Raw genomic sequence first — 72,089 nt, 5'->3', positions numbered from 1 at the left:
AGAAGAGAATAGAAAAGAATAGAAAAGAATAGAAAAGAACAGAAAAGAATAGAAAAGAACAGAAAAGAATAGAAAAGAACAGAAAAGAACAGAAAAGAACAGAAAAGAATACAAAAGAATAGAAAAGAATAGAAATCGGAATAGGAAGGTACTAGAGGGAAGAGACTAGAAGATAATAGACTGATTAAGGACATCAGATAGGAAATGAAAACGGAATTGTAGTGGAAGTACGGAACAGGCAAGATAAGTAGAGGTGGATAATAGAAAATTAAGTAAGAATATAGACACAGGAATACAGGCTTTAAGGCTAGGTTTACGATAGAATAATACGCACCACGACTAAACTATAAGGCTGCCTTAAATGTCTCCCTTACTTTTAACCCTGGCGTTCCGGTAACGGGGTCTCTAGGGACCTTCCTATTTCATCGCCAGTGACGAAGCTGCGCGTGTTAGTAGCGAAACAGGGGTGAGGACATCAAGCTCAAGCGGCCGCAAGCATGCATTAGTGAAATATCGATATGGGTCTCGGAAGACTCCGTTACCGTAGCAGCGAGTCACCGTACTCCGAGGGGTCACCGTACTCTCTCACGCTCTCCATCACATTTCTGGAGTTTCTCGAATTTTTCGGAAGCCTTGCTTTATTCTATTTCCTAATATTTCAGCACTTTTACAGTAATAAATATTTTATTTTATTTTGTTACTTTCAGAGAGCGACAAAGAGAGAGAAAGGGAGAGAGAGAGAGAGGGATTTGTAGATAAAAGAGGACAGTATTAACAAGAATTTTTTCATTGTTTTGGGGCATACAACCAGCTCGCAGTGGTTCAAAAAAAGGGCTACCTTTTTCCTCAGCGATTTACCCTTTGCACTCGCGGATGATTCTCGGAAAAGTTAAAGGGTATTAGGAGGGATTAAAGGGGGTATTAGGACAATAATCGAGAAAAATATGCACAGGTGACACCGTCAAACTTTGGACCGCAAATGGTTAAACCAAATTCTCCCTAATTGACCCTCAGTTTGTACACACAAAAAAAATGGACAACTCGAGAAGCGGAGACACGATTATTCGAGCCTTCTCTTCCCGAACTGTCCATTCTCGTTCCCAAGCCGAGAGTCAATTAGGGACCATTTTACTGTAAACACCGCCACTTTTTTCAGCGGCTGTATTTTGGACCGCTTCTAGCGACAACGGGCCCATTGTCGGACCCGCTCACGCGATCGCTGTCATCGTTAAAAATGCGCCCGACGTCGTTGACCACCCACTTCCACGCAACGAGATAAATAATACCTTCCCGCGGTGCATTACGAAAAATCAAAACCGCACGAAGACGTTGATCTTTCAAAATATCGCGGCGAAGTAATCAATATCCTGCGCGCTTTCACTCGTTTCTTATTAACTGCGCGATACACACTTCCAGGATATCGAATGGCCAGCCTGAAATGTGTTTCACTGGGTAAGTGAACCAATTATTATCTAATTCCCATGGATACAAGTGGTCCGCGCGGTACTCTGTGGCCTGCGTGTCGAACGGTTCCGTTGATCCGTTTGCAATCGATCGCGGCAACGAACGGCCGCGTGAGTGCATTCGCGAGGCGCAGCACGATCGGAGAGAGAACGACGACCGAGGGATTAGCAGGGATTCCGCGGACCAAATTATAAGGAGGCATAAATGCAGATCACATGGGACGGCATCTAGAAGAAAATACCGTAATATTCCACTTAAAAGGGCCATTCGTTAATCGCTTTCGACCCTGTGACTCGGCGATCATCTCTGATTGCCAAAAAAGGGCGATACGCATCTCACGGATTCGTTATTTTTCACAAATATAGTATTTTCTCCCTAGAAATGTTTGGAGGTTGGACTTGAAACCGGCAGATCCGAGAATACTAAATCGAATAATCGTATCTCCTCTTCCCAAACTGTCCATTTTTGTTCACAAGCTGAGGGACAATTGGAGAGAATTTACTGTAATTCGCACTCTGATACTTTTTGCCCCTGAAAGACGCGTTAGTCCCAAAATCATGATACTTCCGGGAAATGAGGCATTCCTGAGGTCATTTGAAGCAATTTTCTCCTTTACGAAAATTTTCTCCGAGGCACCGTTAACGAGTTATTAACGAAACACGCTGACCAATGAACGGCGAGCTTGACTTGCGCGAGGCGGCCGAGTCAACGCGCGGACGACGCCCAGTTCCGCTGATTGGCTCGGCCGCCTAGCGCCAGCCGAGCTCGCCTCTCATTGGCCAGCGTTTCTCGTTAATAACTCGTAAACGAAGCCGCGGATCGCATTTTCGCTAAGGAAAAAGTTACTTCGAATCACCTCGGGAACCCCGCATTTCCCGCTTATACAATAATTTTAGAACACGCTGTACATTTGAATGAACGTGCACGGACTCTGAATGCTGCGTGACATAAGCCGGAAAATCAAAGGAAAGCACGTATTGTTCCGTTCCTATGTTTCCTGCGCAGGCGAAGATTGCCGCATCCACGCGATCCGTCAATTAGAAAACGCTGCGTTAATCGAGGTGTGCAACGCGAAAACCAGAAAATTCTCATATTTCGCGATAGAATCGTAGAACGTGCCGCGGCCGGGAAGCGATTTCTTCTGTGAGAACGGTTTTATTATTTAGAAGCCGGGTAGGGCCGGGTAACACTTTCCATGGCTGGAATATCCCTGCCGCCCTGTTCCGATGCTGCAGACGCGGGGCAATGACCCATTGATCCCATGGGAGAGACATCCGCCCCGTCGTAACTAGAGCACAGGACGAGAGCTGCGCCGACTTCTGCGAACTGTCTCAGGGACTCGTGACTACAGCATTATTCCGATCACTCGCGGAATTAACAAGCCGTTTCTAAATTGACGCGCACTTTTTATCTCCGCGAACGTTGGAAAACTCGAACGAGATTCGCTCTCTGCGTGCAGGGTGGGGCATTCGAAACGAGACACCTGAATAACTCGCTTGTTTCTGTCCGTAGAAAAAAAAGTGTCAGACAAAAGTTGTTCGATTTCGAGGGGCGCATTGTATGGTGTCAATATTTTTTTTATTCGTGGAGGCGTAGAGGACGTATGAAAATCAGACTTGTTTTATTTTAATGGAATGGCATAACTTCTTATCCTCATTCTGATAGACCCTTTCGAGACGAATACAATGACCTATAAATGAAGGTCATTCAAGGTCGCAGCATATGAACTACAATAAGAAAGAAATTCTTTCAAAGCACTTTTCGAACATTTTGAAACGATAAATTTGATTTTCATTTACGGCGAAGGTCGCGAAGTTGCAAAGGAACCGGTGCGTGTCTATGACGAAATTACATAGGCGTAGAACTAGCACAGGGAAATTCAGAGCAACCCGAAATTTGGCATTTCCGGGAGAAATTACTGTATCGTTTGGAGGGGATTTGAGATCTAAACTGACGTCAACTCTTTTTTGCTAGCCACGAATGGAATTCTCGTGGAATTCCATCCGACTCGATTGGATCGCTTCTACTTAGCATCTTTCCTTCAGGTCCGTAGATCCGCGAACCCGATTAAAAGCCCGTAGATCCGTAGAAACCGATTAAAAGTCCGTAGATCCGTAGAAACCGATTAAAAGTCCGTGGATCTACGGGAAGATCCGTAGACGCGGCAACGCTGGTTGGCTCATTGGCGATTGTTATCGGATCGCGGAGACCGGCGAAACCCGAAAAAAATACCCGGCCAGACACAGACTCGACCGATTCGTTACGGCGTTATGACATCGCGACGCAGATTTGAGAACCGCTGCGACACGCGACGGTCGACGGGTCCGCATAATCTGGACAGACCGGAGCTTCTTCTTCTTCTCCACGGTCCTAGGCCAGCCGAGAGAAATTTATCGCGGCCTTCGCGGCGAGATGCAACGGTGTGCCGCGTCGCGATCGGATCGAGCGATCCTGCACCGTGGATTCGACGTCGCGTCTCCACGCGGAGATTGGAAAAACTTTCCCCGCGCGGCTTATGCATCGTCTCTGACAATACGGAAGAAGGCAATTTACGAGAGGATTCCGTTCGGTATACGCCATTCAGCTGGTACGCGAGAAATGCGAACCGTCGCCGACAAAAAATCATCTCTCTCTCCCTCTCTCTCCCTCTCTCTGTCTGTGAAACGAACAACCTCGGGGCCTCCCAGTGTTTCATGCACGACACGCTCGCGCGCGATGCTGCATCCGACGATTTTTTGGCGCGGATAAAATGAAAGGTGAAAATGTACGCTGGAAGACCCCGCGACTGCGAAACGTTCTTTTTTTTCACGTATTTTCTAACGAGATTATCTCACCGCGCGCGCGCGCGCACGCGCGATAACGCTGGAAAGTCGTCGAATGTGAAATAAATTCTTGCGAATCGATCGCAACGTACGTACTTGAAATAAAAGAACAACGAAATGATTTATTATTTGAAATTGCTATTATGTCGAATGGACCGGTTTATTACTATTTATTTATTCAATTTATTACTGTAATAATTACTATTTGAACCGTTTATTTTGAAAGTGGCATAAGTCACTTTGTTTTTAAGTCGATACATTTAAGGGTTTGCGTTTTAACACGTTTAAAAATTTGCTTGTATTTGTTATCTCAGGATACTGATATTTTTCTCGGTATAAATAATGCAGTATAAACATTTGAAAAGTCACCACTTTTCATCACGGTAAAGTGACTTATGCCACTTTCAAAATAAACGGCTCATTTATACTATTACTATTATAATTTAATTTATTACTATTACATGATACTGGTATTATTATTTTTGAACTAACAGCATTCGAGATAACGACTCGAAATGAACGATTTCCAAACATTTATTTGTCGTTTTCATTTCAAATTAAAGTTCTTCCAAACGTGACACTGCAAAACGTTCATTATATCTTTTCCCATGTTTCCTTCAATATTCATAATATATGTCTCAGTTCGGAGATGCGCCACAATGTTACTTTCGTCAAATATTTCACAACGTCTGGCTATAACGGAATTGGAAAGTCCGCGACGGGGCTCTCCACAAAGTTCAGCGGCGATTATCTAAAAAGCGTACAGACCAAATACGTGACTTCTTACTCGCGGATTACAATTGCAAATGAACGTGTGATTACTTCCGAGCTTGTACACTTGTCACGCGGTAACCGGACTTACCCGCTGTGCATGTATCGCGAACCGTTACCTAACAAACCGAGAGCTAACAAAATGTTGCCAGAGCAGATAACAGCGCCGTGGATTTGAATTTCAGATACGAGACTTCCGACGAATTCGAAGTAACACGTACATTGACCGATTAATGAGTTTATCATTAAGAATATTTATTACCTGCGCGATACGCGAAATCTGCGGTCGGTTCGCGTCACGTAGAACGCCGATTAAAATTGCACGACACGGAATTGTTATGTGCGAAAAATGATCTTCTCCGCGCTATAATTTTGTACGCGCGAGAAATGACCAGCGGAATAGAGCGACGACGCGATCGCAATTAACGCGCGCTCGTAAATTCGCAATTACTCTTCGATGGAATTTATTGCATCCTCGAAACAAAAAAAAACAAAAAATAGAGCATCGATTGGAATCAGGTGAATCTTTGGAACTTTTAATCGTTACTGCAAAGCAAAGTCTTTGTTACTGTAAAGCAAAGACTACCTATTATTCAAGATAACTTTAATTCCTGCATCTTTTGTAATATCTTTCTGGCTGTAAAACGATGCTAGACAAGTTTTCTTTGTTCTTTTTTAACCGTTAACTACGGCTTCGCCACCTGCGAGGCAGCTACTGATTGCTTATTCACTCTCACTAATAATTGTAGTAGTAAAGAGAACATTTTTAATACACTTGCTTCTACACAAATCAAGAACAATTGATTTCAATTTTTTATTCAACACTTTTACATCTGCAGGATGTCTCAAAATTACGAGGGGGAAATAATAGAATGAGAGATTGAAATGAGAGATTCCTGTGGTCATTTGAAGTAACTTTTTCCTTTACAAAAACTTCCTACGAGGCATCGTTAACGAGTTATTAACGAAAAACGTTGACCAATGAGAGGCGAGCTTGGCGACGCGAGGCGGCCAAGGCAACGGGTGGACGACGCCCAGTTCCGCTGATTGGCGCGACCGCCTCGTGCCAGCCAATTGCTCCGCCCATTGGTCACTGTTTTTCGTTAATAACTCGTAAACGAAGCCGCGGATTCAATTTTCGCTAAGGAAAAAGTTGCTTCAAATGACCTCAGGAACCTCGCATTTAAGTACCAAAATTTTTTGACACTCTGTACAGTAACGCACGACCGAGTGACGGTGTACGAGATCGTCAATAGTGGTTAAGTAATATAATATTACCTTCCAAAAACAAAGGACAATTTTCCAAAGTCGACGATTGAAGTTAATAAATAATAATTGAAAAAGTGAAAGAATGCAGTCGCAAACGCTGCCTCGCCGCGGCGGTTCGGTAAAACTTTCCTGTAATTTACTATATAATATACTATACTATACTATACTATACTATATATATATATAATATATTGTATAGTATAGTATAGTATATAGTAAATTATAATTGCACGACGATAAAAACAGGAAAGTTTATTATATGTATATGTAATCGTCGTCAATTTTTATCGTCGTGCAACTATTCGATTATACGCCGCGGAAAAGAGAATGATCGAGCCACGGTGAAACCAGACACAAGGAGGATCGGGAAAAAAAGAACGATGGCCGAACATGCGAACACGGTCGTGTCGTCGTTTTCTAATGATCATCAATCAATAGCGCTTGTGTGTGTACAACGTAACTCGGTTATTTTCCGGTATTCAACGGTCATTTAGTATAAACATACACGGGATCGTTAATTATCTTTTAACAGATCTTATCGTCGAACTTTCCCGGAAAACGCGGTGCAAGCAATGATACCAGACAGAGTAGTAGTACGTTTCTTGTTCTCGCGAAGACAGGTTTTCGCGATGTTTTCCAAGGATGATCGACGAATCTGCTTCCAAGTCTATGCAACTTCATTCTCAATGCAATTGAAGAAATTGTTACATGATGATGGATTCGAAAGTGATAGAGATTTGTGGGATGATGTATCCCAGATAGCATAAAGACGCCTTAAAGACGTTTTTAAGACGAACGACCTACGAACGGTCTACGAACGGCCTAGAAACGTCCTGTATTACAAATAAAGACGTCTTATGGAGGTCTTTAGGACGTCGTTTAGACGTCTAAATTACATGAAGAAGCAACTGTTAATAAATTAGCAATAGAACGCATGTAGAGTAATAAAAACAAAAAGAAACTATTAAAGGCGCCTAGGCACAGACGTCTTAAAGACGACTCGAAACAGACGTCTTAAAGACGTCTTTACGAAATGCAAACTAATTTCTATCACAATTATGTAAAGAAGCAAAATGTTTAATATAACTTAATACGGAAAATATGTTAACATTGTAACTTAATGCGCGTCTTACATTATTGTAATTATTTTGGTATGAAGTTTGATATCCCCTTCGGCTCTTATCAATCTAATAATAATAATAACTAATAATAACTAATAATAATAACTAATAATAACTAAATAATAATAAATAATCTCATTCTAAGTATTTTTTTAGTGCAATGGAGCTTAATTAATTATAATGGATAATTTGGAAAGAGGAGATACTATTATGCGAGCCTTGCACCTCGTTTTTATAGTCGCCGATTGTCAACGATTATAAAAACGAGGTACAAGGCTCGAATAATCGTATCTCCTCTTCCCAAATTGTCCATTTTTGTGCACACAGTCCGAGCGTCAATTACGGACAATACTATAAAGGGTGTCCCAGGTTTCAATGTTCAAACTTTGTCAGTACATTCTATGGCACAAAGTAAGAAAAAAATGTTATGTAAACATAGGTCATGCAGAGCTTTATTAAGAAGTTATAACAAAAATTCAGAATAGGAATAGTAATCAACTAAAAAAAAAATAAAAAATAAAGAAAAATCTTCGATCGATGTCAATCGTGTATTGTCAACAACGGTTATTAATACGTTTCGAAATGTATTAATAAACACAGCTTACATAAACACACGGCATGTGCTGATCTATTCAAGCCAATGCTCGCAGTAACAGCGAGTTGATTACTATTCCTATTCTGAATTTTTGTCATAACTTCTTAATAAAGCTCTATATGACCTATGTTTGCATAACATTGTTTTCTTACTTTGTACCATAGAATACACTAACAAAGTTTGAACATTAAAACCTGGGACACCCTGTAGATCGACGGCTACCGAAACTTAGATTCGTACTTTCGTCGCCACGCATGAAATTAGTCCGGCATCGGTCGGGAACACGAAGACGACTTGGCATAATTCTAACTATTTTTTTAGCGCATTGGAGCTTAATTAATTATAATGGATAATTTGGAAAGAGGAGATACTATTATGCGAGCCTTGCACCTCGTTTTTATAGTCGCCGATCGTCAACGATTATAAAAACGAGGTACAAGGCTCGAATAATCGTATCTCCTCTTCCCAAATTGTCCATTTTTGTGCACACAGTCCGAGCGTCAATTAGAGACAATTTACTGTAGATCGACGGCTACCGAAACTTAAATTCGTACTTTCGTCGCCACGCATGAAATTATTCCGACATGGGTCGGGAACACGAAGACGACTTGGCATAATTCTAACTATTTTTTTAGCGCAATGGAGCTTAATTAATTATAATGGATAATTTGGAAAGAGAAGATACGATTATGCGAGCCTTGCACCTCGTTTTTATAGTCGCCGATCGTCAACGATTATAAAAACGAGGTACAAGGCTCGAATAATCGTATCTCCTCTTCCCAAATTGTCCATTTTTGTGCACACAGTCCGAGCGTCAATTAGAGACAATTTACTGTAGATCGACGGCTACCGAAACTTAAATTCGTACTTTCGTCGCCACGCATGAAATTAGTCCGGCATCGGTCGGGAACACGAAGACGACGTGGGACCTCTTGCGGTCATTGGTAAAAATAGTAGCACCGGCGCGGCGATCAGACACAGCGGAACACTGCTAGTTAAGGTCAGGATATTTGTAGACGTCGATGAAAGTGGTGCCGCTTGGTAATGAAGGCGGACCCATTCGATTCGAGCTGCAAACAGAATCAGATACCGAAACTGTGTTCGAACGCCTGCTAATAAAATCATTCGTCAATCAAAATGTACCTGTCCGGGGTTCAGTTTCGAAAGTAACGTTCTGGTTACAGTTACTCGCTGAAATGTTGGGACATTTTTTTCGGGAGGTCTGACTTTCTAAAAATTAGATCACACGACTGAATTTTCGATAAAATGTCGGAGACGTTAGTTTACTACACGGTGTCTAAAGTAATCTCTTAGATAGATGCGATTAGTCGGAATAGGAAGAGAACGTTAGCGAAGATAGCTTTCTTATCCGAGCCTATGACGAAAATTAATATGTATTAATTATTAAATGTATTTACATGTGTGTAGAATGTTGACAATTTAACCGAAATGGGTGAACGTCGTTACGAGCTGCAGGCATCGAAAGATGTCAAAAACAGTCATTGGTCAAAAATGAGAGAAAACTGCGATATTAGATATAAATTTTCATCGTAGGCTTGGACAAAGAAATTATCATTTCTTAACGTTTCTATCACTTTTTGTGATTCCAATCAATTGCAACTTTCGTGAAAACTTTTGTACTTATCCAGTATTTATTATATAATAAATTATTATATAAATTATTATATATTATTATTATATCGTTATTATATATTTATTTATTATATTATATTATTATATATTTTATATAATATATTATATTATTATATATTTATTATTATATTATTATTATTATTATTATTTATTATATATTTATTATTATATTATTATATAAATTATTATATAATATTATATAATAAATTCCTAACATTTATAAAAAAAAAGAATTCCTAAAAAGTTATTCCCTTTTGAAAGAAGATCGAACATTTTAGCGAGCAACTGTAGTATTCATTGCGAAGCACAAGCGTCGACATTGTATAACAAAGTTCGGCCTCTTCGAGGCAACGAAAATCTTGGTCGGAGATTATTTTTATATAGGCAATTTTAGTTAATAGGTTAAGCTAGAATCTCTAGGACGCATGAAACTAGATTTCAGTTGGTAGGTAGCCGGTGTACGTATAAGTTGGCATGCACTTCTTCGATGCTGAATCGGTCCTCGTAGAGTTTTGATCGGTCAAGACTGGGAACGAGGTGCCCTTGTACTCGGAAGTCCCTTCCGTTGCATCTTGCTCCGTTCTTGAGACCATTATTACCGGCTTCATTCTGTATATCTGTATACGGGATCAGCTGAGGCGAGGGCACTAAACCAGCACTGTTGTCTAATTATACGCGAGGCACACGCGACGATGCTGTTATTGCAACGCGTCTCCTCGATGCGACGCACGGTGGTCGTTTCTTTTTTCTTTTATTTTGCGTAGAATAATTCCTTATTCTTTTCGGCTGATGTGCAAGATGTTTGCTTTCAATTGTTTTCACGTTTTCTTAATTTTCTAATGATGCAGTGCACTGCGAACGCACATCTCAAATTTATGTGCATTTGTGAAACGTGTTCGATCAGTTCGATCGTCACAATTTTCGTATAATTTTGCAGAAATGTTTAATGGAATATTATATAATTATATAATTCTATATATTATAATGTATATTATAATATATAATAATATATAATAATATGTAATATAAATAAATAATAATATATAATATATTATATTATAATATATAATAATATATAATAATATGTAATATAAATAAATAATAATATATAATATATTATATTATAATTATATAATTCTGCTGAGTCCAAGTTGTGCTGCTTTTTTTATCCAAAACGATAGACTATGACTATTAAAAAATTCGCAACTTCGCTCGTTAAAGTTGCATTTTTAACTAAATATCGCGTGTTTTGAACGCTGCCGCGAGTGCTACCGCAAATATTTCATTGAAATCTCAATGAAGTAGAACGTGAAAGAGAGTAAAAAAAAAAACACGACAACCATACTGACCGAATGCTCTGTCATACTAAAATACGAGTTCCTTATCATTTTTTGTCCGACTGCAGAAAGAGTAGTTCAGAGAATTGATCACCGTTCAAATAAAAATTGAGTAAACATTTGAATAACACGTTCTCGCGGTATCAATCGCACACTTCCAACTGTAACGCATGTTATTAAATCGTTCCTAGACACGCCTCAAAGTAGCTGCTTTTGTAAAAAGAGAAGCAACTTGTTACACCTTTTAACTACCGAGCGCTGCTTACCCGCGACATTTTATCGCGGCAAGGGATTATGTTATCAATCGCCTCGCGTCGACAAGTTCTTTATTGAGCGCTTAGCGAACGTTCGAAAAAAGAAAAGAAAAAAAGAAAAAGAAACGGTATTTCCACTTCTGTGGCGCAATCCGTATAATTCGCCTGCATTAACGGCGCAAACATAACAGCGATTCGTGGACTTTATTTATCGTGCCGGGGTATTTCTATTTGCGTAAGATCACCGTCGAGCATCTTTCGCGATGGATGAGGGATTTTCATGTAAACTATGCGAACAATACGACGTCGTAAAACCGTTATTCCAGTCTTCATTCAGTGAGAAATCACATTCTTTCGCGTCCCATCTGTCTCGAGGCCTTCCGTTTATCGACCAATTTCTTAGCCGATCAAAGCGGCTTGAATTACGTCGACATTGTCAAACAGATATTTTGCGATCGCATACGCCTGCCTAAAAAAATATTAGGACACTTGCTCATTTAGTGTAAATCGTAATTTCTCAATCTGTTTAAGCGAATGCTTTATCCTTGGCATTCAGTTTTATGGCATCGTATTGTCGAAAGGTCATACTGAGTTAGTTTATGCAATTAGTCACTGATAATTACTATTGCAAAGAATTTACTGTAATAGACAAACTGATAAAACAAATGCCAAAATTAGTCGAAGAATTAATTGAAAAACGATATATCGACGAATAGAAAATTCAATTTTCTTTTATGAAATTTACGTTATTTTTATTACAATGTAAAAAATATATAGATTTATATATATACATATATACAGTTTAATATAATTGACTTTGAAATAAACTGAAGAAATTTCAACAATTTCCTACCGGTTCCTCAAATTTAATTAATTTTCTGGAAACGCCCTAACACTTTTGGAGGGCAGTGTACATCATGCACCAACTACAAATTGCATAAAACGTATGATGCTAAGCGTGTGCAACTTCTCGAATACGCGGACTGCAAGATCACGACCATAACTCGTAGAAATATTGTAATAAATGATATTGTATCATTAGACCTAGGACTCAACTCGGGAACTTAAGTGTTCGCCAGTATGCAAATTAAAGTTCTAATTTTAGCTATTCAGAGAATACTAATAACGTTTCCATCGTTACTAATCCTTTCTAATACTGTTTCTACCAGCTTTTTTCGTGCACGATTCTTTCATGGGAACTGGCGAATTCCATGATCTCGTTTATTTGTTAAGCAATAACAGGAACGCGACGAATATTTTGCGAACAGGTGTTTTGATAATATTGGGTTGGCAACTAAGTAATTGCCGATTCCAGTTATAGATGTCTCTCACTCCCATTTTTATGATATCCGTAAATGTTATATTATTATTATTATTATATGATATTATTATATATATTATTAATATATAATAATAATAATGTAATATAATATATAATAATAATATAATATTATTATATATAATAATAATATATATAATAATAATATTATATTATTATTATATATTATATTACATTATTATTAATTATTAATTAATATTAATAATAATAATAATTATTATTATTATTATTATTATTATTATTATTATGTTATTTGTTATTATCCGTGAATGTTAGCAACTGGACAAATTGAATGCAGCGGTCAAGGAAAAGCGACCAGAATTGGTCGATCGTAAAGGTGTCATTTTCCAGCAGGACAATGCTAGGCCGCACACGTCTTTGTCCACTCGGCAAAAATTGATGGATATTGGTTGGGAATCGATGTTACACCCGCCATATAGTCCTGATCTCGCGCCATCGAATTACCATTTATTTCGATCCCTGGACAACTCCCTTCGTGGTAAAACTTTTAACGATGATGACGCTGTAAAATCTCACTTAACTCAGTTTTCGGCCGAAAAGGATCAGACTTTCTACGAGCGTGGAATTTTCAAGTTGTCATAGAGATGGCAAAAGGTCATCGAACAAAATGGAAAATACATTACAGATTAAACTTCGTTCCAAGTAAAAAAATTTTTTATTTCATTGAACAAATCGGCAATTACTTAGTTGCCAACCCAATAGATTGATATAATGGTAATCGATAATTTCGATTGATAAATAAATTCGATTGATAATCGATTGGTAAAATGGTAATCGATCGTCGATAAGTCGCACGGACGAACGCGATGCGAAATCGGGGACTCGTTGGCCTTTTAATAGACTTCGTGAATGAACTCGATGCGAAATCGAGTAACTGCTTAGAAGTTGGATAGAACACGAATTGAATAAAGCACGAAAAGCAGCGAATTCGTCTGCTATTGAACGATGCTTTGTTCTAGCTAGTTACTCTTTCTAAAAAATTCGTAAACGGGCGAGAAGGTTCTCTGTACGTAAAAAATACAGTAAATCTGGAATCTTTTGCAACGATTACTCAAATTGGTGATAACATGACACCTATATTGCCACTTGTGCTTGAATAAATTCATTAATTCTATTCACGTGTTGAGAACTTGATATTAAGGTTATGTTATTAGATTAAGGTTATGTTATTTAATATCATATCTAAACTTATCTTAAACTAACTTAACTGGAATTTTCACACATTTCATTAAAATCCATAGAATTACAGAATACGTTGATCAAAATTGATTAATGAAATTACAAATGACCCTAAGCGTACTCTGTCCGTCATTTTCGCCGAAAAGGTCCGCCATTCGAGCGTCGATGTCCATAAAATATTACAAATCGTCTCGCACAAAAATGGAGTCATTCGATTATTCGAACAGATTTCACCGCATTTAGAACCAGAATTTTGAGACAGCTTTTTTTTAATCGCACAAAGTAAGGCGATACAAGACATTCCGAATTCCGTTGCAACATCGATCAAAGATCCCGTCCATCGTCCGGGATCCGGGAAGCAAAAAGAGAAAAAGAGAGAACGGGGTAGAAACTTGGGGAAAAATTCGTCGGAAAAACGCGACGTTGACACATATTGAGGCATTACAGTAGCCGATCCGGCTGAATTCCATTTAAAGCCCGTCGAATTAGCAATAGCGAGGCGGTCGTTTAGGTAGACCAAAGTGGTTCTACCTTTCGCTTAACCTTTTCTTCATTCACGTTACTTTCACGTACGATCACCGACCCCCGATGTCGGTGACAAAACGTTATTCTATTTAAAGATCAGTCCGGTTATCGATGTCGACGGGCAACTGTAACGAAGAATGCCTGCAACGTGGGCGGCTGAAAAACATTTTAACGCAAGAACAAAGTGACGGCGGCCAAGCAGACCGAACGCTGACGCAACCTTCTCGATCGCTCATAAAAAATACTGGAGCACCGAGAGGGAAAAAGAAACGAATCGAATATATCGAAGCAACGGCCCGGCCCGTTCGACGTCCGTTTTACCGTTCGTTTTCATTTCGTCACTTCGAAAGCTTCACGATCAGTTTACTGTATCGCTGAAAATTTGCTTAGGCGCGTTTCAAAATTGACGAACTCTCCACGAGTGGATTTGCAACAACGCGGATTTGCATTTGAAAACAAGTTACGGAGGGGAAACGCTTGTAACAATTTCTGCGAAATTCCATTTAAACGTATTCGGTATTTCGTTTTCATCGAATATCGACGAATTTTCGAGGGCCATTCATTATTATTCTCTCATATCGAAAGGTTAAATTGTTACAGTTTTCGAACAATACGAAAGATATTGCCAGAAAGGTCGAACTCTTTTATGGTCGATAGTTGTTCAGTTTTATTTGCAGGTTTTCTTATTTTAATAACACTTCTGCGTAAATGTCCTTGTTTCGCTAGCTAAATATTTAATGCAATTACATTTCAAATGTAACGTTTCATTGTTTATTCATTTAACATTCGGACCTAGATTTTCCTTCTACATTATTCAAGAAAGACGTGAAAGCTTCTACAAACTTTAAATATTGACAACTTATAACAACGTCGACCGATTTTAATTCAGTTAATAAGTTATCCAGATACAAAAATCGCATTTTTTAAATTTTCTATAGACTCGAACAAGCAAGTTGAGAAGGTAAGTTCATTATTTTCTTTTTTTCTGACATTCCATGTAATAGCAAGAATTCATCGAAATTATTTTCGTCGCCGTGAAATGTCCACGAAAATTCGTGTCATTTAGTCGAATTTCGAAATACATAGTTATGCGATGTTTTAGATGTAGCTATGTTTTAGAAGGTGTGTCCGAACACTTTTTACACCCACCGTATGCTAAAAGTCACGGCTTCGAATACGTATTAGACGGATAAACGATTTACATACGTCGCAGTTAGCGACTCGAGTTGTAATATGGAGTCGCGGTGACCGCAGTTCTCAAGAAAAATCCTTCGAAAGCAAGTTTGGCCGACGCAAATATTAATCGACACATTGAACAATACTCGGAAAACCTTGCACGCGTGTTCGCCGAGGATTCTGGGAACAACGCGTGCATCCGCGATTCCGGGTAATTGACGACTGTTCTTTTTTCTAACCGCGTTCGTCCCCGGACGCGATCGAAAACACGACGAGACAAATTTTAGCCGGCTCGTTTACGACGATTTTCAACTAATTGAAACGCGTACTTGTGTTTCACGAGCGTAATAATAATTAGCAAAAAATACTTCCGCAATAACCGTAACCTATAATTCCGGGAAAACCATTTTCCTTTTTATCCGAGTTTCGTCGAAGCCGCCTATAAATATGAAAACTAGTCTGAACATCCCGTGATCCGAGCTCTAACTTTCTCGGACGGCTCCTCGCCGATCTTCGCCATTAAAATTTCATCATGAAAGGAAGAAACACGTCGGCGAGCATTAACCACAGTTCATTACCGTATGCACGCGGACAATTATAGTACGCGTCCAAGGAATACCGGAGAAGCTTTCACTGGAAGATGTTCTGCCGGCTTCCGGTAGCACAGTGACACTTTTTAGTGGGACGTTACATTTGACTTTATAATGCCGCGGTGCGTCGAGCGAGCGCGCCGCGTTGTCCGGTATGCAACGGCGATCGCGAATTTTAATCGGATGCACGCGATCAAACGCGGACGACGCGTCGAACTTTCGGACGTTCGGCAATTGAGCCGTTTATTTTGAAAGTGGCATAAGTCACTTTACCGTAATGAAAAGTAATATCAGTATCCTGAGATAACAAATAGAAGTAAATCTTCTCGAAAGTTAGCATCCATATTTTGAAACGTGTTAAAACGCAAACCCTTAAATATATCGACTTCAAAACAAAGTGACTTATGCCACTTTCAAAATAAACGGCTCAAATGTCGCGCCGTTGATTCCGAATAATGCCAACAAATATTTTCTCGTCGAAATCGTTTATTAGGCAGGCGGGTAAATTATAAAAGTGCGGCGGGTAAATCATAATAATGAAAAGTCCCGAGTTCAAAATCGTCGCTCGTGAACAATTTTAGGCCACGCAGTGGGCCCACCCGAAAGCAGTAAAAAACATTGTCCGACCGAAATGATATATTAGGTCTACCGGAAAGTTCTGTCCGTTTTTGAATTGAAATATAACACAATTTTCATACATTTAATAATATTTATTGTAGAATATACTTTCCATCGTTACTTATGACTTCTTGCCAGCGTGACGGCAACTTGTAAATGCCATTTTTAAAAAATGATTTATTTTTAGAGGCGAAGAACTCGACTAGTGTTTGATTGATATCAGCTTCAAATTTTCATTCATGTGTTACAAATAAGATTGTAATTTATTCACACCTGAGATGAAAAAAGTTAGACAGTGACTCGCGACACGGCGTGATTTTTCCGGAATGCTTGACGAGATCCTTGAAAAAATTCAATTAATTATTAATGTATTAGGTCTACCGGAAAGTACTGTCCGTTCTTGAATTGAAATATAACACAATTTTCATACATTTAATAATATTTATTGTAGAATATACTTTCCATCCTTACTTATGACTTCTTGCCAGCGTGATGGCAACTTGTAAATGCCATTTTTAAAAAATGATTTATTTTTAGAGGCGAAGAACTCGACTAGTGCTTGGTTGACATCGGCTTCAGTTTTGAATTTTTTTCCTGTAAAAAGTTTTGCAAAGAGAGAAACAAGTGATAATCGGAGGGTGCTAGGTCTGGGGAGCATGGTGGATGCGACAGAATTTCCTAGTCTAGCTCTGCGATTTTCTGACGAGTCGCCAAAGCAGCATGTGGTCTGGCATTTTCATCGGTAGCCATGTTTTCACGATCGCGTCTCGCTTAATAATGACACGAGACATCTTTGTTTCAGTTTATTTAGGAGAGTACATGTGTGTAAATGCAATGATAAAGAGAGATAGTCATATATGTCTCAAATCAGCATGTGCATATGGATTGAAACTTGAAGTGAAACTATCGGACAGAACTTTCCGGTACACCTAATATTTACGACCAACCCTCTGATATTTTACGATAAGGCATCCTCTAAAACATAGAGTTGCACGCAAAACTATTCGAAAACTAGTGTATAATTTTCACTTCTATGCCATATATTTAAATAAATATACATCGAAGGGAAGGAATCCTTTATGGTATATTAAAAGTAATATAAATGCCGATATACGAGAAACATTTGATTTGGTATAAAACGTTTACCTACATAATTCAAAAAAATATCTTGGCTGGCATTATCATCGGTAGCCATGTTTTCACGATCGCGTCTCGCTTAATAACGACACGAGACATCTTTGTTTCAGTTTATTTAGGAGAGTACATGTGTGTATATAAATGCCACTTTCAAAATAAACGGCTCAATTATCGCGCGGTACGTTCTTCGGCGGGAAGGATTTGTTGTTGCTTATTACGCGTTCCTGTTGTAATATAATTGTCTTCTCGATTGACGGTATTTTGTATTCGTTCCTCGAAAACGCGTCGCGCACGCGAGACTCGATGAATAGAAAATGCCTCTTACGAAGTCGGTTTTCATCGATTTTATCGAAGCTGCTACTACCAACGTCCAAATATGTACCGATACGTACTCGCAATCGGAAAACGAGGGTTCCCGAGGTCATTTGAAGCAACTTTTTCCTTTACGAAAACTTTCTCCGAAGCATCGTTAACGAGTTATCAACGAAAAACACTGACCAATGAGAGACGTGCTCGGCTGCCGCGAGGCGGCGTACAAATTATTCATTGAACAGATAAGCTAAAATCGACAAGAAATGCTTTAAGTCCGAATAAATGCGTATCAGGTCTCGTTCTTACAGTTGTCGACAATCGGTAATTATAAAAACGAGTCGGAAAGCTCGAATAATCCTATCTCATCTACGAAAAATAGTACATTTTTCTGCGCAATCTGAGCGCAAATTGGGGAGAAATTAATTACTGTGTCGCCAGGACGCGCGTGGCAATTTTCATGGAAATCGAGGCTAAATTTGGTGGAAAACTGTTCATTAAAATGTTATCAGATGATATATTTTCGTTTCGTATCGATCGAGTTCGAACGGTGCACGTGGTTTTGATAAGAAAAAATTACAGTCAGAGGCACGTGTTTGTTGAACCAACAATAAGTCAGTCCCGCGACAGCTGCAATGCCGGCGCAATCGATTACTTAAACGGGTCCCCAAGCTACTTCGACTATCGATCGTAACATCGTTATCAACTTTTAATCATTTTCGCGCATATTTCGCTGGCTCGCGCGGTGTTGCAAGCCTTCCTGGATTAACGAATTAATTGACTCAGATGTCCCGATGACGCAGGTGTTACGAAAAGGTTATGCAATTGCCTCGAAGCGCTTCTGTTTCAATGCTGCCGGCGAACTTTCGTGGCGCGTTCGAAAGTATTCGAACACCTTTCGAACCGGACACCGTTAAAACGGACTAGTTCGCTGAACGACGCCTAAAACAATTGTCATCGAAAATCGCAATTAACTGGAACGACCAAGAAAATAAAAAGCTCAAGTCTTTGACCGTTTTTTATCCGAGCGTAGAACGAAGATTTAAAGAGAGCGTTTCGAAGGTCTCGGTGATTTATGTGCACACGCAAAATTTATGCGTTGCGAAGATCACAATTCTCCACGATTCTTCGACCGATAACAAAATCTGGGAGCGTTTACATCTTCCAATGCATCGTGCACCTTTTGCATCATTTGCATCTTCGACCTTTCGATTTTTGAAGCAACTTTTTCCTTAGCGAAAATGCAATCCGCGGCTTCGTTCGCGAGTTATTAACGAAAAACGATGACCAATGAGAGGCGAGCTCGGCTGGCGCTAGGCGGCCGAGCCAATCGGCGGAACTGGGCGTCGTCCGCTCGTTGACTCGGCCGCCTCGCGCAAGTCAAGCTCGCCGTTCATTGGTCAGCGTTTTTCGTTAATAACTCGTTAACGGTGCCTCGGAGAAAATTTTCGCAAAGGAGAAAGTTGCTTCAAATGACCTCAGGAATCCCTCATTTCCCGGAAGTATTATGATTTTGGGACCAACGCGACTTTCAGAGTCAAATCAGAGTGTAAATTACAGTAAATTCTTTCCAATTGTCCCTCAGCTTGTGAACAGCCGCTCGGCCGCCTCGCAGCGGCGAAACTCGCCTCTCAGTGGTCACTGTTGTTTCGTTAATAACTCGTTAACGATGCCTCGGAGAAAGTTTTTGTAAAGGAAAAAGTTACTTCGAATGACCTGAGGAATCATTTCCCGGGAGTATCATAATTTTAGGACACCCTGTAGAACAGTCTCCGGTCTAACCATTTAGAACGAATTAGCGGGACCCGTTCGAATCATTGACAATCACTTCGCAACGCCTTTCGTCATCTATTCGATTTACTCGCGTTGCGTTCAAGAAATATTACAAAGGCTGCTAATTCGAGTTTCTGTTACTTCACCGACGATTATTTCATCGATACGATTTCATCGACACTGCATTTCGCCGACTGTGTTCGTTCACCAACACATTCGGAGGCCCGACACAATCACCACGCCGATAATCATATCACCGATACTCGTTTGGATCGCCGGCAATTATTGTATTATACCGTCGGCGAAACACGCGGGTATCGATGAAATCGTATCGGTGAAAATAATTATCGGTGAAGTAACAATAACACGAATTAGCAGCCGTCGCAGTTTTTCAAGCTAACCACGAGTAAATCGAATAGATGACTATCGTCGACGAAAGGCGTCGACGCTACAGAGACACCATGGAATTAGATTTTTCAGACGAAAGGTTATCTAGTGTATCGCGAAGATAATAACCCGTTCGAAACAATCTCGTTTCAAATGCTATTTTACTTATTTACGTTCGCGCGCGCGCGCGCCACAGCCACCGCGTGTGACGGAAAAAACACGACCTTCCGGTTCTGAGCTCGAGACTGAACAGTGCATACACTCCGCGACAAAATGATAGGACACCGCTCGATTTTCCGAGTTTTTCCAAGAGATCTGTGATGCATTTAAATATTTCGTGTGTATGTATATACGTAAGCCATATGTGCCTTTTTTCATAACTTGTGAGAAAGCGGACACACACAGTGCAGGAAATATATATATATTCTTTTTATATATTATAATATATATATTGTATTATATTATATTAATATATTTATAATATATAATATATATACATTATATTATATATTATTATATAATATATATTATATTATAATATATATTTTTCAGGAAATATATCTGTTTGTGTGAAAAACAGGCGCGACGAAATGATAGAACGTGTCGATAAGAAATGGAAATTAAACTGAAAAACGATGTTTTATTTGAACTTTGGTTCGAATGAAGAAATCTCTGAATAGAGTACGTTCTCCTTTTTTGTTCTACGACTTCTAATAATCTCCTAGGCGAACTTTTATATAACTTTTTGACGAGCTTTCGTCAAATGGGATTTCAACCTTCCTCAATTGCGATCTTCAGCTCTTCCAAAGAATGAAACTGCTTCGCACCTTGATATAGATAACGGGTCAAACATCCCCGTATCTTTTCCTAATTCAAAATCATTTTTATAGTTTTTATAACGATAATTTAGTAAGTACTGATCCAATTAACAATGCTCAGAACGACGCACCGATCATGTTAAAGCACAATAACTTTGTGGATACTGGCTTAAATATTACAGCATGTCCTATCACCTCGTCGCAACCAGTTTTCGCATAAACAAATACATTTTTTCTGCAATACGATGTAAATAGTGGCTGCTTTTTCACAAGTTACCCAGAAAAACGCGCTGTTTACATAGCTACGTACGTACGAAATATATACAAATAAATACAATCGCAGATCGTGAAAAACTCGAAAAATCGAGGAGGTGCCCTGTCGTTTTGTCGCGGAGTGTACATCGACGATAACATTTGTTTGCTGTCTTCGTAGACGACCGGGTGGCCATAATCGACTGACAAAACTTCCATCTGCTCTCGCCTTAACCGACCCGGAAAATAATAACATATATATATACTCGAAGCAATTTCTTCGAGAAATTGAGAAGTAATCGAGATGTAATCCGGAATAATAGAAAAGCTCGGGTAGAACGCGAAAGGTAGAAAAATATCGTCGGACCTCGCTATCTCGAGATTTGATCAGAATTTTATTCATTCTCCGACTCTGCGTTCAATGCTCTGCATTTATATTATATTATATATTATATATTATATTATATTATATTATATATTATATATTATATTATATTATATTATATATTATATATTATATATTATATTATATTATATTATATTATATTATATTATATTATATTATATTATATTATATATTATATATTATATATTATATTATATTATATTATATATTATATATTATATTATATTATATATATATGTCCAGTGGATCCAAAAAGTGTTCGATCGTTTTGAAAGTTTTTTCATCGAAGAAATAAACTGGCTACATTGGTTGTAAACTGCAACATGGTTGCAGCGAATCGTCGGACAATAAACTTGAACTCGTTGCGAAGCCTTTCGAGTGTCTTTCAGAGCCTTTAGTTCCACGAACCATCATTTGTCTTTACCGGAGATAAGTTTACCTATCCAAAACGATACGAACCGAAACGACTCTACGAATTCAGAGTGGGAAAGGGGTACAGTAAATTCTCCCTAATTTGTCCTTTAGCTTGTGAACAAAAATAGACAATTTGGCAAGTGGAGATACAATTATTATTATTAACGAGCCTTGCACCTCGTTTTTATAATTATTGGCAATCGGCAACTATAATAATTATAACTATAATAATTATGACTATAATAATTATAAAACTATAATAATTATGACTATAATAATTATAAAACTATAATAATTATGACTATAATAATTATGAAACTATGATAATTATGACTATAATAATTATAAAACTATAATAATTATTAGCAATCGGCAACTATAAAAATGAGCCGCGATCGCGAATAAGACATTTCACGTTCTTCGTGACTTTTGCTCACGTTGCATCTACCCCGAAGAGACGTTCGCGTTTTTATTCAGAATTTGCAGGCATCTGACGAAGGTTCTTTGTATCAGCAACATCGTTCCGACGCGGCGTGAACGTAGAACGGCACGAGGCAGGAGACACGAAAAGATGCGATTACGTTTTTTAAAAAATATGCTACACGATAACGCGAAGCGCTTTTAAGTGTTTTTCTGACGTGATTATCGTAATTATTCTCAAACCATGACACACACCGTGGGAAGCACAACTGTGTTTTACTCGTAGAACGTTTTTTATCGTTTCAAGTAGTAAATGCAAACATTCGAGAACATTATTTTAATCATTGTACCCACCAACATGAAACAATTCAAGCGGTTTAATGCAATTTGTAAGAAAAAAGTTACACAGTTTTAAAACGTGTTGACTCGATTTTGCTGTTCACTGAGTACATTCACGTTGAATTTAGACAGCCCGATAAAAAAACAGGCTACAAATCATTGTACTCAAACAATTAGAAACGAAAAGAAGGCAAACTTCTGCATATTATTTAGTGCAACGCAATGCCAGATTGAGAAATTCCTCTTTACACTTCGAGCGTAAATTCCTTTCGAGCCTCGCGGAAACCGAGTCAATGCAACGAAATATAATAAACGCAACGAAAATACGCGGCTGTGTCCGAAACCCTGCCAACACGTTTTAACAAACTTTCGTTCCAGATACGAGAAAATCACTCCACAGATCCTGCACGACGATATAAATTCGTAAAATCGGCGCTATCGCCGGTTCAGATAACGCGATTTCGGCAGCGCGTGCAAATACTCTGCAAATGCAAATGTACTCCAATAAGGTGCCCGTGTATCCGTAAGATTATGTACATATTATCGCGCAGAAGGATCGATCCTCGATGCGGAGAAACGACGTTCACTTATCAACGCGTGCTCCCAACAGCGATCGCCGCGATTAATTACAATCTTTAATCTCGAGAGTTTACAGAATCGAAACGATAGTCGCGGAACGGCCACAAAAAAAAAACACGTAACACATAATTACGATATTTTTCTGCTAGTCGTTGTTATCCAACTAGTCGGACAGGCGGCACGAATTATCTGGGGACCGGTCTCGAACGTAATAAATACACGACGCGCGAGACGGTATTCGCGGCTCGAGCGTGAAAACATCGAACTCCGGCGCGATAACCGTTTTTCTTCCGACACCTCCGCGCGCGTTCGTAATTCGCAGAGCAGCGTCGAGAGTAATCGTGATCGCGTTCAAATTCGTCACCGTGTTCGCTTTATCTGGAAGAAGCCCGCGAGACGCTCCGCGGCGCGCTCAGGATATCGATGCAGAACAATGTCGCTGCCCACACGAGAGATCCAAGTTTCCTCTGGAGCGTGTCGGAGCAATCGATACCGTTGCCGCCGCGTCGCACTGGAAGCGATCCTTTAGGTTCGGCTGACGCCAGTTCCGACGATATATAGTCGGACGTCTCGTGGGCGTGCATAATGGTCGCATAGGATTTGTAAAGTTTCGGGTAGGAAGCACGCTTCGTAATCTACCGAGTGTCCCGAAATTATGGCATTTCCGGGGAATGTGGGATTCATGAGGTGATTTCGAGCAACTCTTTCCTTTGCGAAAATTCAATACGCGGCCTTGTTTAAGAGTTATTCGCGATAAACGGTGACCAATGAGAGATCGCGCGCGGCTGACGCCCCGCCCACGCGACCACTGCCATCGCGTCAGACGGCCAGCGCGACGCGGCATTGGCCGCTAGGGCGGAGCGCCGGCCGCACTCGCTCGCCGATTGGTCGGTGTTCTTCGTTAATAACTCGTTACTGAGTTCCCGGCGCAGCAGTCGTAAAAATAGTTAATTGTACAAATGAACGTGGAAGAAATTGATCGATAAACTGTGGAAAAACACTATATTCTATCATTTTTGTTCACATCGATTATTTTATTATTTCTATGCAAATAAAGTCTTATTCGAACAACAAATAACTACTAATTTAAATGAATTTTTTACTCGAGCAATATTTTATTCACCATACAAATTGTTATCCAGTTTTGTTATGTAATTTTCACTCGATCGGATACTTGTTCGATAACGTTAAATAAAATTTAATTCGTTAATCCTTATCTCTTATCCGTCATTCAAAGTTCATTCTCATAACGTATAATTTGATTTGGTAAAATGTTCTCCAAGTGATTTCTTCAAGAATAAACTGCAGCTCGAATAAACTGCGTGCACGATATTTGAACAATTTCGAACTGCACGTTGCTGCAGCGAATACAGCATTCTGCAGCGAATGCAGCAGTTCAATTAGTGTGCTGCTGGCCCATCAAAACCCGATAAAACACGCCTACAAAACTTCATTAAATAGTCTAGATTCTAGATCGTGCAGGCAACAAAGCTCTGTCGCATTCAATTATTCGTAATTATATTCATTATTATCGCATGAATATGTTTATCCGAGGTCAGCCTACGCAGCGGCCAACCCACGCTGTTCAGACTTTCAGGTGTCAATAATGTGGCTTCGAATACGTTTTTTCTCGAAAACAAAGCCAACCGGATATTACTCTACATTTTTACGACCACGTTATTCACGTTCTTTTTCTTCAAATTTACATAACGTACGTACACTTTTCTTGTTCTAGTTTAGTTTAGTTTACTTGTATTTTAAATTTTCCTGTTTGAACAGTGTTATTGAATAACTATACGAGTGGCAAAACAATCAATATGTTGAGAATTGGAACATTTAGCGTAATTTTGAAGAAGAAAAAATGTCCGCTGCGATAATCAAGTTTTTAAATAATTAATTGAAACATTACAGTTGTTTCTGTCCCGTGACGTCTGATCAATGAAGCCATCTACTACTCTAATTCATATAACTGTGTATACACTCCTACACGAAAATATTCGAACACTGATATAATCTTGACTTCTATGCCATATATTTAAATAAATATACATTGGAAGGAAAAATTCTATACTATTTTATATATATTCTATATATAAAATTCTATATAAATGTATATAAATGTCAAAATAGAAAAAGTTTTCGATTTAGCATAAAACGTCGCCAACATAATTTAAAAAATATTAAAAAGCGTGGAATTTTCGTGTCAAAAAAGTATTCGAACGTCTTAAATAAAGTTCAGTTGAAAAGTTACAGAAATACAAATTTTTCTTAAATTGTTATTATTGACTTGATACCTTTATTGTTTAATAATATGATTCAAGAAGTTTGTCATTTTAAAAATTATCATTTATTCATGATCGATGTCATCTTATATCTCTTTCCATGATTTGTTTATGATATCCACTTAATCTAATAAGACAAATTCCTTCAGATGGATTAACAAATTAAGAATTAAAATTATATGTTGCAACACCAAATATATTCACCATAAACAAATCACCTAGCTGTCAATTGCTATATCAGCTTTTTAATTGAGAATCACATTAGCCTGATTTCGTTCTCGATATTATTTTTACGGGTCTCTTAGGGTGTCGCGCACCCCACGCTACCTTTATGTAACCTTAACCGACGCGCCCGAGCCAGGGTTAAACGGACACCTTGTTCCAAAATCATAACGATATTTATTAACCCGAGAAAGATAACCTACGTCGCAGAGGCGCCTGCGAAGACTGTTGATTTTTGTTAATTTTTCATAGAGGTCTAGTGATTTAAGTTTAAAATTACTTAAAATATAAAAAAATATAATATAAATGCATTTTATTTTTACAATAATGCCAAACATTTAAAATGACTAGATTAACTTAAATAAATATCCATTGTTAGTATAAAATTGACGCCTTAGAAAAGCATGCGCCTCTGAAGCGTATGGTTATCTTTTACGTACGTTGTCATATGGTTATCTTTCTAGGGTTAAAGACACAGATTTACAGCCCGATCAAATTTCATCGAAATTAGCGATAACCGCGCCTGAAGCAGCCCTTGCGTCGAATACGCCAATGTCACTCGGATCGTCGAGCGCAAAATTAACCACCGAAAGCGCAACAAATATTCGCGGCGAATTCTCAATAAATCTCGTATTTCCACGATCCCCGCAATTCCTCGCCCACTAATTAAATTACTCGTCGATTAATTATCTACTACAACCCCCTCCCCTCCCCACATAGAAAACAATGCCACTCAACTGGCAAAAATTCTCTTTGCGATGCTTCGATGATTTTTCAATTAGGTTGCAAAAGTAATACCATCGAATAGGAATAAACTAGTGCGTCTGATCATGATACACCAATTCTACTGTCTCGTCTTATTACAAGCCACGCGAATTCGACGCATCTTCCAACTCGGTTTCCTCGAAAACGGAGCCTTGAATAAAAAAATGTTATTCCTCTTTCTCGACTTATATCTGCACGTAGAATCGCCGGCTGCACCACGATCTCCCGAGCACCCTGTATAATTCCAGCAATTCGCAGTCGTCGGTTTAATTCGTAGTAGTACAGTAATGTCTCCCTAATTGACGCTCAGATTGTCCATAAAAGTGGACAATTTGGGAAGAGGAGCCTTGCGAATTTGAGCCTAGCGAATGTGAGCCTTGTGAAGAGGAGCCTTGCGAATTTGAGCCTTGGGAAGAGGAGCCTTGCGAATTTGAGCCTTGCGAATTTGAGCCTTGGGAAGAGGAGCCTTGCGAATTTGAGCCTTGCGAATTTGAGCCTTGGGAAGAGGAGCCTTGCGAATTCGAGTCTTGCGACTCGTTTTTATAGTTTTTTCAACGATTCTAAAAACATAGTACAAAGCCGGAATAATCGTATCTCCTGTTCCCAAATTGTCCATTTTCACAATCTGAGCGTCGGTCAGGGAGACAATGCTGTAATTCGTACAATTTCCAACCGACACCGACCAACGTCCCTTCCAACGTCAACCAGTGAACGACAAGACACGCGAATAACGACGATTCCCAGAGCCGAGAACTTTGCAAAACGTGCACGCGAACTGCGCGTCGCGTTAACATCTTTCGAACGCGCACCGAAACGTTCGATAAAAGCGTCCGGCATCCATTCATCGATTTCCACGTAACGTATTCGCACGTTACCGACCGAACAACGGAATTCCAATCGGCAGGGACGGGACCTTGTGCGCCGGAAACAGCCTCCGCTGCCGGCACCGAGAGATCGATCGTCCGTCTCGGTTGGAAAATCGTTACTTGGACAAGAAGAATCGCCCCGGCTGGAATCGATCGCGCCGGGATCATCGGCTGGAAACGATTGCCGCGAAGAGTTGCTGCACGATGCGGTTTATCGAGCGGACGCGTTTATCCGTACACGGGAACCGTTCGGACCGTTTTTTTCCCTTCGGTTAATGACACAGGCACGACGACGAGGAACGTCGGCGCACGCTCGAAATCGTATCTATAGGCAACGCCGTGCCGCACGAGGCACGAGCCAGCGCGACTCGTATCGGAACACCGTCCGCGAGGTTACATAAGCCTTACCTGCATCAAAGGCAGCGCCTGGTTCAGCCCGACAAGCTTGATGGTCCGATGGCTCGGCGTCCGTTCATCCTTCGTCGTATCCAGCGCGACGAACTCCGGCTTCTTCTCCGGAGCGGACAGCGTCTCCGGGGCCGCGACGTTGCGATTCACTTCCTCCATGGTGGACGGACTCGCGAACGAAAACTGATCCGTTTGAACACAGAGTCTCCGTACGGTCGGACAGGCAGCCAGCGAGCCGGCTCGGTTACTCGACGATGATCGGAATCGGTTCACTCTGGGGGAGACCGGTCGCTCGTACGCGGGGGTGTATCTCTGCGGCCGGCGATCGCGAAACCCTTTCGGAACTCACACTTCCCGTCGTACTCGTCGGGACTCGTACTGGTGTCACGTGGCCGGGCGCGGGGACTGCGGGCGGAGCACACTTGCGGGCGAGCTAGGCGAAAAGGCCGGAACACGTCCGTATCGCGCACACGGCTGGCAGAGGACAGATCGACGGTCGATTACGCGCGCGTGTGTCTCTCCGACACGGTTCGAACGTGCGCTCGGGTGGACGTGAATCGAGGAAGCGAGGTCGGCGACGGCTCCGAAAAGAAGAACGGTGACGCGCGCGGGACGTGACGAGACCTGACGAGACCTGACGAGTCGAGTCGAGTCGAGACGAGACGAGACGACCGGCGGGATTCGACACTGCGAGAATCTCGTGCCGTTCCGTCCCCGGCGTGATGTCGCCCCACCCGAGTCAAGTCGAACGCCGCTAGTCGTAACTACACCCACCCCCCTCCCAACCGAGGCCAGGCCGCACGTCTGCCCGAAATCGCCCGAAAGCTGGCGGCGCGGCGTAACGTCGCGTCGCTCCGTCGCGCCGCGTCGTTCCGACGGTGCAGCGCCACCGACAACGCGGAAAATCCGAACGCCGCGCACCACGTGACACCAGCTGCTGCTGCTGCTGCTGCTGCTGCCGCGCCGGGATGCGCTCTTTTTCTTTCGAAATGTGGACCGTTTCGCGAGGCTTTCGAGCCTCGAAATTATCGAGTTAACGAGAGATTTGAAACGGTTTTGTCGACCCATGGTTTTTCCATTTGATATGACCTAATGCGTTTTATGAAATTGAGTATTGTGATTTATGGAACTGTCACGTTTTCGACAGCTCTTTAAGTATAAACAAATTTGATTAATAAAATTATTTCGAGACATAACTATTTTTATTGGCGCCTCGGAGTCGCTAATCAGGTGCAAAGGGTTGACACGTTCAGTGCCGCGTGGTTGATACTAATTTAAAAAAAAAAAAACATCTTCCCCAATAGTGTTTAAAAATTTTTTTAATATTTCACATGTAATTTTCATAATCGAATTAAGAAAACTGAACTAAACTTAAACTTCTTCAATTTATGATAATACTTCGATGCGTTTTTGCCTTTTTAAACTTAAACTAAACTAAACTAAACTTAAACTTCTTCAATTTCTGATAATACTTCGATGCGTTTTTGTCTTTTTAAACTTAAACTAAACTAAATTGAACTTAAACTTCTTCAATTTCTGATAATACTTCGATGCGTTTTTGCCTTTTCATTTTGCCAAAAGACTCAAGAAACACGTTGCAAATAAGGACGAAAAAAATATAAAAACGATGCCTCCCGAAACGATAAAATAAACTGAACTACGCTAAAACAAAATATATAAAATATAATAGAAATAATAAACTAAACTAAAAATAAACTCGACCAAATTACGAGAAAGCAATAATATAATCGACTGCAGAATCTTCAGAGTGGAGATACTGAACCAATACCTTACAATATCGACCTCATATAAGTGCTATATTGAAGCCAGTTCACAGCTCCGGCCACGTGACCTGTCTTCGGCCACCCCTTTTTTCGTGCAGAACATCGAAGGGTAGCCTTCGCCCTAAACTTCGGACAGAGGTCCTCGACCCCGCGCCCTCTGAAGCTCCGGAATAAGATCGCCCCTTCTGGGCTTCCCAATAGATTTTAGATCCTGGAGCGAGGACCCCGGCGAACACTTAATTGACTTAAATAAGTTAGCATGAGTCCTCCTTCCGTCGCCTTTACGATCGCTGTCTCCGTTTTCGGGGGCTGTGCTAGTTTCTTTTTCTCCCGTATTTCCGGTCCTTTTTCGTCGAGAACGTAAGCTGGCTAGCCTTCGGCCGTTTGTCCCTTCTTCATCATCTTCCACTTCCGCCCTTGTGTCTCCCAATCGCCTTCGTTGTCTCCCAGAGGCCATAGCCGTGGCTCAGCCTTCGTGTGTAGTGGACGTACTCCTTTGTCACCTCGATGCCGCCGTTAAAGGGAGCCACGCCGCCGCACACTATGACAACCCACACATAGAAGAAAAGCCATATACGTGTATTAGTTTAAGAGGTTTACATCCACTAAAACTGACGCTTTAATATCGAAGTGTGCAGTTCACAAGTGGAAAATTTAGATTCCAAAAAGACTAAACGACTGGACTTCGGTTGTAGAAATATCCGTTTCGCAGTTATTGCGGAGATATTTGCAATATTCGGCCAGAGAGTGGTGTCAATGTCACGAGCTAGACGACACAAGATGGCCGCCGCTAACAGTTTTTCGTAAATATCGAGAGATGTAGAGCTCGAATCGAAAATTCACAACCGAAGTCGCCGAGATAAGGCATGTACAAAGGCAGTGGAGTGTATTTTTCAGTTGATTACTTAGTTAATTAAGACATACGGTTAGTGGATCTGAATTGTATCCGAAACACCACCTCGAGCTTCCGACATTCTTCACTACTAGCGCCGGAATTAGCTCCTCCTCGTTGACCCTTCTTTCAGCAGCCCGCCTCTCTCTTACTGTCCACCTTCTCTAGCGATGAGTACTGTCCTTCTTTTCGTCACCCTTGGACTTGAGACGTAACTTGAGAGATGAAGGATGATGACAGAGCAAAACGGTTCATACATAACGCAATAAATCAACCGTAAACAACAAATACCTGAGCATTAATTTCGTATCACAAAGAAGGAAGACACTTATGGAACAATCTAACGTTTTCCTCCAGGATCTCGCTTGGCCAAATACTTTCTTCTCACGCGTCGTTTCCTTTGTTCGCTGTATCTTTCGAGAAAATCGACTCTATAATACTAATTCTGTAAATAACCCGGCGCTAAGTATGAGGTCGATACTTTTATAGCAACGATAAAATCATCATATCTCTTAAATTAATGATTCTTTTAAGTAAACTCCTTAACACACCACACACACACACACACACACACACACACACACACACACACACACACACACACACACTTCTTCTGCAAGGAAATCGAGACCTACTGCAATAAAATATATATGTTTCTATCTATAAAAAAAGAAGAAAAAGAAAAACGTTGATGACCTTCGTAAGTCATTCACGAGTTCATCTACAAAAAAGGCTATTAACGTCAGATTGTGTATCTTTTGATAGCAATAAACTCTACTTTTTTTCGCTGCGGGTAATAACAGTCGTACGAATCGAAGTGGTGATATTATCGATGCGTAATATCGTAATATTAATAAATAATGTATGAAGCCTTGAGTCACGCCGAATCAGTCGGATTCGTCAGAATAATACTTCGAATATCGGTTACATAGCATATATATATAAATAACATCATGTCACGTTCGTTTCACTTAAATTCACGTAAATTCACACGACGCAATTGCTAATAAAATCTAACGAAAGTAAATTAATTTTGAACGATTTTTCAATTTTACACGGTTTTATTAAACAATTCATCGGCGGTCAGGAAGTCGCGAGAAATATCACTTAAAAGGATCTTTTGCTATCGCAAATGCTCCTCCAACCTTGATTATACTTTCCTGTGACATTTTTTCTATCATCGATAATACGATAATGTCATCAATGATACACAGGGTGTCCCAAAATTATGGTACTTTCGGGATTTAAGGGATCGGACGATGCTCAGTTTCGCTGATTGGTTCGGCCGCCTCGCGCCAGCTGATCTCGCCTCTCATTGGTCGCTCATTGGTCGTTAATAATTCATAAACAAAGCCGTGGATTGCATTTTCGGAAAAGTTGCTTCGAACGATCTCGGGAACCCCTCGTTGCCTGTAAGTACCATAATTTTGGGACAGCTTTTATAAGTAGGCCGTAAATCTTTATTATACTTATAATTACTAAATACTTTATTATACTTTATTATACTTATTTATATACTTATTTATATACTTATTATACTTATTTATTATACTTTAAAATACTTTATTATACTTATAATTAATAAATAGTTATAATTAAAAAACGTTCGTACTCCGTGTAAAATTGCGGCTATTCATTTCCATCGTAAATACAGAAAATCCGCAGTCTAATAGTAATTAAGATAGCCAGGATGCCTGTAGTCATGAATGCGTGTACAATCGTTGTCCATAAATCTAGAGTTAAAGAGACGATCTTATGCTCGTAATAATGCATTAAGTGCCGTTACGTCACGTCGGCGTCGTGTCAATGTAACCGCTTTCGAGTTAGTTATTTATGCAACAATTGACCATGGTTGTCGGGACATTGAAGAATGAAAGTTCGACCGATGGTTTTCCTGTATCATCATCGTGTATTTTATTAATCGAACATCGCGCGGCTCGCTGTCGATTCGAACACCATAAAATCTTTTTTTATCTCTCAATGATTGCGTTGTCGTCGCGGTTTAACGCATCCGTTAAAAATATCAGATTATGAAAGGAAAGACGTTTCGTCGAACGAAAGTTTAAATAGTAAGTAGGACGAACAAAAATGAAACGTACGACTGCACAACGATATTCGAAGATTGCGTGGGCTTATATTGAAAAAAGAAGCCATGGGCAGATCTTTTGCGCAGTCGCTTGTGAGAAACGTATGGGAATTATGAGAAACAACTGTTTTTAATCACATTTGCACGTGCTACTTTAATATTTGCACTGTTTATTTTGAAAATGGTGTAAGTCCATTTTTGTAAAAAAATGAGATATCATATAACTTGTGATTCATTTCGTTTAACGTTTTTATTTATAATTAGTTATTATTTGATATCTTAAGAAGTGTCAATGCTTCATTTTGTTATATTTATATATATATATATATATCTTATGTTAAGGTTAACGATATATAAATATAATTAACGTTCGAAATGAGAAATACTACTATTTCACTTCTTGTTATTATTTATAAACAGAATTGGACTAATATAAAATATATTTTAAGTGATATTTAATTTCTTACAATTGAAATTAAACGATTTTTACAATTGACTAATTATGAGAATGATATAAGTCCATTTACAGCCTGTAAATATATATATATAGTATTTATATTATTATTATTTTTATTTATATTATTATTATTTTTATTTTTATTATTATATATTATTTATATTATTATTATTATTATTATTATTTTATATATATATTATTATATATTATTTTAGTTAAATTCGCCTAGAAAAGAATTTATATAATCAAATTACAGATTGATAAATTAGTAGAAACATTGCCAGACTTACCATAATTAATTGATATTTTTCAATTGACTAACATGCTAACCTTTAATTGTCTCCAAACAACAAAAAATGAACTTGCACCATCTTCAAAATAAACGGTCCATTCATTTGATAACGTAGGACTAATTAAAGTCGGGAAAATGTTCCAAGAATAACTCGCAATTACATGGTGTACAAACAAAACGTTAAATTTGTTCTCGCATTTAGCCACTCGATAACGTCCAGGTTATTGTTTTTGCTATCGCGTTTCGAATATAATGGTCGAATCGAATCGGATCGAATCGAGTATGGCGATGGTGTGATTAAAATCCCCTTTTTATTGTACTCTCTTATCGGATGTGTGTTTTAAAATTCCATACACGGTGAAACTCGATTACCCGGGCAGATCAAGAGCGAGTCCGAATAATAGGAAACTTACTTACAAGGAAAACCTATCGATTACACGAACCGATTGCAAGAGAACCTTCGAGAGAAAAATTATTCAACGAAAAATATTCGACTCGTATCTTTTCGCCGGCCGTCGTCGACATTGTAGGGGTGAAAAGTGCCCCAAAAAATTGCGTATGTTTTGACAATAATTCTTTAGCCATTGTCTAGTAAACTGATCGCTCTCACATCCGACAACAATTTGGACCGTTCGGCCTAATTTCTAAAAAAAGTTATTCCGTTTCAAAAGACGTATAAATAGTTTATACATTGATTATAGGAACCGACCGAGCAAAATGTAGAAACGAGCGTAGATTTTGGAGAAAATCGAGTTCGAAAATTCCTTCCAAATTGAATTTCGCCCCTTCGATAGTTACATAGCGCCAGATTTCGCCTTCATTGATCTACGCAGCAAATCGCTTTGCATATGAATTGCCTTCGATCAAGCAGACTGCGTGTAACACGTATACAGGACAATAGAGAATTCTGATATATCGGGGAGGATCGCATAATCGAGGCTCCGGCATGCTTCGAGCGTGTTAGAACGAGCCCGAATTTTGCGAGCTTGTCGACGGCCGATGATCTCGCGGGTGCCGTCGATCCGTCGTCGCGAACGGATCACCGCTTTCCAAGAATCCATCAGCTTGCGACGATTGCAAGCGCGCCGGTGCCATATGTTAGCGTGCGCAGAGCCCGTTGCTCTATTCCCGCAAAAATCGGCTAATAAAAAAGCAACTCGTCGACCTTCGATATAGTCTATACCTTCGTGGCAATTGGCTCTCCCGCGGTGTCTTTCTCTCTGCTCCTTTCCGCGGCTCTTCTGTCTCCCTCGCTCTCCCTCCCTCCCTCCCACTCGCACCCTCGTCGAACTCGCTCTCTTTCCTCTTCCGTCGGCCGCTTCGTCTCGCTTCTCTTCGCCTCTTCGCGCTCTCTCCGTTTCAGCGGCCCGTGTGTGTGTGTGTGTGTGTGCTTCGACAGTGTGCACCGTTGCCAACTTTCACGTATCATAATACACAGTGAAAGAATGTGGTTTCCCTTTCAAATTACAAAATACGGCGCGAGCTCACCGAGCGCAGCACACCTCCCTCCATTATTTGGGCCTTCCCCTTACTCCCCACCCCCGCCCCACTTTTTTGGCGATTTAACGAACTCGCGAGGAACGAGGCGGGCGTCGAAAAATTTGTCGGATCAACTTTTTCATGTTACTGTATTCTTTATTATTCGGTTCTTATTATTCTTTGTTGTTATTAATTCATATATATACTATATACTACATACTACATATTACATACTATACTATGCTATAATATACTACATACTACATACTATACTATACTATATACTACATACTAACCTATACTATATACTACATACTAACCTATACTATATACTATGTACTACATACAATACTATACTATAATATACTACATATTACATACTACATTATACTATAATATACTACATACTACATACTATACTATACTATATACTAATACTAACTAACTAACCTATACTATATACTACATACCAACCTATACTATATACTATGTACTACATACAATACTATACTATAATATACTACATATTACATACTACATTATACTATAATATACTACATACTACATACTATACTATACTATATACTAATACTAACTAACTAACTATACTATTACTAACTAATACTAGCCTATACTATATACTATGTACTACATACAATACTATACTATAATATACTATACATATTACATACTACATTATACTATAATATACTACATACTACATACTATACTATACTATATACTACATACTAAACTATACCATATACTACATAGTTTACTATACTTCATACTATACTATGCTATATTATACACTACACACTATACTATACTATATTATACATTACATACTATACTATGCTGTACTACACTATATACAACATACTATATAAATAGTACAGTACAGTCTACAGTATATTATAGTATATAGTGTACAATATAACCACTATAATAACCACTAAATTTTGACTAGGTTTAAACATTCATTTCAATCGCGGCGTAGCCGAATACAGTAATGTCTCTCTAATTGACGCTCAGCTTGTCCACAAAAATGGACAATTTAGGGAAAAGAGAAACGATTATTCGGTCCTTGCAGTTCATTTTTATAGTCACGAATTGCCAACAACTGTGAAAACGAGTTGAAAAGCTCGGATAATCGTACCTCCTCTTCCCAAATTGTCCATCTTTGTGCACAATCTGAGCGTCAGTAAGGGAGACATTACTGTAAACTCTGAATTCGACTAGAATTTTTAATACTCAAAACAGTAAAGACTACTATATTCCACTAAAACGAAGAAATTTCTAATTACAGTTTTCCATTCATCGAATTACTTCGATTTCGCGTACATCTTCGAGATCGATACTCGCGGCACTTAACGTGTTAATTATCCGAACAATCCACCTTCCGCGAGGTTTCCTTTGACACGTTTCTGTTCAGCCGGTTCCCGGCCGAACTTCGACCAACACTGGTCCAGATTGTAACGTACGATCCAATTTGTGTGCCGGCACGTATCTGTGACCCGGCCGTGATCGTTAACCTTTCGTGGAACGGCGATGCTTATCACGGGATGACATTCTTCGTTCCTGTCATTATTTATCGGTGTCGTCGGTCATTTCCGCGTCGATTACAAGGTCCCGTCCGCGTCGCCGGGATCACCGCTTGCCGGTAATTGGCCGACGGGCTTTCAACTATCCGAGTAAAATTGCGTTCTATCGACGTGTCGGTCTCGCCTTCTCCAAGGATATGCGGGGCCAACCGGCCGGCGCGACGCAACACCTGAGACTGGGGCCTTGATTAAGATATTACGTTGCCACGCATGGTCCCCGCGATCGGGCTCTCGATTTTACTGCTAAAGACAGACTTGACCTAGATATTCCGTGAAAACTGGTGGACACATTCATTCTAACTGCGAGTATCGTCTCGTCGGTACCAATTACGTTGCCGGTCGCCGCGTCGACGTCGCACAATGGGGAAGAATGATTTCTCCCTAATTCGCGCTTATTCCCTAATTCCCCGATTGCGCACCGTGCGATCCGTTTTTATAGCTGTTGATGATCGGTAGCTATAAAATAATAATAATAATAATAATAATAATAATAATAATAATCGTATCTCTTCTTCCAAAATGGCCCATTTTTGTGCGCAATCTGAGCGCGAATTAAAGAGAAATTACTGTGCAATAATTTCTCTCTAATTCTATCGTCTAATTGACTAAATCTAGCGTCTAATTGACGCTCAGATTGAGCACAAAAATTGGCAATTTGGGAGGAGGAGATGCGATTATTCGAGCCTTGCGACCCGTTTTTATAGCTGTTGACAAACGTTAACTATAAAAAAGAAATAATAATCGTATCTTCTTTTGCCAAATTGTTCATTTTTTTGTACAATCTGAGCGACAATTAGAGAGAATTTATACTGTACATGGCTTCAAAACACTGAGTGCAATCGATTGAAAAAATCCTGCGTTTGCTTCGCGAGATAATCGAATGCGTAGAATACAATATTCCGGCAACTTTTATTGTATTTTATTCGCTAACGAAGCGTTATGCTTTGTTAAAGTAGCTTTGCGTAGCGATGCCGTTTCATTCTCAACAAGTTTCTGAATCACTATTCCTCTATTAATGATTCTCCCAACACTTTTCTAGACCGTGTTTCTGTGAATAGCGATATTACAAAATTACCAATAATTCAGTGATTTATTATTATTATTATTATTATTATTACATTTCAAACAATTCATATAGAATTTTATTATACTTCCAAGCGGATTTATGTTTACGATGCGAGTAAAATTAATTGTCAATTTGTGCCTACGAGGATTTCTAAACATTTTGGATTAGATGAAATTTAAACGGAGATCCTAACTGTTGCAACGTATGAAATAATATATATATATATATATATATATATATACATTAATTACATAATTATATAATTAATTTATATTATTATATATATTATATATATAATAAATATAATAATATATAATATAAATAATATAAAATTAATTTATATAATAATATAAATTAATTTATAATAATGTAAATGACAACGGTGATGGAATAACGATTATTTTCTCGACCAAAATGTTTCTCGTTACACATAACAATTACGAGTGACGAAAAAAATCATTTCCATTGCCGATAACGATTAATCGTTAAAGGAAACTCTACTTTGATCGCTGCTAACGGTTATCGATGTGGGAAACATTAATTCTGTCGCTCGTGATCGTTATCCGCGCGGGAAATTCGTTTCAATTGCTCGTAAAAGCGTCGACGAGGCGAATTGTATTTCGACGGCGTATAATGGTCATCAAACATAAGAATAAAAATGAAAAAAAGAATGAAAATGAAATAAACGCGAGTCACGTGAGTAAAATAAATCTATTGTTCTGTTCTTATAAATCAAATATTATTAAGAAAATATTAATTAGATTATGCCTATATAGATATATATAGAAAATGTTAATTATACGAATATTATTAAGAGCATGTTGTAACAGCATTTATTAGAATACTTGAATATATTCAGATATATTTATATTACAAATATTTTTATAATAATATTATACATATTATTATCATATATAACAATATTTATACATTGCCACACGTGTCAACCGAGTTTCTGTAAAAAAAACTTATTGCAACATATTAAATTCGAGTTGACAGTCCACTCTTGAAGTGAAATAAATTTCACGATAAATCAGTCAGAAACGGAATAAAAAAAAAGATAACTGCATTATTTCTCAGTGAATGTTTGTGTTTTCTCAAAATCGGTACTTCTAGCCCCGACGATCTCCCCTCCGATCAAAGAAGCCTCGACGATCCTGTGAAATGCAATTTTTGTCTGGAAACTTTCGGCACAAATGCGAGGACGCGGAGGTCAAATGATCTGTGATCCGGTTCAGCGACAAGCGCCGCGTCGTTGGTGCACGACGCGCTTGCACACAGAATGACAGAAATCGATTGTGCATGGCGCTGCTCGGCGTGTTCATCTCGCGCGGCCGTTGTCCAACTAGGCAACAGGTTTCCGACGTGTTCCACTGTGTGTTCCGTAGCTCCGTAGAACATCCCCAGTTTCGGTCTCGGTTTCGGTTTCGGTTTCGGTTTCAGTTTCAGTAGTTCAGGACGTTCTTGACAGCGGCGAAGCATCGCCACTTATCTGGCAGGTAGAACGGCTCGAAGACGTGCGGAAAGGGGCTGTCCCAACCTGTCACCCTTTGTATGGGTGCCTCCAGATGCAAGAAACATGCCTCCTGTTTATATTATATTATATATTATAATATATTATATTATATTATTATATTATATTATTATATTATATTATATTATATTATATTATATTATATTATATTATATTATATTATATTATATTATATTATATTATATTATATTATATTATATTATATTATATTATATTATATTATATTATATTATATTATATTATATTATATTATATTATATTATATTATATTATATTATATTATATTATATTATATTATATTATATTATATTATATTATATTATATTATATTATATTATATTATATTATATTACATTATATTACATTATATTATATTATCCGTTTGCGTACCAGATGATTCTGAAAAAACAGGATCGAAAAGCGCCGAAGAGCGCAATAGCGCTCTTTCGATTATGCGTCGAAAAGCGCCGAAGAGCGCAATAGCGTTCCTTCGATTATGTGTCGAAAAGAGCCGTGAAACATAAAATAAAACGTTACGAATGAAAACATATATATACTATTAATTTAGAATAGGTAACAACAAAATGCAAATTGGATTACTGACAGCGATGCGACGCGCGGCGTATACACGCGTCCGAAAGACTGAGCACGTTTCGACAAATTTCGGGTGGGCCGTAAGTCGTCTGTTTCGGCCAAATGCCCTGGCTTTTCTCGACGCAAAATCTGAAGAGCGCAAAAGTGGCTCGTGGTACGCAAACGGTTATAATAACCATCGGGTGATTTCCGCGTTGATCTCTTACGAAAATCTTTAAATCGCCACGAAAATCTCGCGAGCAAGATCGCTCCTCCGATAGAGATAATTCCTCAATGATAGGGAGAAGTGGACGAATACGGAACGCGGTCGCCCGATATGGAATCGTGCTATTTTCACGAAATCGATAGATTAATAACGGTGAAACGGTTACGAATGACTTGGGAACCGGGCACGCGATGACTCGTCGGTCGAGCGAATTCCAGAGACGCGGTAATCGCGTTTCCGTTAATTTATCTTACTTATTCGTTTCGCCAGTTTTTGTTAATTTACCTGCCTGTAATATCCATACGCAATTAGAAAGCGATTGGGTAACACTTTTTTTCTGGCGGCGTGTATTTATTATTAGGGCGCCTTGGAAATGGCACATAGCGAACGTGTTAATGCAGAGTTTCGTACATGGATTCGTAATTATTCTGAGTAACTATGTTCTTTATTTGATTTCGATTCAAACGTGTAATACTGTAACCAACAATTAAATATCTTCTTCTTATGAAAATAATTATATCTTGAATTTCCATTTAATCGTGTGTTCGATGTAATACCATGATCGAAGGGCTGTGATAAGGGACGACGATTTTTTTGTTTGTTCGCAAATGTCTTGTCTATTGTCTAGTGTTCCATATTCGTGAATATGGTGCACTTCAACGCTTTTTAAAGCGTTCATTAAGCGTTCATTAGCTCCCATATTTGGTGCACTTTAACGCTTTTTAAAGCGTTCATTAAAAATGATTTAAGAATGTGCTTCGACCCCTTGGGTAAAAATAATTTTAAATAGAAAGAGTATTAAAGGGTGTTTGTTGACACTTTCTCGGTAAAAGTAGTGTTTAAAAAATGTGCACGGTCGTTCAAAAACAACAATTCCAAGGCAAAAACGGTATACATGTACGTTGAATAAATATACAAAAATTATACCTATGCATTGAATTATATTCTGACAGCTCGGCAGATAACAGTAGCGAAAGACTATTTGAAAGGCTGTCAATTAGTATGTTAAATACATTCTGGTAACTACAACTGAACAACATGAATATATAAAGCAACATTCGCGAATTAATTTGCACATGTAATAGTGATAATATTAATAATAATAATAATTATTATTATTATTATATTATAGTAATTAATAATAATAATTCTTCTTCTTCTTCTTATTATTATTATTATATTATAGTAATTAATAATAATAATTCTTATTCTTATTATTATTATATTATAATAATTAATAATAATAATTCTTACCATTATTATTATTATTATATTATAATAATTAATAATAATAATAATTCTTACCATTATTATTATTATATTATAATGATTAATAATAATAATAATAATTATTATTATTATTATTATTATATTATAATAAAAATATAATAATAACAATCTAGGGGGATTTGAAATTTTGCAAGAGGGACGCATTTGCATATCTAAAGACATCGAAGCGTATCGTACGGTCACAAAGTGCACACGATGACGTAACAGGAACACGTATAATGATATCCTGCCACATGCCAATGCATTTTAGGCAGCGAACTGGTTCGCGTTTAATGTCTGTAAACAATTTCGTAACTGGAATATTTATAATATCGCGCTACCATTAGTAAGCACGTCGGCGATGGAAACAGTTGGACTAAACGAAGAGAACGATAGTCGCATGCTTCAATTACGACATGTATCTAATTAAAAGTTGCTAAATACAAAATTTATTGAGCTTCAACAAGGGGAGTGGAGGCATCTGGCATACGAGTGTCGGTCGAACGTAAGCCCAAATAGCATAACTTCGCAGATATTTTCTTCGAGCGATACATGTATACAGCTTGTTTGACGTTGCCTTTAATATTTCATACTTAATTAAAAATCGGAAAGAAAGTCTAATGCTACCACGTGGATATCTAGTGCCGAGAGTACTCATCAGGGCATTTAGCAGCGGGAGCACCCATGTGAAGCACCCATGTTTCCCTACCATTGGCAAATATTCGAATATTTTAATCAATAAATAGCACTTTTTTTCATTCGGGGATCATAAGCGCATCGCGTGCGTAATTATATAAAATAATTATATTAAAATAATAATTAATATCAAATAATTATAGTAAAAATGAAATGTCTGTTGAGAAAAAGATATTTACCTGAATGGTCGATGCTATTTCCGCCCCGAATCCGTTCGTTAGGGGTGCCTCGTGCGCGATTACAACGCGTCCCGTTTTCTTCGCCGACTGAAACAATTATGCGTTATATTAAATCGTTTGCATAATCAGACTTTTCTCAAGATTTCTATATTCTATTGTAAATCGCGTAACCATCGAAAAGGGGAAAGTAAATTGTACGTATAAAATATATGATTCTTGCAATCTTCATTGTAATTGGGTTAACGATGTTTTATGGAATGGTATAACAAAAAGACGCTTTACATATTTCGTATATAAGTACAGTGGCTCACAAAAATGCTCGTGTAATTATTGAAATGCAACAACATTTTTAAAACTGGACTAAGTGACTTGAATTTTTTTTTGGATTGTGTGTGTGTGTAGAGGAATGGTGAAAAGAGAGAGAGAGAGAGAGAGAGAGAGAGAGAGAGAGAAAGAGAGAGAGAGAGAGAGAGAGAGAGAGAGGAAAATAAGAAACTCTCGTTTCTTAATTTATCTTCATCTAATCTTATTTATTTATTTTCTCCTTTTTCAACTGCGATTTTCAGCATGCATATAAATTATCGAGATCCACGAAAGACATATTTCCAATTTTCATTATAGCCTCAGATAGAAATGTTAGAATCGAGAGTTTTTTACTTCTTTTTCTTTTGTCATTCCAAGTAATAGCAAAATTTAAGAAAGACATTTCGATCATTGTCTAGTATACCAGTTCCTCTATCACCTACAAAAAAAAATTCCATCCACTTAGTCCAGTTTTAAGGAAGTTAGTGCGTTTTAAGTGGTCTGCGAACACTTTCGCGAGCCATTGTATGTTAGAAACGAACAGTTGCGAAATTAGGATTAAGTGCATTTTGCGATTGTAGTCTAAATGATGTCGAAAAGAGCCATAAACCGGTATTTTCAACTTACGACACCTGGGACTAGAATATCTAGAATGTTATGTTCACGTGCACGTAAGAATAAATCATCGTATTTAATTGCTTCTAAAATTTGAATTTTTAACTTATTGCGTGTAGTAAAAAATATTCCTATCATTATCGAAAGTGTAATGAGCGTAAAGTTTCCTGAATGTATTTAACATCCTAAACTAACACTTACAATTTGTGTTAACAGTCGTAATCGTTTTTTGATGTGCCCCCTAACCAAAAATATTGATAATTTTACGATAATGGTGTTCTAGTATGTTTATTAACGTGAATATTTTTTTGTCAAAATATTAGAAAGAGTCACAAAGCTTAAATACCGTCGATGATTCAAGAAAACATGTAAAATATACAAATAGAATACAAATATATAAAATATATAAAATATATAAGATATATAAGATATATAAGATATATAAAATATATAAAATATATAAGATATATAAGATATATAAGATGTATAAAATATATAAAATATATAAAATATATAAAATGTATAAAATATATAAAATGTATAAAATGTATAAAATATATAAAAATATAAAATATATAAGATATATAAGATATATAACATGTATAAAATATATAAAATATATAAAATATATAAGATATATAAGATATATAAGATATATAAAAATATAAAATATATAAAAGTATAAAATATATAAAAATATAAAATATATAAAAATATAAAATATATAAGATATATAAGATATATAACATGTATAAAATATATAAAATATATAAAATATATAAAATATATAAAATATATAAGATATATAAGATATATAAGATATATAAAAATATAAAATATATAAGATATATAAGATATATAACATGTATAAAATATATAAAATATATAAAATATATAAAATATATAAGATATATAAAATATATAAGATATATAAAAATATAAAATATATAAAAGTATAAAATATATAAAAATATAAAATATGTAAAAATATAAATTATATAAAAATATAAAATATATAAAAGTATAAAATATACAAAAACATAAAAATGTATTCCCTAATTTTTTTGTTTACAAGCTGAAGGGAAATTGGAGCGAATTTGTATCTCGTTGAAGATCGTCAGTGGGTCCGCTGTAAATGACTGACGGGTTTCAGATGTTCGTAATTTCAAATGGAACAAGTTCCGTGCCGCGGCGCACACGCACAGACCACATTGAATACCCTAACACGTGTCAAGAGGGTTAATGCCATGTGCGAACGAACCACGGTACGGATCAATTCGTGAATGATTTATGCCCCGTCCCGTACGAGCCGGCATAACAATAATTTATACGCGACTTGACGCTAAGCGATGCATTAATACAACCGGCCGGACGAATCGTTTTGCGGCGAGCGTCGGTACCATGGGCGGTGATCGACGTTAGAAACGAGCGATCGGTGCTCTGTAATTAAGACACGTAGGCGCACCTGCGTGCGTGTCCCGTTGCAAATCGTTAGGAATGGTAACTCGATAATACGCATAACTGTGTGTAGAGCGGCGCGTACAGGTTAACTGTGACATTTCAGATTTCAGCTGACCTTCCACACACACGTCACGTCATGAAGTCACCGTCTGCGCCGGCTCTCGCTCTTTCTCCGTCCCCCATCCGCGCGACGTTCTCCAATTTCACAATTTTTACCATCGCTTTATTCCGGAACTATCGAACATGGCGAAAAACGATCCATGTCAGATGGATCGTGACGATGTTGTCACGGTCACGCACGATTACAGTAATGTCTCCCTTATTGACGCTTGGATGGATGCACAAAAATGGACAATTTGGGAAGAGGAGACGCGATTAATTTGAGCCTTGTGCCTCGTTTCGTAGTTATTATCAACAAGTATAATATTATCATATAATATATAAATATATAATATTTATAATCATATAATATCATTAATATAATCATATAATATTTATAATTATATTTATATAATATATATATAAATCAGATAATATATAATATCATCATATAATATTATCAACAAGTATAAAAACGAGGCACAAGACTCAAATTAATCGTATCTCCTCTTCGCAAATTGTCCAATTTCGTGCACAATCTGAGCGTCAATTAGAGAGACATTACTGTACTCGCAAAAGTAAGAACACAATATACCATTATTTGGATATTTATTTGGATATTTCAATAGTTGATTCATTGATAAACGTTTTTCCTTACAATCAACTATTTATCCGTGTTTCACACTGAACGTAAAAATCGTAAAGTCTTTTAAAATAGAGATATGAAAGGACAAATGTTACAATTAAATAAATTTATACAACAATTGAATAAATAATAACTTTTGAAATGTCGAACTTCTTGTTGAACGACAGAGATATAAAACTGGCAACAAAAATTTGAAGAAAAATCTATTTATTGTAACTTTTCAATCGAATTTTACAAGGCGTCTGAATACTTATGTGTCATGGAAATTCGATGCCTTTTTTATATTTTTTTCAATTATGTAGATAAACGTTTTATACCAAATCAAATGTTTCTTGTATATCGACATTTATATTACTTTTAATACAGCATAACGGATTCCTCCCCTTCGATGTATATTTATTTAAATATATGGCATAGAAGTGAAAGTTGGACACTAGTTTTCGAATACTTTTGCGTGTAACATACTTTTGCATGTACTCTCCTAAATAAACTGAAACAAAGATGTCTCATGTCATTATTAAGTGAGACGCGATCGTGAAAACATGGCTACCGATGATAATGCCAGCCAAGATATTTTTTTGAATTATGTAGGTAAACGTTTTATACCAAATCAAATGTTTCTCGTATATCGGCATTTATATTACTTTTAATATACCATAAAGGATTCCTTCCCTTCGATGTATATTTATTTAAATATATGGCATAGAAGTGAAAATTATACACTAGTTTTCGAATAGTTTTGCGTGCAACTCTATGTTTTAGAGGATGCCTTATCGTAAAATATCAGAGGGTTGGTCGTAAATATTAGGTGTACCGGAAAGTTCTGTCCGATAGTGTCACTTCAAGTTTCAATCCATATGCACATGCTGATTCGAGACATATATGACTATCTCTCTTTATCATTGCATTTACACGCATGTACTCTTCTAAATAAACTAAAACAAAGATGTCTCATGTCATTATTAAGCGAGACGCGATCGTGAAAACATGGCTACCGATGATAATGCCAGACCACATGCTGCTTTGGCGACTCGTCAGAAAATCGCAGAGCTAGACTGGGAAACTCTGTCGCATCCACCATGCTCCCCAGACCTAGCACCCTCCGATTATCACTTGTTTCTCTCTTTGCAAAACTTTTTACAGGAAAAAGAATTCAAAACTGAAGCCGATATCAACCAAGCACTAGTCGAGTTCTTCGCCTCTAAAAATAAATCATTTTTTAAAAATGGCATTTACAAGTTGCCATCACGCTGGCAAGAAGTCATAAGTAACGATGGAAAGTATATTCTACAATAAATATTATTAAATGTATGAAAATTGTGTTATATTACAATTCAAAAACGGACAGAACTTTCCGGTAGACCTAACATATCATTTCGGTCGGACAATGTTTTTTACTGCTTTCGGGTGGGCCCACTGCGTGGCCTAAAATTGTTTACGAGCGACGATTTTTGAACTCGGGACTTTTTTTATTATGATTTACCCGCCGCACTTGTATAATTTACCCGCCTGCCTAATAAACGATTTCGACGAGAAAATATTTGTTGGCATTATTCGGAATCAACGGCGCGATATTTGAGCCGTTTATTTTGAAAGTGGCATAAGTCACTTTGTTTTTAAGTCGATATATTTAAGAGTTTGCGTTTTAACACGTTTCAAAATATGGATGCTAACTTTCGAGAAGATTTACTTCTATTTGTTATCTCGGGATACTGATATTTTTCTCAGTATAAATAATTTCGTATAAACATGAAAAAATCACCACTTTTCATTACGGTAAAGTGACTTATGCCACTTTCAAAATGAACGGCTCATTTGACGAATGCGGTCCAGCCCGGGGAATCCGTAAACATAAACGTATCAAAATAATGCGAAACGGGTTTCCAATTACGGTCGCCATCTCTTGCGCGCGTTTTACGGTTCGCTCGCGTGCTCGCGCGAGAATAATGTTACGACGTGCAAGCCGCGAACGCATACCGTACAATCGGCGTATCATTAGGTGACTAAAGATCGATTAGCATAAATCAGCACGATATTTAGTGTCCGAGCTGTGCCGCACGGGCATCGTAATTCGGACGAGTGAATGTCGGCTTCGTTTGTTTTTTCGCTGTCGGCAAGGATGAAAAGACGTCGTCGGCCTTTGACATTTACATAGCGTGTCTCTATCGATAAACAACTACGTTTGTCGAATCTAATAGCATTACGAAGAAAGGAAAACCACGAGAAAACGATTTCGTTCGAAATACAGCGAAAGTAATTCGTAGAAGCTTAATGGTGATGGCGATTACCGATAAACGTAAACAATTCCGGATTGGAATTTGCAGAGCGTCGGATACATTGGCGCGAAAAGCGGGGAAAAAATGATGTCTTCTGACGAAAAGCGTTTTAATTTAGATGGACCTGATGGACTAAATTATTATTTTGCTGATCCGAGGGAAGGAGAAATCGTGTGGCAAAGGCAGCAAATCGAAATATGCGCAACAAATAGCCATATATATAATAATATATAAATATAGTATATATATAAATATTATAATAAATATATAATAAATATATAATAAATAATATAATATATAAATATATATATATAGCCATATATATAAATATAGATATTTGAATGTCTCTTCTTCCCAAATTGTCCATTTTTGTTCACAAGTTGAAGAACAATTAAGGAAAATTTGTTGTACCTATAATCATTCCAATCGATTCCAATTCTTTCATTAAAGGGACAAATGAACTTCTCTAAGAAGTAAAAAATAAGATATTTATTTAGATATTTATTTAGATATTTATTTAGATATTTATTTCGATATTTATTTCGATATTTATTTAGATATTTATTTCGATATTTATTTCGATATTTATTTCGATATTTATTTAGATATTTATTTAGATATTTATTTCGATATTTATTTCGATATTTATTTAGATATTTTATAGGAAAGCTCGTTATTCAATGAATGGACAGATAATTGAAGTTTCAAAAGTATAAAGCAAGGTACGTAATTCTATAGAATCCGTTTAAATAACTATCGGATACAATTGGTCTCTCTAACGTCGCAATTAGGGTTCAGATAATTCCTTAATTCTTTCGCTATCGAGTTTCGAACAAAAGCGTCTCCTTCGCCCCACCCTATTTTTCAGAATTCAGTGTTTTCCGCGAATATCGACGGTATAGAAATTACAACTCTGCGGAAGAAAGTCGAACACACAGACACACACAGACACGCACCACGGCGATTATTGGAAGTATAACGTTTTCGCAGTTAACACGTTTCCGCGATCATTATTTCGTTACCACGATTTACGCTCGGATATTATATTGTGCATCGTTCCTACGTGTATCGGTCGTAAAAAAAAGTGTTATTCAGGTGCTAGCCGATTGTTCGACGTCGCGCTGGTATTATTGTAAAAAGCTCGTAAAATATAATGTCCCTCCGCGCGATTGTATTATTCCGTCGGGCGGTATGGAACTGCACCTTTCGGAACGGGGCGGAACAGAGTTGTTACATGCATATAAACAGTCCTTTTTTACGTCATAATTGATACACTACAGCATTGTTCTGTAACAACCGGTTGACCTCAGGCTACCGTAATTACTTCATCGTTGTGACAGCGAGAGAAATTACTATTTTCACGAGATCAAAATAAAAACTTGCTCGCAGCGAGCAATGTGTCTCACCTATCGACTGCATTTGAACGTGTCACCGACGGGAGAGTTGTACAATATTGATCAGCTTAATGCATCGACGTGCTTTCATGGATCGGTTTATTATTAGCATCGTGTAAACGAACGAGTAAATTTTTTCTCACCGATGCTCCGAGACAATGAATGTGCGCGATGGTGCATACGTATGTGTGTACAGTAATGTCTCCCTTATTGACGCTCAGATTGTTCACTAAAATGGATAATTTGGGAAGAGGAGATACGATGTATATGGCAAAATGATGCCAACTATTACAAAAAATTGTTACTTGTTATTTAGCATTGCTATCATCGAATAACGAAATTGCAGTAAATGTCTCTCTAATTGACGCCCAGATTGCCCACATCTCCTCTTCCCAAATTGTCCATTTTTGTGGTCAATCTGGGCGTCGATTAGACTGCATTACTGTATTCGGTTCGCGAAGTACAGTAATGTCTCCCTTACTGACGCTCAGATTGTCCACTAAAATGGATAATTTGGGAAGAGGAGATACGATGTCGAGCAATATTGATCATAAAATGATGCCAACTATTACAAAAAATTGTTACTTGTTATTTAGCATTGCTATCATCGAATAACGAAATTGCAGTAAATGTCCATCTAATTGACGCCCAGATTGCCCACATCTCCTCTTCCCAAATTGTCCATTTTTGTGGTCAATCTGGGCGTCGATTAGACTGCATTACTGTATTCGGTTCGCGAAGTACAGTAATGTCTCCCTTACTGACGCTCAGATTGTCCACTAAAATGGATAATTTGGGAAGAGGAGATACGATGTCGAGCAATATTGATCATAAAATGATGCCAACTATTACAAAAAATTGTTACTTGTTATTTAGCATTGCTATCATCGAATAACGAAATTGCAGTAAATGTCCATCTAATTGACGCCCAGATTACCTACATCTCCTCTTCCCAAATTGTCCATTTTTGTGGTCAATCTGGGCGTCGATTTGACAGCATTACTGTATTCGGTTCGTGAAGTACAGTAATGTCTCTCTTATTGACGCTCAGATTGTCCACTAAAATGTATAATTTGGGAAGAGTAGAAACGATTGTTCGAGGCTTGCAGCTCGTTTTTATAGTTGTTGCAAATTCGTAACTATAAAAACGAATCGCGAGGCTCGGATAATTGTATCTCCTCTTCCCAAATTGTCCATTTTTATGGTCAATCCGAGCGTCAATTAGAGAGTCATTATAGTATTCTTTTTTCGTTTTATAGCGAACCACGTATTTCTCATTTATTTCAATGATTTCGTCACAGCCGGTGCATTATTTTCTCATCGTCCAGGGGGAATCCTACTTCTGGACTCTTCTCATAAATACATTATGCAAGAAAATCACTAATCGTGGATTCAACGCCGACCAAAACAAGTTAAGATGTCTCAATATCTACGTTTCATATGGAAATGACTGAAGTTGTAAGGCTTGTTTCTTAAAAAGTTGTCGCAAAAAAGGTGTTCCGTGGACCATTTAAAACGCTATCACTTTTTCATACTGAGCTGCATGACCTGGAATTTTGTTTAGATAACAAAGAGACTGGGTCTACTAGATCGTGACTAAAATGCTTCTTATTAGTTTTGCTACTGTTTGGAATGACAAAAAGAATAAAACACTTCGTTTTTTAAATTCTCGATAACTCACGTGCACGCTGAAAATTTGATCAGAGTCGAGCCACACAGGCGTTGGAAGATCGTGAAAATTGCAAATTTCTTACAGTTTTTGCTCGACAGAGTGTAAAAATCCTGACAAAACTGCGATTTTTGTGATCTTTAATCTGCTGCAACTCGTAACAACGACAACCGATTTCGTGGAACATATTTTCAAAAGATCTAGTTAAAAAGAAATCCAGTTAAAAATTAGTGTCACTCGCGAGTATGCGACCGATGCGTTACACAACGTGTTAATAACAATTTCTTAATTTCCTCTCTATTAAACGAAACTGTTCTTCCTCGATAAACAATTGTTCGAAGTGAATTTCTGGCAGTGCTCGCCTCTCTCTCTCTCTCTCTCTCTCTCTCTCTCTCTCTTTCGAGCGTTTTCGCTCTGTCTCTTTCTCTCTCTCTCTCTCTCTCGAGCGTTTTCGCTCTCTCTCTCTCTTTCTTTCGAGCGTTTTCGCTCTGTCTCTCTCTCTCTCTCTCCCTCGAGCATTTTCACTCTCTCTCTCTCTCTCGAGCGTTTTCGCTCTCGCTCTCTCTCTCTCTCTCGAGCGTTTTCGCTCTCTCTCTCTCTTTCTTTCGAGCGTTTTCGCTCTGTCTCTCTCTCTCTCTCTCCCTCGAGCATTTTCACTCTCTCTCTCTCTCTCGAGCGTTTTCGCTCTCGCTCTCTCTCTCTCTCTCTCTCGAGCGTTTTCGCTCTCTCTCTCTCTTTCTTTCGAGCGTTTTCGCTCTGTCTCTCTCTCTCTCTCTCCCTCGAGCATTTTCACTCTCTCTCTCTCTCTCGAGCGTTTTCGCTCTCGCTCTCTCTCGAGCGTTTTCGCTCTCTCTCTCTCTCTCTCCCTCTCGCTCCCTCTCTTCCCCCTCCATCTCTCCCTCTCACCCCCTCTCTCTTCGTTCCGCGAAGGGCACAGGCCCACGTAACACGCGTTCGAACGTAATACATGCGAACGATCCGGTTGCATTAACGCATGAAAACAGAGGAAATTATAATGACGAAATTACCTTGCAAACGAGTTCCGCGTCCCAAGGTAGGATAGAAACGAGGTCTATCACCTCGCAGGATACGCCGAGCTTCTCCTGGACGAGATCGGCCACCTCCAGCAGTACGTGCACCTGAGTGCCCCAGCCCACGAGTGTCACTGCATCACCTACGTGAAAATTGCGCACACGTGTACAGGCCGGTCTCGCTCGTTACCCGTTTCACCTTACACGTTGAACGGGTATCGGCTATGACGACTGTGTGTGCCGGTTATTCCCTCGCCGAGTATCCTGTTTCAGGACTACATACATCGCGTGCACGGCTCTGCCGATTGGATAATGAAAGGACGATTGCAACCGATAAAGATTATATTCTAGAATCGCGGCTGGCTATTCCCGTGTGATACACGCGCGTCCGTTGTCCACTGTCGTACCACACGTTCGACCGTGTCTTTATTATCCACGGTTTTCCTCCATGCAATTAGATCGTTTTCGTCCCGTATTTGCCGCTTATCGATGCGTAGAAATGCATATAAAAATGCGATGCATACAAGAGCGTGTGCAAATACGCTGCCGTCGATAAGTGACAATTCGGAAATTCTGGCGGATAATGTATTGGCCGGGGTTTGGGGAGAAGTAGATTCTTGAAATAGTAATAAATAGACTATGAATATTTGTATAGATGTGTTATAGATACATTTTTCGCTAATATACATATATTTTTAGATTTATATGTATAAATATATATTATAGATTTATATATATAGATAAATATATATTATAGATTTATATATATAGATAAATATATATTATAGATTTATATATGTAGATAAATATATATTATAGATTTATATATGTAGATAAATATATATTATAGATTTATATATGTAGATAAATATATATTATAGATTTATATATGTAGATAAATATATATTATAGATTTATATATGTAGATAAATATATATTATAGATTTATATATATTGATAAATATAAATTATAGATTTATATATATAGACAAATATATATATTATAGATTTATATATATAGATAAATATATATTATAGATTTATATATATATAGATAAATATATATCATAGATTTTGTATATATATAAATATATATTATAGATTTATATATATATATATATATAAATGTATGTACATATATTATATGTAAATCTATGAAAATATATCTAAAGCTAAAAGTATATATTGGCGGAAAATATATCGATCTATATTTATATAACTATATATAGATATAGATTATATGGATTATATAGATTCTTATAAATATATTTTGTACAGACTTTGGCGGCTAAGATTTCATTGAAAAAGTAGTATATTTAAAATATAATACTGCTACTAATACTGCTACTATAACAACTATTTCAAGAAAAGGATCCAAATTCTGCATTACATGAGAAGATTAAAAATATTTACAGTCTACAGTAATGTCTCCCTAACTGAGATTGTGCACAAAAATGGACAATTTGGGAAGAGAAGAGACAATTGATATAATATATAATAATAATATAATATAATAACTATATTAATATATAATAATAATATAATATAATAACTATATTAATATATTATATTAATATATAATGATAATATAATATAATAACTATATTAATATATTATATTAATATATAACATAATAATATACTATAATAATATATAATAAATATAAAAATGAACCGCGAGGATCGAATAATCGTCTCTCTTTTCCCTAAATTGTCCCTTTTTCTGGACAATCTGAGCGTCAATTCGAGAGACATTACCGTATCTACTATTTCACACAGAAATATATTTTTCCCCGGCCCTGTATGTAAACCCATCCGCGATGCTCGATAAAAAGCGAAGACAACCGAACTCGGATAATCGAGACTTCCATTACCGTGCCTCGAGAACTATTACAGCCAGATCGATAGAGAATTTGTCGCATAACGCGCTGCAAGAGCGATATCGTTGGCCGACGGTGCGCATTATGCGAGCACGAAGGGAAAACCTATCCCGGGTACCCGTCTATCTTCCTGGACGCCCACCTTCTCTGACAACGTCAGCTTTGCCGATCTCTATCGTGTAATGAGCTGTCGGCACCTCGTCGATCGCCGTGCGGTACAATATTTTCGGCTCGAAGATGATGCAGGGATCCGGCTCCTCTATGCAGCTCAACAGAAGACCTTTGGCCTGGCTCGGTCCGCGGGGCATAACGACCTTAAAAAAAAGAGAAAAAAAAACAAAAATGAAAGAAAGAAAAAACAGACCTCTCTGATTAGTATAGTTTAGCCATAGTTTTCCGCATCGCCGACAGCCGCGTTCACCCTCGAACCGAACGCGACGATCCGCCGCGCCGCCGCGACCTTTTACGTTTTCGAAAGTATTCGCGCGTCATAAGAGTGCAAGTCGTAGTTACGGTTAATGCGTAAGGGTATCGGCATCTTCGCGGTGATGTAATTTCCTTGTTAAGCCTTTCGAATATACGTCGGGGAAAACAAAAATTTACGATCTCGTCGCAAGGTAATGCGAAAAGAAACGGATCGAGGGAAATTTCGGATATTCGACGAGCCTTTCACTGACAGCCAATGCGGCAATGCTTTGCTCGGTATTATTCAATCATGTGATACAATCACTTCCGTAATTTTTTTAAACAGTTCTAATACCTGCTGCTCGCGTTCGAAGAACGGCGTGCGAACGGCTCTTTGTTCGCGACTGTTCTTCATTCAGTGTTCTTTTTTCTTTTTTTAAAATATTTAATATATATATATATTAAATATATAATTAATAATAGTAAATATATAATAATAATAATATATTAATAATAAATATCTAATTAATATATATGTATATTAATATATCTAATTAATATATATAATATTAATATATCTAATTAATATATATAATATTATATAATAATTAAAAACTAATATTATTATTATATAATAATATTATATATATAATTAATAATAATAAATATATATAATATATTAATAATAAGTATATAATAATAATAATATATTAATAATATATTAATAATAAATATATAATTTATATATGTATATATATTTAATATAATATTTTTTAAAATATTAAATATTTGGAGGAGCTGTTATCAGTTTCTCCTATTCTAAAATCCGACTGTAGGGGCCATAAGTCAACGACCGAAGAGTCCGAGAACGCGTTAGGGTTTCGGTGCGACCTCCGAAATCATAACAGCTGATCGCGGACTCCCGTGCGTTAACCCCGCGCGACGAAAGTGTGCGTGTTTGGATCGCGACGACGCACAGTGGTCGATTTCTATGCAAAAAGCGGGAAAAGGTCATTTTATATAAGTCAATGTCATATAATTTATTCGCTAGTATTCAATTAACACTGGAGTTACGGAACCCGTCAAAATGACGAGTCAATAATTTTCTGATTGACGATTAATCGTTAAAGATACATTTATGAGCTATTTATTCGATTTATATGTAACTTACAGCAAATGTTACAAAGACACTTGTTAAAAATCAGGATAAATGTCTTATTGTTACCTTTATAAACTAATGTAATACAGCTGTTTTTCGTGCTCCGTAAATCTAGCGTTAAACATGCGACTTATTATTTACTATGATCTTTCGAGCACTACTACTTGGCTTCAAAGTAACCGATCACCCAGTCATCCTAAATTTATATCATCGTTTACAATCATTTTGCACTTTGGAAATAAATCATTTTTACAGAATTTATTGTACTTAGTGTGTGCTCAAATGATGTCGCGCTCTCTAACATTCTCGAGGGAAGAAAGAAATTTCTATGGTGCTTCGCAACTAATGAAAACGACTTTTGTTTTGCATAAAGATCCGCGATCAGCCGAGGGTTTTTCAGAGAAAGCTTGGGAAAAAGTATTTGTCATCGCACTGCACTGTCACTGCAACGAGGGTTGCTCCGGGTCTCGCGAAAATCGCCGGGCGCTTTCGTTGACACTGACACGAGTGACGAACAAACGCGCGAATAGATAAGTTCGGTTATAAGAACATTTGGATTACAATCATTTCATACTTTGAAAATAAACCATTTTTACAGAATTTATTGTACTCGGTGTGTGCTCGAATGATGTCGCGCTCTCTAACATTCTCGAAGGAAGAAAGAAATTTCTATGGTGCTTCGCAACTAATGAAAACGACTTTTGTTTTGCATAAAGTTCCGCGGTCAGCCGAGGGTTTTTCAGAGAAAGCTTGGGAAAAAGTATTTGTCATCGCACTGCACTGTCACTGCAACGAGGGTTGCTCCGGGTCTCGCGAAAATCGCCGGGCGCTTTCGTTGACACTGACACGAGTGACGAACAAACGCGCGAATAGATAAGTTCGGTTATAAGAACATTTGGATTACGATCATTTCATACTTTGAAAATAAACCATTTTTACAGAATTTATTGTACTCGGTGTGTGCTCGAATGATGTCGCGCTCTCTAACATTCTCGAGGGAAGAAAGAAATTTCTATGGTGCTTCGCAACTAATGAAAACGACTTTTGTTTTGCATAAAGATCCGCGATCAGCCGAGGGTTTTTCAGAGAAAGCTTGGGAAAAAGTATTTGTCATCGCACTGCACTGGCACTGCAACGAGGGTTGCTCCGGGTCTCGCGAAAATCGCCGGGCGCTTTCGTTGACACTGACACGGGTGACGAACAAACGCGCGAACAGATAAGTTCTGCGTTAAGTTCTGCGCGCTCTATTGAAAGAGGACCGTGCGATCTTTCAGCCTCAGGAAATGTCGGCGCGATGTTGCGCGACGTAGTTCGCGTAATCGGGATGTATAGTGGCTCTACGGTGCGGTGCTTTGTGTGTGCGAGGAAAACTTTCTTCATGCATACGCAAAGTGTATATGTGTCGTACAATATTCATGGAATCTGTTCAAGAAAGTTGAGAGCCGACGACTATAGAGAACGCGTAACGGCAGCCGCCGCAGAATGCATCCTTAGACACAGAAATTCGTTTGCGATTGCTTGCACAAAGTGATCCCTTCTTTATTCTTACACCCGTTAAGTTCGTCGCATTAATTGGGCGCCGTCTGTATTCTTTTCAGATGTTAACAGAAACTTGTTCACTTGGCAAAGGCTAAGAAACTGTTTCCAAAAGTTGCAACCGATTGGAATGACAAGAAAGAAAAGAAAATAGAACACGCGTTTCTTAAATTCTTCATCAATTTGAAAAATGTGTTCTGATATATAAATAAAAAAAATGAATATATAAATGATATATAATATATCGTTGATAATATAATGAATAATAATATAAATATATAAATATAATAATATAATAATATATATAATAATATATATAATAATATAAATGAATATATGAATAAATATATATAAAAATAAATAGAACAAAAATTCATGTAAATTATGATATATAATAATTATAAAATAAAAGATGTAAAATCGGTCGTTTGACCACCGATGATACGTTTAAGGTTAACGTCGAAGTACACTCGAAGCACGAATGAAGCAGAAGTGCTTTCCGCAAGTGCATAATTATCACGTACCTTTAAACCTGGAGTATGTGCAAAATATGCTTCCGGGCTTTGCGAATGATAGAGTCCGCCATGGCCGACAGCACCGCAGGGCGCCCGGACAGTCAATTTGCCGCAATCGAATTCACCGCCGCTACGGTATCTCACTTTGGCAGCTTCGTTTACCAACTGATTGCAAAGTAACAAGAATTAGTAAGCAATAACAATGTAAATCAACCGTGATCATCGTTTTGCACGATCGTTTTTCATCGTTTCATTGCACTTTGGATGAAAAATGTGAAGCCAACTTTAAAATAACATAAAAGCGTGTATTAACATTTTATTAAAAGATCTCCATATATATTCGACAGTAAAATTAAAAGATCGGTTATTGTTGACCGAAAAATTGTCGTAAGTATTCTGTTTTACTACTCATTATACTGTGGCGGCTACCTCCAGACCCGCCAGCAGAGGGCTCCTCTTCCCGCTAGTAGCCAATCCGTTCCGACCCCTATATATACACCGAGACTTCGTCCTACCCTTACGTCTAAGGCAAGGGCCCGCTAGGATAGCCTTACCGATGAGTCCTCTAGCGGGCCCCGGACGAAACGTCTCCCCACTCCTTTTCCACTTCCACGACATTCGAACCGCCGCCAAAATACTTTGTACATTTCTGAACACAATTCTAACATTTTTAGATGGTTATAGCGTTTCTAAAAAAAGCTACCAACGAATGAAGACTTAATCAAATCGGTAAATTTTCACAAAATTTAATGTAATATAAATAATATTGATTTAATACAAATATACTGTATAAATTTGGATGTGAAAAGAGTATGATCCATGGTCGTTGGTCAGATCGCCCTACTTAATAATAAAGAAAGAAAGAAAGAAAGAAATGTAAACAATATACCTGATCAAAAGCGGGAAATATATAATCAGCGAATTGAATCTCTGCGATCGCAGTCACACCAAAGGTAGCTAAACCGATGCCAAATCCGGCGATGCCTTGTTCGCAAAGGGGTGTATTGAAAACTCGTTCTTTACCGAAGTCCTTCTGAAGACCGACCGTGCATCGAAAAACGCCTCCGAAAGCCACATCTTCTCCAAATATTACTGGTTAAAGAAAATTGAATGGTATGTCAATCGTAACGTAGGAGATGAATTTTGTTAGATTATTTTTAAATCGTTAAAAATGTTAAGGATGTAAATATATTTTGATCTAACTCCTGTATGTTGCAATATCAGAGTAATTTACAGAGACAGAGTAATTTAATTTTGCACAAAGATCCGCAATTTAGTTACAATCAATTCGGATTGAGAGACTGTTTCTCGTCTTTCGTACAAGAATTGTTTATTACAAAGGTAATAATTTCGCCGTTGTTGTATTCCAAAGTCAAAGTGTCACTACCTCGCCTCGAGTCAACTCTAAATAACATTAATTCGGCAATGAATTATTCATTTACAATAATGCGTTACGTTTAAACACGACTCCGACCACCGTGATTCTCTATGCTGATACTAAAAATAGATTGTTTCTTCCATTTACACGCTAAATTGGTTTATTCGCTTCGTTTATTCGTTTATTATTAATACTTTTACTTTTATCCTGCTACTTTATACGCGAGGATAGCAATCTCGCCATGTAAATCACAGTTGACTGACCTAGTAGACGCAAGTATCTATGAATAAATATGTGTACCGCGATCTGAATAAAACCGTATGAATACAATTACTATCTGACGGGTGCCTTAACGATAAGATAAAACGAGTTCTAACACGGTTAATATTCGAGCGACTCGTATAGTAAGATTCGTTCAATATTTCGCGTTTCCGTAGCTAAGAGAAAAAGAAATTATAACGTTACCTGCTGTAGGATCTTTCGTCAACACCAATCGAAGTCCATTGTTTATGGCTTGATACATGTTCATCTTTTCAGTTTGCCCTAAAACAATAGTGACTCGTAAGCTCTCTTGCATCGTCTACGGGAACAAATTTATACGTTGAGACCTAACTGATTTCTTGGCTGTTTTATTTTAAACGTACTGCTTGTTCTTTCTGCGACTAGTTATAGGGACAAACGAGCACCATTTTTAATGTTAATACCGTTATAAAATGTGCTGTGACAAATTAGAAGCTGTTAAATTAGAGTATAATTTTATTATGCTCTATTTTCTATAATTTTATTCTACCATCTATAATTTTACTATACTCTATTTTATTATACTATTATATGTAATATATATTTATTACATATAATAGTATTTTATTATATAATATATAGTAGTATAAGAAAATACTATTATATATAATAAATATATATTACATATAATAGTATAATAAAATAGTATAATAAAATAATATAATAAATATATATTATATATAATAGCATAATAAAATAGAGTATAATATATATTTATTATATTTACATATAATTTAATTCGGAGTATAATTTTATCATTCGTATTCACAACTTACTGAACAATTACTAAATTTAGGAAGAATCATGCTATGACAAGTACGCTCCGATAAACGTGAAAAGGAAGCTAATATTGTTTATGACAGCGTTTACGGTAATACGAAAATAATCTTTCTTTATCACGTAATTTCTTGCAGGCGTTTTCGTCAGCGGCCGTATCCGGCGATGTATTGACACCAAGAATTATCTTAACCCGATAAATTGCTACATTTGCATCCATGCCCACAATGCAAGATGGTTAAAGAGCGTTCGATTTGCACTCACCATCGGCGTACGATTTTTTGTCCGTGTAATACGTGAAATGTAAGCACCGCACATTATTTCGTCGTCGCGCATATCCGTTCAACACGTTGAAAACGAAAGACGGGCGAGTGTTCACTAGTCGCGTGGACAGTTCACTGAGTATCATCGTGCCGCACAAATGCCGCTGGGTAAGACCACGACGATAATGTACGGCATTATCTTCCGACTGTTATTTACATACAATATGGTATTTCAGAACACGACCCACGAATTTCGTAAGCGACTCCAGATACGGCGCATACGCTACTCCATACGCGCTGATTTGTTGAACAGTTCCCTGCTTCCTCTATAAAAGTTTCTCTCTCAAACGGCGAGAAACGTTTGTTCGTTATTTACTGTTAGGCGTTTCAAGTCGCACACGCTTAGGCTAAGCTTCTCCTTGGGGGTTCCTATTTTTTTTTTTTTACTATCCACAGTGGATTTTATCGAGAACAGTTCATAAATCGAAGTCCTGAATCCAGGAATCTAATTAAAATAAGTCCTGAATGCATTTGTCAAAAAGTTATTCAAACATTATATATAAGAATAATTAAGAAAATTTCTTGTATTCTAATTCTTAGTTGCAGCGCATTCTTATACAGAGAATTTTTTAACGAATACAAAAATTCATAAACCAAGTCGTTTGCAGTATTTTCAAAGTGTAAGTATCCAGAATTTCAATTTTAATTATTTAGGAATTAGAATTTTAATTTATTAATTATTTTACAATTAAAATAATCGCTGCGACGTACTAGTGCCACCATCTAAGTCTACTGCAACATAGTATTGCTATCATTCTACGGTACACATGCTGCCATTTAGCGGCGCGCTCACTAAACTATTGGGTTGGCAACTAAGTAATTGCCGATTCCAGTTATAGATGTCTCTCACTCTCATTTTTATGATATCCGTAAATGTTATATTATAAAATTATTATTATTATATTATATACTGGGCTTCGACCGCTTATTGGCTCGGCTGCCTCGCGCCTCGCCTGTCATTGGTCAGTGTTTTTCGTTAATAACTCGTTAACGATGCCTCTGAGAAAATTTTTGCAAAGAAAATAGTTACTTCAAATGTCCTCAGAAACCCCTCATATCCTGTGATCGCGTAACTTTTGGGACACCATGTACGCATTAATATGGCGCGCTAACCTGTCGAAAACGCTGGAAATTCGAACTCTAACCGCGAATTTATCAAAATCAATACCGGTCACGGCACCTGTAGGCGAATTGCGGAATCGCGGAAATAAGAACATAACAAAGAAGAGTCCGCTATCGTACCAGGTTCAGGTTCAAGTTTGCTTTATTTAAATTGCCAGCAGCCTCCTGCTCCTTTCACACTGTTATCCTTTCAATTTATTATTTCTTTTACTTACAATTTTTCATCACAACATAACACATCATATTCTTCGTCTGAAACTATCGCACAAAGATAAAAATACAAAACTATAACATTTTTCCTTTAACTTTAATAACACACATATATATATATAACATTTTTCCTTTAACTTTAATAACACACACATATATATATTTTATCGAACCATGGTCTATCCTTGACCATTTTTCTTGGCTTCCATATTTTACAAAATAGATGGTTCCTGTTTTCTCCCCTATCTCCTCCAATTCTTCCTCCCATTTGGTCCTAATTTCATTTTTGTTTTTGTTAGTAAGGTCTGGTATTGAAGCTCTTACCTCTTTATCTTGTTCTTTGCTCGTGCATTCTTTGGCTGTCGCCTTCGCCTCTTCGATTCTTTCTCCATTATCGTTTTTTGAAACTCGTTATTATTTATTTTTTACACAGTTGGTAATTCAGAATCTCAGACAATAAAAAGCATCGCTTGCAATGTCCATACGGATCCTAAAGGCAGATCTGAGAGTAAAACACTCGACAATTCCTATAGTCTCATATATGTATGCAAGACCCGCCAAGGGAACGAATCCACCTTCTGTCTTTATCTAAAATTGTGAGGGCAGCACTGTGTAGCTGTGACATGTCAGCCAATCGGAGAAGTAGCAAGCACTACAAACAAATACATGAATGTGTGTGCATGTACATAACAATACAACAAAGGGGTATATACGGAGGACCGTGCGGTAGAGCACAGACACATATATACTGAACACAACTTTGGTCATTTGGTCGTCAATACACAATATGAACGTTGCAACGCGCATTTGAAGTGCGTCATTCTGTAAAATCGTGATCTGAGTGGTTTTCATAAGAATATTGTTGTTCCTTTTGTTGTGGAAATCTTTTAAAAACTGAAACCATGTGTTCAACGGAAGGTGATATTGCAAGCGACGGTATGATAATTAGTAACGATGTGGGAGACGCTTTTGGATGTTCCAGGTATGTACAGTTTAAATGTGTAAAGAAAATATATAATTTAATAATACATTGCATCGAAAGAATGTTCATAGCCTTGATGTTTCCTAGTTACTTTCCATGTGGAATACCAGTAAATGTAACATGATTGCATGAAACGCGATCAAATTGTACTAAGATTATCTATTTTAAATTATTAAATCAAAATGATTCCGGTTGGATGTATCGATAAGAATAAAAAATTAGATATTAATTATATTGAAATAGTAATGTTATAATAAGCATTTACTATCTATACAGTAAATAGATAATCTCAAAATTATGTTATCTCTACCTTCTCTTTGGCATATATCGAGTCAATGTTTAGTTAAATGTACCCAGATATCAGGCATGCTCTTTCTTTTACAGAAACAGCGTCGGTCCGCTCATGGGCCCTTTACAAACGGCACCCACTGAACGTTACGCCACACATTACAACATGAATCACTCAAAACGTGGATTAGCTATTATTTTTAATCATGAATTTTTCACTATTACACATCTTAAACCTAGATGTGGAACAAATGTGGATTGTGAAAATCTTGTCAATACATTGAAAAGTCTTGGTTTCGAAGTAAATGATTTTCATAATTCAACACATAGAGATATAGTGAAAAATTTAGAAAGAGGTACTCAGTTGATGTTTTACCCATCTATAATTTTAAAACTTCCTTTCTGTGTTTAAAATTTTAATGTCCAAAGGAAACAACATCGAGCATATCTTTAAAACATTATGATTCTGATTTTACAGTTGCCAGTATGGATCATTCTCAACACGATTGTCTGATTGTAGCTGTATTGAGCCATGGAGAGTTAGGATTGTTATATGCTCATGATACTTCTTATAAATCTGATTCTATTTGGGGTCATTTTACGGCAGATAAGTGTCCAACGTTAGTTGGAAAACCAAAGTTATTTTTTATACAAGCTTGCCAAGGAGATCGTTTAGATTCTGGTATGACTATAAAAGACCGAACAGAAACTGATGGTCAACCAGCTTCTACGTTCAGAATACCAACTCATGCGGACTTTTTAATTGCTTATTCTACAATACCAGGTATTTTTGTAATAGTATTTTTATAACCAATAGATTTTTAAGGAAAATAAAAAGTACTCGCTATTTGTAGGCTTTTATTCTTGGAGAAATACTACTCGTGGTTCTTGGTTTATGCAAGCACTATGTTTGGAATTACGTGAAAATGGTACTCGGTACGACTTGTTGACTTTGCTCACGTTTGTTTGTCAGAGAGTAGCCATTGACTTTGAATCCAACACTCCTGATAATATAACGATGCATCAACAGAAACAAATACCGTGCATTACATCAATGTTAACTCGTTTGGTAAAATTTACATCTCCAAGAAATGGAATGGTATAGTTATTTTATACATGATATTGTGAGTACCTTCATTGCAATGGTCACACTATTGTTGAGAGTTAAGTAGTGATATTTAGTCTATACTACTCCGATTTACTAGTGTGATTACACTGCATAGCATTTACTGCAAACTGCCATTACATTCTATAAAACTTGCACCAGATGACAAAATATTATAGCACAATATGATAGACTTTATGATATATATATGTACAAGGTTTCGTACTGGTATACTTTAAGAACAAATCCTATAAAGCTTATGTCTTTCACAAGATTTATAATGACAATGGATATTTTTAATAGAATATCTATTTGTAATCTTTGGTCATTTTGAATCCACTATATAGAGTTAGAATGAATATAATAGTAGTCGTGCAAAAGTTTAGTAAAACGTACTCGTTCTAGTATGATAAGTAAGGTATGAAATAAGTACAAATGCAAGATAAAAGTAAGCTGGCAGTGTTATAACTATCACGCACTTGCCGCTATAATGGCACAACTAAAACGACATATTTGTCTGGAAAACTGGTTCAAATCATTAGAATGATTAAAATTGTCTAAAATCACATTCAAATAACAAATTAACATGAAATTATGTTCTAAGATAAAAATATTATAATATCGTCATTCAGTTCTATGAATTTACAGGAATCCTATTTTCTGTGCCAGTAATTAAAAACTTTTCTGGTTGTGCTATTATTGTAATGAAAAAGTGATATACATATAATAAGAATTGATTGCCTTGGTAATTGCTGCTTTCAAGCAAAATTTAACAAGTAATTCGTATACAATTTATGTCGTTATGGCATACATTTACAAAAATGTATTTTTTAATCATTCGAAAGCAATTTAAGAAATTGATACATATAATATGCTTACTGCTTTGTACAAAATGTCAAGGTGACAAAACTTGTGTCTTTTCATAACAAGCAATAGCCTGTCTCAGTGGCTTTCAATTTTTCAACATATACGGACTAGTGAAGATATAAATATTTTGTGGACCGCTGCGATGAAAATAAAAAACCACTAATAATATAACATTTTCTATAGTAGCTTTTAAAACTAATAATGTGTCTAGTTGAAAAGCGGTAATAATTTTTTTGCGAACTAGCTAAAATTTCTAAAACTCCGGCAATGGTCCGTGGATCGATGGTTAAAAAACACTAGTATATCTTACATTAAAAAGGAAAAAAAAACGTATTTTGAATTTAGGAGTAATAGAATATTACTTGCCTAATTAAAGTAGTTGTGATTAAATAAGGTGCAATTACAAGGAACATCTAAGTTTTATCTATCGTTAAGAGAGGAAAAGATGACATATGCTGTAACTAAATCATTAAAAGATGCAATATGCACATACTTTTGGAATTGCTAGCTGGAGTATGAAGTATCATGTTGCTTTATCATTTGAAATTTAATCGCTGAATTAAATAGATTAGTATTTAAAGAAAAATGTACGATGTTACCACGACCAAAATCTACTATATTTGTATTTAAATGGCATTAATATAAGCTATGAATACTTTCGATATCGTGATATAACAGTCTTTCAAGCAGAAAAGTATACAGTTATTAAATGCATATTCATTCAATTTTACAATTTTAATATTGCTTTCAATTGTTTGACTACTATGTCTGTATCACTGCATTTGTATATGGAGTGTAACTTGTAGAAATTTCTTGATTCGAAAGTGGTTGTTATTCTTATATAAAGTATATTGTTCCTTATTTTAGTAATTTTGAGTATGATCTTTCTGTATTAGAATCCATTGCTTAATGTTATAAAGTAATTGCTCAACGATATAACAGGATGTTGCAAAATATTTACAATATTTATTATATATTGTAAATTGTGATAAAGTATGTGCTGATGATTATGTATGCTTAAGGTGTTACAGCATTTCCGTATGAAATTTCATACAACACTATAATATAATCGAAAATTTTGTAATACATTTATACCTTACATTTTTTAAGTGTTTATAATGTAAGTCATATTTGTAAAACTTTTATATAGATAAAGATGTATGCAAGCTAATACAATAAAGCTAAAATACAAAAAAAGCAATTTTATATAACCTACGCGCATTTCAAATATTACTTTTTCAGAAAAGTTTATTTTTACATTATTTCGTTATGCATAAAAAGACAATAAGAAATTAACATTAATGAAAATTGTCTTATTCTACATTTAAGATCAATGTAATTATCTAACATATAATAAATATTACTTAATGTTCATCAGTCGGTTTCTGTTTAACAAATAAAAAATATATTCTAAAAAATATTTGTTCTATATAATTTTAATTATTTTTTACTTATCATTATATTTCTTTATAATGGTCCCCTATTGTTATAATTAAAATGCAATTAATAACATTTCTATGTTATTTGCCCAGGAATGTTAATTACTGTTACTTTGTTAATAACATGTTGTGAACGTTCTGGTGCGGTGTGTGGACGATTTGATTTTGATGTAATTGAATTTGAAAATGCAGTCGGCATCATTGGATAGACTATTGGTGGAAGAGTTTCAATACTCTCATGGACTTCCAAAATTTTCTTAGCCGGTTTAACGGTTGTAGACGTATCTCCGAGTTCAATGACCGTTCCTTCACTAGTAAGTGGAGCAGTTTTATTTCTATGTATAAATAGTTTTTTGAACCTGTTTCCAGCAACAACTCCTACAAATATTATACATATATATTTTTAAGAAATTGTATTCATTATTTATAATTAAATATTACATACCATTGTGCAGAACACTTGTTGACTGAACTTGTTCCTAAAATAGCAACAAATGTAGGAAAGCGTTGTTCTTTAAATATAATTATTAATAAGGATCTTTACCTTTTTAACAACTAGTTCTTTGATTGGTTTAAATGGATTAGAATGTGTTGATATCCTTGATGATGTATCAGATATTGAATCTTGTGTTTCAGTAACTCTCACAATGTGAGTATTTTGTGCATCTTTGAGTCTATTGTTTAATACGGTGTAATTCTTTACAATTATATCCAATAGCCATCTGCATAAATTACATATTGCTAGTTTTAAAAACTACACAACAGAACTTCTTAAAAAAGAATAAGAAAATTAATAACATACTTATAGCCATTCTTAATACCTATAGAATTATCTTTTAATTGACTTTCTCCTTCTATGCATGAACATATTTCCACTCTTGTAGGACACTTCATAGTATTAGCTACATATTCTACATCCAAGTTCTCAACAAGATCTAGCTCATCAATCGATCCATTTATATCTTGTTTGTTTGCAAGCCTATTTCCAAAATATATTATGATAACATTAGCACCATGTATATATATAAATATAGTGTGGATATCACACATAAATAAATCTTAGTGCAAATTTAATTGGTGCATATTGTATGTACAAATGGTGTTCTATGTCTTGTAGAAAATACAGAAGCATAAAAAATACGTTCAACTTTCTTACAATAATAATGGTTTCCCTGAAATACATTCATGTGAAATTAATTCACCAAATACAACTCTATTTTCTGTAAGTCGGGAAATATCACTAGCATCCACCACATATATAAGACCATGTATCTAAAAGATGCAAAACGGAGAAACAAGAATATTTAAAACTATATTCTAGAAAATGGGAGATATTACATTTCTATTACACAAAATATACTTCTAATTGAAAATATACTCAGGAATTTCTTATCGATTACTTACACCACTGTAATACTTTGTCCACAATGATCGGATTTGAGGACTACCACCAATATCATAAATTTTGACTGTATAAGACTTATACTTTAAAGACACTGTTCGAAATCCTATTGTAGGTAATACATTCCTATCTGACTCTATAAACATGCATATAATTCATGTTTATTTAAAAAAATTCCAATATATTCATGAATAATATTATAAAATTTGTGATGATTACGTTCTACCAGTTTTAAATAATAATATGTATTACATATAATCATAATTATTATTGTTAACATTTCTACTTACTTCCACGGGCAAAGTAATTTTTCAATTAGTAAAATGATGTCCATTAAGATAATGTAAGAAACATAAATTAAATGGAAAACACATAAATGACAAATATACAATAAAAATACTAGTCTATATGTAATTATTCAAAACTGACAGAATCTTCGTGTTTCATAAATAGTTTTAGTAAAAAGATGCATTTTCAAAATTCGGAGACGTACCACCGCTTATGCGATTCAAAACGGACGTTTTTCCTGCATTATCTAGGCCGACGATGAGCAAAATAATAGTTCTAAAAAAAAAGATAGTTATTAAATTCATTATTCATATTAATTTTTGTCAAAAAGTTGTTAATAAAATATACATTACTTTTCGGAACATTTCTTGTTTTGTAACCTTTTTAACAAGCTCCGTACACAATTCCCCATTGTAACAAATCGAATTTATACTGTATTTTTAGATATAATTGACTCGTAGTTTGTTATGTTATATTGTATCATATAATTTTGTACATAGAACATTTTTTTAAATGTAAAAGATAACAATTAATCGTCATTGGTAATTTAACGTCATTCACATTAATGAAACGTAATAAACACAACCTCATAGTTTAATAAAGGATAAAATAAGAATAAGTTATCAATTAAAATGTCCTTTTCCTTCTGTATGCGATCATGTGATACATCATAATTAAATTTCAAAATTGAGAATAACTAAGGATGTATAAAGTATGCTTCTAAAATATTAAATATTTTGAGGCAGCTAGTAGCTAGCAGGAGCGTATAACTCTAAACGCCTTCCATTACAACCCTTTGGTTGCTATTGGTTACCAGACAAACTTCCTACATGTTTTACAAATCGTGCATACATCTGTATCATATACACAAAACCTCTAACTCTAACCTCAGTCTCAGCCAGTAGAGATTCATAGAGTTTCTTTACCTTTACGTTAATAATCAATAATAATCTTCACGTGACTGCACGTGATTTTTCTGTCGATCGATTAGGCCGGTCAAAATATTACATGTTCTGAATGAATGGTGCACTGATTTAAATAAGAATTCGTTCTAAGAAATATTTACTGTGCAACATGGAACATTTTAAACAAAATAATATGGCTAACTACAATTTTGGGCCAACTAAAATTGGCTTCATTGGTGGCGGAAATATGGCAAGTGCTATTGGGAAACCTTTGATTAAAAAGGGTATATATTCTTTCACATTTTATATAACATGAATGAATCGTCTTATTGAAATCATTTATTCAGCAACATTATTTGTTTACAGGCATTGTTAATCCAAACAATGTTTGGGTATCTGCACGTACAAATAGAACTTTGGGTTTTTGGAGTGATATCGGTACTCATACTACATTAAAAAATGGAGAAGTATTTGACAATTGCGATGTCATATTTTTAGCAATGAAACCACACATGCTTGATGATGCGCTTGAGGGTATAAAACTGACAATGGATCGTACACGCAAACCACTTTTTGTCTCTGTACTTGTGGGCATTTCATTAGACACCTTAACTTATGTAAAAACTAAATAATGTTACTAATAGTTCAAAGATCTTAAATGAAATGTTCATATAACCAACAATGCTTTCAGAAACTCAAAGATATTGTGGAACATCCTCGGATAATCAGATGCCTTCCAAATACTCCACTGATGATTAGTGAAGGAATAACAGGTAAATGAAGATTGTAAATGTATACATATAGAAAATGATTAAATTGTGAATCTTCATGTAAATTTATATTTTTGTACAAAATAGAGTTGTATATTTTGCATATTTTTATATGTTAAAAAATCAGTAGTTTAATAATGACAATCACTTTATAATATTATTTTATTTTCCAGTATATTGCTCTACGAATACAACAAATGAAGATGAAAAAATGATTCATACATTATTTTCTCATATTGGTGTAGCTGAAAGTATTTCTGAATCTCTTATGAATGCTGTAGGTGGTCTATCAGGTTCTGGTCCTGCTTACGTGAGTTAAATCAAAGTTACATTATTTTAATAATAATGGTAATATAGTATATACTATATATTATTTATTAATTAATTATTATCTATATACAATTATCTATATAGATAATAACATTTACCAAATATGTTGAACATACTTACATAACAACATAAATTAAAATTTCTAGGCATATCTTGTCATAGAAGCATTATCAGACGGTGCAGTGAAAATGGGAGTTCCAAGAAACATGGCAACAAAGTTTGCCGCTCAAGTATTAGTAGGAGCTGGTAAAATGGTATTAGAAACTGGTAAACATCCAGGTCAATTGAAGGATGAAGTATGTTCTACAGGAGGTACAACAATTACAGGTGTTCATGCAATGGAATGTGGGCGAGTTAGGCAAGTACATATAGAAATGAGAATAAGAATTTATTATTTATTGAAATCGTGTGTGTAATATCTTGTAAATATATTTATAGAGCATCTATGATGAATGCAGTTGAAGCTGCAGTGAAGAAATCAAATGAATTATCTTCTCTAACAGAGAAGAAAATATAGAAAATTGAAGCAGTATATCATTTAAATTATTTTATTTACAATGCATTTTGCAAGCATTTTTAAGTAGACATATTTTCTTTATTAAGAATAGTTTTTTAAATTACCTGAAAATAAGGAATTACAAAGAAAAGAATGATATTACTTAAATAATAATATATATTAATACTTTGAACTTACTTAAATTATGATGCAAGTGTAACAGTGATAGAAATAAACTGAATGTTACAATTACATATTGTTAATGTTATGTACTTTACAGTGTATGCATATTCATCCATGTACTTTATCCCTTTGAATATTCTACACAACGTGACGGATCCGTTGGATAATATTCTTGGCATTTAGTCATCAACCTTTTTAATGCTTGAATATATTTTCTTTGGGTTTCGTCATTCATTACGTGTGCTACATTCTTAGAGAAAATTTTTTCTCTTCCAGTACGTGCGTGAATACCAACCATAGTTACTCCGATAGGCCATGGAGAGTTTCCTATAGCCATTTGTAAGTATGCATCACTTGCCTGAAATAAATTGTTTTCATTAAATTTGTTGCACTAAAATCACATATCATTCTCATTTGTCTATTTACCAATATATAATTGCGTTCAAGTAAATGCTTCACTATGTCTGTTAAACTATCAGTGATATCCTCTGGCAAAGATCTATTTTTTAATTTTCTAAGAAGCGGTTTCAGATATTCTCTAGTTTGGGCATAAGTGGCGCTAGCCATTTTTCCTCTAGTACTCATCTTTTCTGCGGTACTCCTACTGTTTAATTGAATACCCCACATCTGTACTAAGAATTGTATGAACTGTGTAATGACATTTAAGTCGAAATCTCTGTCGCCCTTGTTTAATTTAACAGACATCTTTTGCAAATCTTCGTATGTAACTCCCTCATCTGGTACATTCACATCACCTTTTCCATTGCGATCTTGTGGTTTTGAGGAAGCTAATATTTCATTTAAATATGCCTGATCTACTTGATCCATAGCTTCTTGGAAGTCATTCCGGAAACCCTTTAATCCAAAATATATATGTTAATTCATATGTTGCGTTAATATATTATATATTGTATACTATAGTATAAATATAAACGCATACTTTGTTCACTTCAGGTTCTAGAATTTCACATTTTCTTAACCTCTTGAATGCTTCAATTTCTGACTCTCCAAATATCATTATCGGTTCACCCCTCTCGCGTAACCTTCGAATTACCTCATGCCTAGGTAAAGTTAAGTATTCAGAACTACCGTCCGTTAGACATTCTTCTTGTTGTTGTGCTGTATTCACCTTAATATCCTCGTCATTGTTGCTTTGCACCTCCTTCACTTCTGCATCTTTCAGTACCAAGTCGCTCCTTTTAAAATACTTTCTATTGTTCTGCTGCAATATTGATGATCTTTAATAAATCGAACAAAATATATTCAACTTAACGATATTTTTGCAGAGATTACCAGGACATTGCTTTCTTCTAATTGTTTACGTTTTTTCATTATCTCAGCCTTTAGGATATCCATTTTTGAAAACAATTTCAGCTCATTTTAATCCATATCCAGACCCCGCACAATTGCTTTAGAAGGAGAACGAGAGACGATCGAGAGAGACGGAAAGAAACCAGCGAGCACTATGCATGTGTCAACATAGACGTGAAATCTAGGTTCACTTCACCGTGCTTGCGGTCTCACCCTTTTCGTACGCCTGGCGCTTCATCCGAAACACGTGGCGCGATATTCGACTTGTACTTTTCGCCCAGTAGGATCATTTCTAAAAGTATTAAAATTTTTGAAAACCCGTAAGCTACATTTTAAATAATACTTTCTAGTTTACGAGTCAATCAGTGCTCTACTCT

The 72,089-nt window shown here is 36.6% G+C and overlaps 5 protein-coding genes across 8 annotated transcripts; 2 read left to right on the top strand and 3 right to left on the bottom strand.

The window, feature by feature from the left end:
* Positions 1–38,578: 38,578 nt before the first annotated feature.
* BckdhB (Branched chain keto acid dehydrogenase E1 subunit beta) lies at positions 38,579–60,276 on the bottom strand. Of its 2 annotated transcripts, none has more exons than XM_076523259.1 (8): positions 59,956–60,276; positions 59,080–59,157; positions 58,126–58,328; positions 57,246–57,401; positions 53,764–53,935; positions 51,740–51,885; positions 42,249–42,335; positions 38,579–39,357 (listed from the first exon to the last, which is right to left on the bottom strand). In XM_076523259.1, the coding sequence occupies exons 1-8, from the start codon at positions 60,098–60,100 to the stop codon at positions 39,217–39,219; spliced, it is 1,128 nt and encodes a 375-aa protein (XP_076379374.1). In that variant the 5' UTR covers positions 60,101–60,276; the 3' UTR covers positions 38,579–39,216. The 2 variants fall into 2 exon arrangements, with proteins under 2 accessions (XP_076379374.1, XP_076379375.1); XM_076523260.1 differs by lacking the exon at positions 59,956–60,276 and adding an exon at positions 59,228–59,246.
* Positions 60,277–62,042: 1,766 nt separating this feature from the next.
* On the top strand, positions 62,043–65,803 carry LOC117228331 (caspase-1). The gene is made up of 4 exons (XM_033484029.2): positions 62,043–62,328; positions 62,713–62,972; positions 63,095–63,400; positions 63,471–65,803. Exons 1-4 carry the CDS (start codon positions 62,249–62,251, stop codon positions 63,719–63,721), a joined length of 897 nt encoding a protein of 298 aa, XP_033339920.1. The 5' UTR covers positions 62,043–62,248; the 3' UTR covers positions 63,722–65,803.
* On the bottom strand, positions 65,535–68,485 carry LOC117223890 (uncharacterized). Its single transcript, XM_033476483.2, has 8 exons — positions 68,071–68,485; positions 67,923–67,993; positions 67,432–67,565; positions 67,184–67,299; positions 66,830–67,006; positions 66,572–66,749; positions 66,473–66,506; positions 65,535–66,405 (listed from the first exon to the last, which is right to left on the bottom strand). The coding sequence occupies exons 1-8, from the start codon at positions 68,127–68,129 to the stop codon at positions 66,104–66,106; spliced, it is 1,071 nt and encodes a 356-aa protein (XP_033332374.1). The 5' UTR covers positions 68,130–68,485; the 3' UTR covers positions 65,535–66,103.
* A 98-nt stretch (positions 68,486–68,583) lies between these two features.
* Positions 68,584–70,470, top strand: P5cr (Pyrroline 5-carboyxlate reductase). Its single transcript, XM_033476486.2, has 6 exons — positions 68,584–68,906; positions 68,989–69,239; positions 69,314–69,395; positions 69,566–69,702; positions 69,869–70,080; positions 70,161–70,470. The coding sequence occupies exons 1-6, from the start codon at positions 68,792–68,794 to the stop codon at positions 70,237–70,239; spliced, it is 876 nt and encodes a 291-aa protein (XP_033332377.2). The 5' UTR covers positions 68,584–68,791; the 3' UTR covers positions 70,240–70,470.
* Prp18 (pre-mRNA processing factor 18) lies at positions 70,255–71,856 on the bottom strand. 3 transcript variants are annotated; one of them, XR_004491036.2, is made up of 5 exons: positions 71,695–71,855; positions 71,342–71,623; positions 70,828–71,256; positions 70,417–70,759; positions 70,255–70,343 (listed from the first exon to the last, which is right to left on the bottom strand). XR_004491036.2 is itself a non-coding variant. In XM_033476485.2 (4 exons), exons 1-4 carry the CDS (start codon positions 71,755–71,757, stop codon positions 70,523–70,525), a joined length of 1,008 nt encoding a protein of 335 aa, XP_033332376.1. In that variant the 5' UTR covers positions 71,758–71,856; the 3' UTR covers positions 70,255–70,522. The 3 variants fall into 3 exon arrangements, 2 of the variants coding, with proteins under 2 accessions (XP_033332376.1, XP_033332375.1); XM_033476485.2 differs by having other exon boundaries at positions 70,255–70,759; positions 71,342–71,620; positions 71,695–71,856; XM_033476484.2 differs by having other exon boundaries at positions 70,255–70,759.
* Between the last annotated feature and the right edge of the window lie 233 nt (positions 71,857–72,089).

This window comes from Megalopta genalis, chromosome 6 (assembly GCF_051020955.1).
Source record: "Megalopta genalis isolate 19385.01 chromosome 6, iyMegGena1_principal, whole genome shotgun sequence".
Classification (NCBI taxonomy): Eukaryota; Metazoa; Arthropoda; class Insecta; order Hymenoptera; family Halictidae; genus Megalopta; species Megalopta genalis.
This window is presented reverse-complemented; position numbering and strand designations above follow the sequence as displayed.

What these genes read in the sequence shown, in the direction of transcription:
- P5cr (XM_033476486.2), top strand. Translation starts at nt 68,792, where the DNA reads ATGGAACATTTTAAACAAAATAATATGGCTAACTACAATTTTGGGCCA. An exon ending in GAAACCTTTGATTAAAAAGG is followed by an intron (nt 68,907 to 68,988) that starts GTATATATTCTT and finishes ATTTGTTTACAG; the next exon opens with GCATTGTTAATCCAAACAAT. An exon ending in CAGGTTCTGGTCCTGCTTAC is followed by an intron (nt 69,703 to 69,868) that starts GTGAGTTAAATC and finishes TAAAATTTCTAG; the next exon opens with GCATATCTTGTCATAGAAGC.
- BckdhB (XM_076523259.1), bottom strand. Translation starts at nt 60,100, where the DNA reads ATGATACTCAGTGAACTGTCCACGCGACTAGTGAACACTCGCCCGTCT. An exon ending in AGCTGACGTTGTCAGAGAAG is followed by an intron (nt 51,886 to 53,763) that starts GTGGGCGTCCAG and finishes ATTTTCACGTAG; the next exon opens with GTGATGCAGTGACACTCGTG. An exon ending in AAATAGCATCGACCATTCAG is followed by an intron (nt 39,358 to 42,248) that starts GTAAATATCTTT and finishes TAATATAAACAG; the next exon opens with GAGGCATGTTTCTTGCATCT.
- LOC117228331 (XM_033484029.2), top strand. Translation starts at nt 62,249, where the DNA reads ATGTGTTCAACGGAAGGTGATATTGCAAGCGACGGTATGATAATTAGT. An exon ending in GACGCTTTTGGATGTTCCAG is followed by an intron (nt 62,329 to 62,712) that starts GTATGTACAGTT and finishes TTTCTTTTACAG; the next exon opens with AAACAGCGTCGGTCCGCTCA. An exon ending in TGCTTATTCTACAATACCAG is followed by an intron (nt 63,401 to 63,470) that starts GTATTTTTGTAA and finishes CGCTATTTGTAG; the next exon opens with GCTTTTATTCTTGGAGAAAT.
- Prp18 (XM_033476484.2), bottom strand. Translation starts at nt 71,757, where the DNA reads ATGGATATCCTAAAGGCTGAGATAATGAAAAAACGTAAACAATTAGAA. An exon ending in TAGAAGAAAGCAATGTCCTG is followed by an intron (nt 71,624 to 71,694) that starts GTAATCTCTGCA and finishes TCAATATTGCAG; the next exon opens with CAGAACAATAGAAAGTATTT. An exon ending in TAGAACCTGAAGTGAACAAA is followed by an intron (nt 71,257 to 71,341) that starts GTATGCGTTTAT and finishes TTTGGATTAAAG; the next exon opens with GGTTTCCGGAATGACTTCCA.
- LOC117223890 (XM_033476483.2), bottom strand. Translation starts at nt 68,129, where the DNA reads ATGGGGAATTGTGTACGGAGCTTGTTAAAAAGGTTACAAAACAAGAAA. An exon ending in GGACAAAGTATTACAGTGGT is followed by an intron (nt 67,300 to 67,431) that starts GTAAGTAATCGA and finishes TGCATCTTTTAG; the next exon opens with ATACATGGTCTTATATATGT. An exon ending in TCAGGGAAACCATTATTATT is followed by an intron (nt 67,007 to 67,183) that starts GTAAGAAAGTTG and finishes TTTTGGAAATAG; the next exon opens with GCTTGCAAACAAACAAGATA.